Below are 54232 nucleotides of genomic sequence, written 5' to 3'. Positions count from 1 at the left end.
TCTGTGCCTGCTTTTTCCAGCCTTGGACCAAGGCCTGCTCCTGCCTGCCTCACTCCAGGTAACCTGGCTCTGGTTCCTGATTTCTGCCTCCAGTTCTCACCCTGGGCTCTGATTCCAGATGGCTGATTCATGCTCCAACCACTAGGCACGACTGCCTACGTCCCAGTCCTTGCAACCCCCCAACCCCCCTGGAATAAAAAAAAAAGATTGGATTAAAAATCATGAGATTTTAACAAAAAGTACGATTGTGGGTTGTTTTAATTTGCCCTCTAGTTTCTGAGCCTTTAGGGGGTGCTCCAGGTCATGTTTTCAAGCTTTGCTCTGCCGACACATGGCCTAAAATCTTTTGTATTAAATGAAGGCTGAGAGTCTCACCTAAGCCCCTGAACCCAGGAAATGGGGCTTTAAGCAAAACAGCACATATCATGGGGCTCAGGTACAAACGCGAGTTGGCAACGCTGGGTGATTCAGCTCTTTTAGTAGCCTTGCCGTTTCACGCTGCCTTCCTCCCCGAGCCCACACATGAATTACTGCAGGCCCCTGATATTTACAGCACTCTGCTCCCTCAAGTTCACCATGGAGAGGCGGCCACTGTTCCAGGATTAAGGGAACATCTCATTTTCCTTTACGAACTGAATTTTGTCCCCCAATCTAAAATTCACACCACCCTCAAAAAAAATGTAAAAGCAATATTGACCTCAAAATTTGTGTGTAAGGCCTATGGGCAGTTTTTTCTTTATACTACCTGTGACAAAAGAGAAGTTATGAGACATTAAAAATTATCAGTTTTCATTAGATCATCTACAAATGTTTTCTGCTATGTAGCATGAAACCGAAAGTATAAGAGATGAACATCATTTACGGGACTCCTCAAGCTGAGATCTGATGCTCAAGATCAGCACATTCTAATTTTAAAAGTGATTACCTTTTAAGTAATAACATGCAAATACTTATTCTGGCTTAAATTGGGGCATCAAATAACTGCTTGCAGACCCAGGCTTTCGTATTTAAAAACGTAAGTCTCTAGAGAGAGACGTCAGCATATAACCCAATCAACTTTGGAGAAATCTTCCACCAAAATGGAAGTTGATCGGAAAAGCTGCTTGGCAGTTGAAGCAGATGAGAACAAGAAGTGATCAGCCCAGATAGGTGGTGCCCTGAACCTTTTTGCCAGAACCTAGCTTGAGAACAGGGAGATGATGAGAATTCCGATTCCATGGGGTGGATTCAGCTGGTTGAGATATGAAGCACAGACCCAAATGCTGAACTTCACCATCAGGTTTTAAGTTATTAAATGCTAAAACAGGTTGGTACTTCGAGCTACCCTAAGGTCCTGGGAGTTCTGATCCTTGGGAAGTTCACAGGGATGCTGAGAGTTTTCCTGCCCTCTGGCTCAGCTACAGTGTGCTCTATTACACCTGCCAGCACCCCTCCTATGCACAGTAAGGCCTCGGGAGTGGCACACGTCTCCTGGGGACTGTCTAACACATGCCCGGAATGCTGAGGGAGGTGAGGACTCCCCAGTGACATTTCAGATGCACTTCTCCAGGCTCTTGCACCTCTGGCTGACAGACACACAGAGGGCATCAGGTTCTCTGTGCATGGAGCAGTACTTGGAACTTGGACAGTGGGAAGTCTTAGGGGCACCCCCAAACGCACAGGCAGATGTGCACATTCATAGATTTCAAGGCCAGAAGGGACCAGTTTGATCATATCGTCTGACCTCCTGTCTAGCACAGGTCAGAGACCTTCCCCCAAAGAATTCCTAGAATAGACCCTTTAGAAAATCAAAGAAGCACTTGGAGAGCCCTAGGCCTAACCTGGTGAGCCTTGTCTGGGACAAGCCTCCATCCATCACAGCATTTCTGGTTGGTAACCCACCTGTTACACTAGCGGCTGCATTTCCTGGCTTACCCATGTCATAATTTCAAAGTGATTTGTTCCCCTTTCATTGTCATTTAACCCAATGGGACCCAGGCTACGGCCACCTTTTGCCCCTCTGCCCCCACATCTATAGGTGCCAGTGCGTCTTTTGGGAAGCGTTGCCCTGAACCACTGCTTCTAGATGTCAGGAAAGGAGAGTGACACAGGAGACACCCTGAATCCTGACTACGCAGCAGAGCCAAGCTCAGAGCCCTAATGCTGCTAGGCAGTGAATGAGACACCCCTGGGAAAGTTTCCTATCTGTTCCTCCAGAGATGGCCCGCCCTGATTCGTTCACCGAATGGAGCAGGAGATACTCTGCAGTCAGGGGGTTCATGCCTTGGCCAAGCCAATCATCAGCTCATGATTGTGACACGTTCCTGGACAGGCTGGGCTTCCTCCCTCTCCTGGGCTCATCTCTAATTATTTTTTTTCCGGGGTGGAGGGAGGATCATATTTTTTAGCTGTTGTTTGTCTCAGCTGCATCCAAACCCGAAGGCTGAAGCCATCGAGAAAAAGCATTTGACGCTAGTGCTGGTGTCAGGAGCTGCTTTTGATTGACAAATGGGGGGTCCCCGTGGAGCTCATTAAACTTGACCTCAGCCCTCCCCCAGGAGGCCTCAACACAAGACTGATCAGCTTGAGTTTAGACCCCTGTTACTCTGCCATTAGAATACGCTGGCTCCTCTGCTGATGAGTTGACTGTGCCGGTGTTTTCTGCAGCATTAATTCCGTTTGGAGGCACAGATGCTTTTCCTGCTAATGACGAGCCGCGACGCAGGGTCAGCGGGAAGGTGGGTCAGTCGGCGCTGGAGGACCCCCCAGGCACCTGACAGCATGATTATTCATGAAGGCCTTCCTGCCTGCAGACACTTTCCTGCCTCCTCTCTGCTCCCATCCCCAGTTACAGTTGTTTCCTCTGGCTTGCTTGGGCAGTCCTGGAAGAAAAGGTCGCTGCCACAAAGTGAAACTTGTTTTCTTCAGAGCCTACAACTTGCCTGTGCTGCAGAGATAGATCAAACACTGAGCGGGCCCAACGCCTGATGTTGAGGCTGGCAGGAGAGGGAGTGATGGGGCACGAGCCGAGCCAAATGACAGGGGAAAGATCCGGGGACATGCCTAAAGATGGGGATGCACAAATGGGCTGGATAGAGGCTTTGGCCACAGAGAGAGGGGCCCTTCTCCCATTTCCAGAACGGAGAGCAGCCAGCTGAAGCACAGGCAGACAAGGCATGGGCAGGGACAGCCTGGGAGCCTCAAGTACAGCGCTCACAAATGCACACCCTCCTACACATGTGTGCACACCACACATACAAGTCAGTTGAGTTGGGAGGAGAGTTTGAGATACGGGGAGCAAGGGGGGACAGAAAGAATGTGGCAATTGGGCCGGGTTTCAGACAGGCCTTGGAAGCTCTGTGGGGAGTAATAAGCAGTATGTGGAGGGGGAGACCAAGGAAGAGGGAGCATTGCTCAACCTGCTTGTACTGAGACAGGCAGGTGAGAAAGGGACACAGCAAAGACATTGCTGGAATCAATCTGTTGCCTCCCAGTGCCTCTCTCTAGCATAATGGGCACTGGTCAGTTTTAGGTGTGCATTAGAAATTACCATATGTAAATGGTTCATTAGCACATGAATTGGGACAGGTGGCTTCATGGCCTTGCAGCCATGCGCATGCTGTGCCTACAGTCTTCGGAACCTCCTCTGCTATTGTAGATGCATTCCTGGGTGCCCCCAGATTCACTGCCAAAGCAGTGTCCACAAAACGTCTGGGGCTGAGAGCGTGGAAAGCCAATTCCCAAGCACAGCAGGGGTTGCTCCCCATCTATTCAGGTGAATAACAGCTAGATAAAGCCTTGTCTGTACTGGGATTGCTTGCACTGGGGTCACTGAACCAATGTCGGTGCAAATCCCTATCGAAGACGCGCTGTTGTAATAATGATATCAGGCTTTTAGCTGCAGATCGCAGATCACAGTACAGAGGAGCTCCGTATCATTATTGCCATTTTACAGATTAGGGAACTGAGGCACAGAGAGGAACTGTGACTAGCCCCTGGTGACCCAGCAGGTCAGATGATGCCTAAGTCCATATTTGGGGGGGCAGCTGAAGAAGAGAAATTGCTGCAATCTTCCAGACAGCACCAGAGACGCTGTCAGAGCCTCCTTCAAATGCAAGCAGCTACCGGATGGCACGGCTAAACCCACTCAGAGGAGGAAGATACAAGGGAGAGTAGGCAAGGAAATCCCCTTCCTCCACCCTTCGCCTGAAGCCCCTAGAAGGAAGGGCTCTGACTCAAGGAAGCCTCTCCCACTCATCCATCAGGGGAGACAGCTGCTAAGCAGGCCTTTATTCCATAAGCCTCAGGCCTAGCAGGCGTGGGAACAAAAGCTCTTGCACTCCCTCTACATGTCAAGTGGAAGAACTGAGGGAGTCTCCTACCTGCTGCCTACATGGCTCTCTGGCACCCCTTGTGGGCCAATGGGGAAAACAGGGGTCCCGGTGCCTTGCGGGCAGGCAGGATTTGCATATACCCCATCGGACTTGCATAATGTACCCCAAACTGCACAATCCAGACCCATCTCCTGGCCCAAGAGCTCAGGCTCTAGGCCTGCTGCTTCCCGCTTGTGCCCCAGCAGTAGGGGCTCTCCCAGCGTGCCATTCCCATCTTCCTATGAGAGGAGAGCTGCAAGTAAAAGTGGGATTTTCTGCCAGTCAGGGCTCTGGCAGTGAACCAGCCAGCTCCTCCACTGGCCCAGCAGCAGAGCTGGGAAAGCTAGCCGCGTGGAATGGAGGACACACACCAGCAGGTACAAACAAATGTACACTTCCACCTCCATAGCCTCCTAGGGACAGTTTCTGGCAGCTCCTGCAGGGACGGGCACCAGGGCTCCTTGCTTCCTTCCTTAATAATGTGTGAATAAACCCCACTCCACAGCAGCTGTCTCTGATTGTTCTGAAGCCACCACTGTCCCAGCGGGAGGAGGAGGCGCTGCATTGGGAACCTCAGTCCCATTTCCAAGCTTGTCAGCAGAAAGAACATGTCTTTTCATGCAGCCATCACGGCCAGCTTGTCTGGCAGGGATTATGGCCTGGAGACGTTCCCAAGCACCCCTGTCCTTTAGAGAACTTAGTGTTTCTTCTGGCCCCTCCTGCATGGAGAGGGGGCCAGTTAGCCTGCTCTGGCATGACTCCTCCCATCCCAGGAGCCCGTGAAGGGCTCTTTGCTGAGCAAGGAAGGGGTGGGCAGTGGACAGGCCAGGGAGGAGTGGGCAGTTTGGGGGAAGGTGCAGGATGATATTTCCAAAGACATCATCCCCTCCAAGGACCAAGGCATGGCATGGAGGCATAGGTCCTGGGCCTCCTAAGGCTTGAGTGGGATGCTTAGCTCACGACCCTATTCCCTAATGGAACGAGGTAGACCTTTGGAACACAAAACCAGAAACATGTACTATATCAATCGGCCAGCAGGCACCCATCCTTCCCCTTCAAAGCAATTGGTAAGTCAGGCACAAGGCAAGATTTAAAGGTATTCAACATATCACAGCCTCTGCAAGAGCAGGGGGAGGATTTGAACTCAGGACCTTCAGCATCCAGAGCAAGGGTGAAACCTCAGCACCAGAAAGTTGCTTCCTGGCTAGCCCTTCCCCTCTCCTGTGGAGGAGCTTGTGCATTTCTAGGCAAGCAGCATAAATTCCCATGTATAATTTCGCACAAGGGGCACGTGCCATCTCTAATACTCAAGCCAGATTCACTCACAGACACGGGTATTCAGAAAACAAACACCCGGTAAGAACAGGATCTGTGGGGGTCCAGCTTTCATGGCACCCACCATGAGCCCTTGAACAAGGTATGGAGCAACCCCACCTCCATCATTAGCATTTGAGCCTAAGCCTCCAGCATTCTAGCACAGCTTCTGCCGCTAAAGTAGCAAAGTTAGTTAGATCAGCTAGCAGCAGGAGAAAGCTTTACTCCTCCCGCAGTGGCTCTGCTCCCAGAGTTCTTGTGCTGTTCCAGGAGATGGGAGAGCTTTTGCTCATAGTGATGATCTCAAAAAGGGACGTGGGCCATTGGAGCCACATGCTGATCTGTGCAGGGAGGAGCCTGGCTCCAGCGCTCCCTTGCTATTACAACTCCTCTGGCAGGAGTAGTGGATTGCCAGTGCACAGTATGCTGCAGAGAGACGCTGGGACTAAGTGCATATACAGGCCTTGAATATTTGGGACGGGGGGGCTGATGTGATGCCCAAATCCAGCTATACTACCCAAGCCACAGATGAGAAACGGCAATTTTCAGCAGTTTATAACTTGGACAAATCTGAAGGGAGTTTCATAAGGCTAACAGATTGTACCTCCCTGGCCCCAGGGCCATCCCCACTGAAGGTCAAAGGCCTGCTGCCAACAACAGAGCTGTATAACCTTTTAATTTTTTTTTTTTAATTGCAATAATCTTGTATAACGAAAAGTATTAGGCAGCTTAAATATAGGGGCTGCTGCCAGCTCCTCTTGTGTCTGTGAAGCGACTCACACAGCACTGGCACTAAATAATAATAATTAATAGGCACTCACCGTGCCAGGCTTAATTAAGTTTCCCAATTCCTTATGAAACCCTGCATGGCATTATTGTGATACTGTTGCCACCTAGTGGCAATTCCGAACATTGCAACATTCAAATAATATTTAATACATAGCTATTATATTGTGCTTTGCATAAATAGATATCAAAACACTTTAGAAAGGTCAGTATCATTATCACCGTTTTACAGATGGGGAAACTGAGGCACTGGGGAGTGAAGTGCTGTGTTTAAGGTTACCCAGTAGCAGGGCCAGGAACAGTTCCCGAGTCCCAGGTCAGTGCTCTAACCACTAAGCAACACTGTGGTGGCAAAGGAATGATAAACAAATAATGCAAATACAAATATTATATTATATTATATTATTATTATTATTTGAACCTCATTGTTCTAGGTGGTTACAAACCCAGAACAAAGAGACAGTCCCCTGGGACTAATGTTTAGAGCCAACGTTTATGAAAAGTCCAAAGGGGTACAGTCAAAACATAATACATTGAATAGAGAGAAAGAAACAAGGCTGGGGGAAGGGAAATGGTTGGATATGAAAGCATCTTGATTTCCTGCCCGTACTATGCTTCCCGACTTCATCTCTACAGCTGACAGTTACATGCCCCTTGGACAGCAGCGGGTTAGGATATTAACACACAGAATCAGCTGTGAAACAAAGCGCGATATGAACAGGGTCACAAGGCCCAAACATTCAAAAACCATGAGTTAGGCCCCAAAACTCATGAGATTGACTTAAAAATAATATTCTGATTATTTGCTTTCTGGTTTTTGAACCTTCAGGTTCACATTTTCAAGCTTTTCTCTGCCACCACAGGGGATAGAAGCTTACTTGTTATGTAAATGAAGGCTGAGATTCTCATGTGATCACCTGACTCTAGGAGCTGGGGCTTTAAGAGAAACACAAGATATTTCAAGGTTCATGATAAAATCATGAGCTTGTGACACTGCAAGAAGCATTCACTAAGTAGGGGCTGGTCCATGGGGAAGTTATTCCAGAACAAAGTGGGGGTGTGAATTTAAAGTGTAAAGAGCTATACCAGAATAGCTTCTTGTTGGATGTTCATATTCCAGAATAAGAGGTTCACACAGGGAGGCACTGCAGACTAGCGTACTCCACAATAGCTATTGAGGTCAATTTCCCCAGGCAAACTTTCCCTAAATTGGGAATGCTGAACATCTGGGGCAGATTGGCCACTGGAGTCGGAGCATGATCTTTAATTGCATTGAGCTCATATTCTGGTGCAGTGGATGGAGGGAGGCAAAGGTACCTGAGGGGAGGAGACCATGAGGCAGGGGGTTGGAGCAAAACATGATCAGCTGAGGACAGAGATAGACCAGTCAAACTGTGGAAGATATTATTGGTGTTCATACTCCTGCAATTGCTCTGCAGCTTCAATTTTTGGTTGGCAACTTGGCTGGCTCCTCTGTGCTGGTTCTTTCCCAAAGGCCATATAGCTGGAGGTGGGAAGAAACGCTGCATGGGTCCTAGCGCTGCCAGAGGAGGGGTCTCCCCTGCACAGTTCTTCTGGGTAGGAGGGGTGGCCCTGCCTAGGCCCCATTTTACCCTCCCATGCAGTAGTACTTGCTTAAGCTGCTCTGACAGCTTCAGTTTCTGGCTGGCTCCTCCCTGCGGTTTATTTCTCCTAGCCCACATGGCTGGGGAGAGTGGAGGCACTGCAGGGCTCCCAGTGCCCCCAAGGAGAAGGTCAATGAGATTCCTAGGGTATGTCTACACCGAACACTACACCAGACTCTGAATCTGACTCAGGTTTGAGCCCAAGTCCCCCTTCTGTCCACACACAAATCAGTCTGACTCAGGTCAGCAAGAACTCAGGACCTGGGACCTAGGATGCTGCTAGGGGGTGGGTCAGAGCCTGAATCCTGCTATGACTTGGGTCCAAGCCCTGTCATTTTGCAGTGTGGATGCAGCTCAAGCTGCAGACTTGAGTCAGAAGGTCTGTGTAGTGCACTATAGTTGAGTTAACATGGCCGTGAGACCTGGGTCCAGCAATTGTAAGGTTTACAATGCAGTGTGGATGCTCAAGCATGAGCCAGCCCCAGTCAACAGTGACCCCACACCTTTTCCAAATACTGATTTCAGAACCCGATGCACAAAAGCCTAAATAACAAATGTGATTAAAACCAGACTTCCCAGCGGTTCTGATTTGGCCAGGACTTCCCCTTATATCCGTCCAGGACTGTCTCTTCCTGGGACAACACCCCGGTGCCCCTATGGGAGCACACAGGGATCTGAGAGGGCAGGTGGGGCAGTGTGCTGAGGTAGTAGGGGAGCTGGGGCTGACTGGTGGTAGCCAGGTGGGGAGGAGCCTGAAAGGAAGCTAACTGGGTGTCTGGTGGGTCAAAGAAGGCATTTGTTGGGAGGAGACGGATGCCAGGACTGCATCCCTTACCTGGAAAAGGTGTTGCTGCTGCTGCTGCTCCTCCCTGCCTGGGATTCAGAGAACCCTCCCCTGACTCTCCACCTCACCCTGGTGCGTGGGACTAGTAATTTTGCCAACTCCCTCAGTGTGGGGATACTGGCCCCCGAAGTAGGAGCTCTCCCAGCTGCCTGATAGCATGGAGCTTCCAGCTGCTCACCAACCCCAACATACTAATTCATCCCCCAGTACCCACAGCAATCATGACCATCTCTCAGCCTCACCTCAGTTAAGGTTGGGGGTGTGGTGTGGGTTTCTGGAAGATTGTTGTGGGTGTGTAGGGGGTGTCTGTGGGTATAGGAGTGAGGTGTCTGGGGACGGTGTTGGGGGTGTCTGTGGGGGGACAGGGGGATATTGAGGGGGTGTCTGGGGGTATAGGAATGAGGTGTCTGTTGACGATATAGGGGGTGTGGTGTAGGAGGTGTCTGTTGGGGGGCTGGGGGATGTTGGGGGGGTGTAGGAATGAGGTATCTGGGGATGGTGTTGGGGGGCTGTTGTAGGGGTGTCTGGGGGTATAGGAATGAGGTGTCTGTTGACGATATAGGGGGTGTGGTGTAGGAGGTGTCTGTTGGGGGGCTGGGGGATGTTGGGGGGGTGTAGGAATGAGGTATCTGGGGATGGTGTTGGGGGGCTGTTGTGGGGGTGTCTGTGGGGGGACAGAGGGATGTTTTGGGAGGGATGTAGGAATGAGGTATGTGGGGACGGATTAGGGGGTGTCTGGGGGGGTCTATGGGGCAGATGTGGCGGGGGGGTCTGTGGGGTGTGTGTCTGGGGGTGTCTGTGGGAGGGCTGTGCGGGGGATGTGACGGGGGTGTCTGTGGGGTGTGTGTGACGGGGGGTGTCTGTGGGGGAGGTGGTGTCTGGGGGTGTCTGTGACGGGGGTGTCACGGGGGGTGATGTCTGGGGGTGTCTGGTGGGGGGGTGATGGGGGCTGTGTGGTGGGGGGGTGTCTGTGGGGGGGATGTGACGGGGGTGTCTGTGGGGGGAGGGGGGTGTCTGTGGGTGTCTGTGACGTGGGTGTCTGTAGGGGATGTCATGGGGGGTGTCTGCGGGGTGATGTCTGGGGGTGTCTGGGGGGGATGTGGTGGTGGGGTGTGTGTGACGGGGGGTGTCTGAGGGGGGAGGGGGTGTGTGTGACGGGGGTGTCTGTAGAGGATGTCACTGGGTGTGTCTGGTGGGGGGGTGTCTGCGGGGTGATGTCTGGGGGTGTCTGGGGGGGATGTGGTGGTGGGGTGTGTGTGACGGGGGGTATTTGAGGGGGTAGGGGGTTGTCTGTGACGGGGGTGTCTGTAGAGGATGTCATGGGCGGTGTCTGCGGGGTGATGTCTGGGGGTGTCTGGGGGGGATGTGGTGGTGGGGTGTGTGTGCCGGGGGATGTCTGAGGGGGGAGGGGGTGTCTGTGACGGGGGTGTCTGTAGAGGATGTCACTGGGTGTGTCTGGTGGGTGTCTGATTGCTCGGGGGCGGCCCGCGGCTTTGCCCGCCCTCCCACGGCCCCTCCCCATCGCGGCGCGGCCGGGAGGAGCCGGAAGGCGGCGGGCGGAGGCGGCTCCATGGCGCTGAACCTGAGCAGGAACGGGCCGGCGCTGCAGGAGGCCTATGGCCGGGTGGTGGCCGAGAGGAGCCCGACCGACTGGTGAGGGGCCGGGGCCGAGTCCCCTCCCGCACGGCCTCCACCCTGGCCCCCTCCCCGGGGCCGGCCCCGCCCCCCATCCACCCCCACCCGGCCCCTCCTCCCGCCGGGCCCCCTTCCCGGGCTCCCCACTGCTGGGGACCGGCCCCGCCGGGTCCCCCTCCTGTCCTCCATCCATCCCCACTGCCGGGGACTGGCTCTGCCACCCATCCAGCCCGCCGACCCGGACTGGCTCTGTGCCGCCCCCTCCTGGGCTTCCCCTCCCCGGGACCGGCCCGGCCCTGCCCCCCGCCGAGCCCCCCACTCTCGGGGACTGGGCTCGCCCTCTTGTACCATCCCCCCACCCCAGGAGGACTGGCACCTCCCCAGGCACCCTCCCCCCAGCTCAGAATGGTTCACTTCCTCTTCACAGTAGGGCATGGGGGTGATGGAGATGCAGATGGGGGGTGGGCTTGCTGGGAGGGCATTAGCTGTGGGGCCTCAAGGCAGGGGAGGCACGTATGGGTCACATTAGCTTAGATGGCGCTGGGGTCATGCTGGTTGGGGTGGCATAGCGCTAGCTGTGGGTTAGTGGTTGGAGAAGGTTGTGTGTGTGCGCGAGGAAATGGGTTGGTGTAGGAGAGGAGTGGTGGGGAAGTGGATGGCTGTCAGGATGACACAAGAGGGGATGCGGTGGGGACTGTATGGTACCTGGGATACATATGAAGAAGGCAGGGAAACAGTCAGGATGGTGGTGAGGCGGGTGCTAGCATCCGCTCTGGGGAGATGGGAGAGGAGGTGCAGCAGAAGGCTGGGCTGGTGAGGAATAATGGTGCATTGGTTGCTAAAATGTCACCCTTACGCTTTATTTCAGGGCTTTGTTTACCTACGAAGGCAACAGTAATGATCTGCGAGTGGCTGGCACTGGAGGTGAGTGCATCTGGGAAAGGCCACCCCCTATGTGGGGCAGCCGTGCCCATTTGGGGTCAGGATGGGTCCTTGGTTGCTGAGTGTGTGCATAGGAGGTGGTATGGTTTAGCTTGACAGGGTTGTGATGTCTGTTCAGCTTTGTTACCCACTGCTGGCTGTTGGTGTCCAGTGTTTGTATGGAATAGCTCTGGAGGTGGAGATTCTACCTCCTCTTCCTCCCCAGTTGCTTAACAAAGGACTTTTCTTTCTGGGGCTGTGGTCTCTGCCCCTTGCTGCTTGCTCCGACTCACAGAAGACGTTGTGAAGAGTCCTGGATTAGACCCTGGGACACATTACTGTGGGACGTAAGGTAGAAATAGGGTGACCAGACAGCAAATGTGAAAAATTGGGACAGGGGATGGGGGGTAATAGGGGCCTATATAAGAAAAAGACCCAAAAATCGGGACTGTCCCTATAAAATCGGGACATCTGGTCACCCTAGGTAGAAATGCACCTTTAGCTTTTTTCAGTGACCCAGTAACAGTGCCTGGTGGTGATGCTTTTCCAATGAAGGGGTGCAGCATAAAAGCAGAAAGAGTGGCAGTTGGTAGGGGACTGTGATGTCACGTGTAACATGAAGGCAAGTTTCAATCACTCTCAAAACAGCCTTGGCTCATTTTCTTTTCCTTCCCCTTTTGTGTGGGTTTTTCTGTTTTTTTTTTTTTTTTTTAAGAAACTTGAAAAAATAATAATCCTGTACCTCTTTTTAACTCTTCACAGTTCAGTTCATTCCTGTTGCATTTTAACACAACTATGGTTAATGCAACAGAAAGGTAGCACAGCCACACACTCTGAAGTCAAGGTGACTTATGACAATAATTCTGACTTACTGTCCATATGGAGTATTTTCTGCTTCGGGTTTCCCCGTTACATGTAACACTTAATATCTTGCTGATTTCCACATGAAAACATACTAATTTACAGCTAAGGGTGCTAAACTGTAGGTCCCACCAACACACATCTTAAAAGCAAGGAAATAAGTATTTTTATCATTTCGTCTGTGTTCCATTCATCAGTTTCCTTTCACAGCCTCATATTTTCCTTTCACATCCCCCGTGTCGCCACACGCAGCAACTAACAGGCACCCTTGAATGCCAACCATGTTCGCTGGTTATACGTTTATGTGACTAACACAGGGTTGGTGTGACCTTGAGAAATTGTCTTGCACGTAGCTCTGTGTGTGGTTTTGAATTGGATGCAAAATGAAGGGCAGTGTTGCTCTGCAAATGGTAGCTGAAGGATGGTTTTTTGATCGTGTTCAGGAAACCCGTGAAGGGGTGATGTGTGGCTGTTTGTGATGGTTCCCGGTGTAGTATTTTTATGTAGAGTTGCCGAACTAAAATCTGCCTTGATGTAGTGTGTTTATGGTTAGCGTTAAGGCAATATGTGGCCGCTGAAGAGCGGAGGTATCAGGGCCATGATAGGTCGAAGAGAGGCATTTGAAGTTGAGAATGAGTGGAGCGTAGATAGTGTGTCGAATGATAGAGCTGTTTATTTTCCCTGCTTTTTAAAGTTCATGCAACTAGGAACCTTCACTCCAAATTAATAAGTATTTTTGTTTCAGGGATTGGACAGGTTTGTAATAAACATGTGTATCCTTGTGGGTAGTTATTCACATAGGTAACTAGCAACGTGGCCTCTGCTGATTGGGGCCTTGATATCGCCTATGCCCTCTGCAGAACTGCGCTCCTCGCCCGTGTTTTCTCACACGGGCACACCCCGTGCAGCCCTGCTCCCTCCCATGCCACCCTGCTTGTCTACCACAATCAAATTTGAAACATTGGCACATTAGATGGGTTCACGCCCCTGAGACCCTAGGAGACCTGTAGCAGTCCAGTCAAGCAAGCCGCCTCCAGTCTGCCAAACTAGGACTCCCCTCTGGAGAACAGCAGGTTTGTCTGGGGGAGAAACTGCTCAGCTGGTAACTCTGCAACTCTTCCTCTCCTTGTCCCTGCCCTGTCGGTGATAGCAATGGGGGCAGAAAGAGAGGGATACTTGTAGCTGGAGGTCCCCCGGTAGAGGAGCTAAGAGCTCTTCACTCAGCTTCTCCAACCCACAGCTGAGCTCCTGAGTGAGAGAAATCTGTCAGACTGGGAATGGAGGTTTAACTGCTAGGGAAGGGCATAGGTAAAGGAAGGCGCCAAGGAATTCGGCAGCGCGGCTGAGCTGCCAGACCCCACTTTTCCAAGCCTGATTTCCAGATGCCCTAATTTTAGGGGTCTCCCCATCCCATTAAATTGCCTTCCAGACAGAAGGATCATTATCTTCATTTCAGTGAGTGAAAATATTCGTAAGGCAAAGGACATAATGTTCTGTTTGGAATGGGGCTAAGGGAGTAGGGCCTCCTACGGAGAATCTGGAAGGTCACTTCTTAGCCCGGCTCTCCATCTGTGCTCTACAGCCCCACTGCCAGCCTTTGTGCTTGGCTCCCCTCATGTCTCTGTCCCAACCCTATAGCTGAATTTTGGGCCTAGGCTGCACCCACATCTTTACTGATTTAGTTAGGCTCACAGGGTGCTTTCTGTAGCTCCTTCTTACTAACAGGGCTAAGATATGGTGGGAGAGAAGGAAAGCTGAAATCCAGGACTCAAGATGGAGCTCTCCTACAGAGGCAGCTTGACCCCTGTTGCTTTGAAAATGGAAGTTGCTGACAAAGCTGAGTGGCTCTGTTGGCTTTCCTTGCCTGATGACATAAGGTGGTTACAACTCTTTACTTTTGATTTTAAAAGTTCAGCGGTGTTCTGGATCTGAGATGTTATCAGAGTGTGTGAAAAGTTTGGTGGTTGTGGGGACTAAGGTTGTCAAGAGGAAACCCCCCCAGAAGTGAGATTGTCAAGACAGCTGCAAAAGGGAGAGTTTCTAAACCTTTTTTCTGCAAAAGCTAGTGAGTATTTTTCTGAAAACATCACATGGAAAATTTATTTGTCATCTGAAATGACTGGGCTAAATTTGGAGACTGAGTAGAACTATTTAATTGTGGGGGAAATAGGGATTTTAGTCCTGCTTCAAGTGCAAATCTAAATGCAACCTTCATTCTGGAATTGCTACCAATGCCTGATGATTAATGCGCAACTCATACATTTTGTGGTGATTAAATGTGGTTGAGCCAACACTGCAGGAGAAACTTTGGATGGTGAAATTTTACTGACATGTGAGCACTTGATTACTACTCCAGTGTTAATGTTGTACTCATGGTAGTTTTTAGCATTTAATTATAGGTAGAGAGGTATCGTGGGTAATGTAGCACTTTCTATTCTAAATCCCTCTTGTTACACTCTCATCCCTTTCAACATCCAGGCTGAGATATTCAAGGCTTGGCCACTACCTGAGGGTGAATTTTCTTTTTCCTTTTAAAGTTTGAATATCAGCTGTTGGTGGGAGGGGGAATGCGCTTTCCCCATGATGTAACTTCTTGACAAGATTTTTTTTGAGGAGCCGTACACATGCAACAGCTAGGAGCGGGGAAACTGAAGTTGAAATTTGGCAGGGAAGGCCTTTGCGAGTCCTGTGAAAATGAGCTTTGAAAACCTTGTGCTGCACAAACTCAGTTGAATTTCGCCCACATTCCTGCTAAACTCATAAAATGGGAAGTTGAAGAAGACCAGCCTGACCCCACATGTGCAGCTAAGTCAGCCCTGCATGTGGTCCTTGTAAGGTGAACAGGGAACAAGGGACAGTTCCCATGCATAGGAGGGTGCCCTGCTTTGATGCAGCTTAGGAGCTTTGATGCTGAGGGGCTTCTTCCTGGTGGCCTCCGGTAAGCGTGTTGGGTGTTCTGTTGCAGTCTAAGCCAGTAGTTCGGATGCTCAAAATTCTCTTGAGGCTGGTGCCTGGATATTAAGGTGCCAGATATTAACTTGCACTGTTAATGAAGCAGGAAGGCTGCACGCAAGAGCCAGAAAAGGACAAAGTTAATGTTGCCCACGTAGTCTTAACTCCACCTCTTTGTGCATAAACTGCATTCTGACACTGTTCAGTTAGTCCAGACCATCTCTCAAATGATATCCCAGCATAGGCTCATCCCATCTTTTTCCTGCAACTGTGGGTCCATGTGTAACATCCATAGCACTGCTCTGTGTATGGCAGACTGCAGATATGGCTGTTTTTTATAGGAAAAGTACCTAGCAAACTCTTCTTACACAACAAAGTAACCACAGTAATGGTGAAAATCTGAAGGTGTCTAGAAACCACCTACGTTTGCAGCTAATTTAGCTACATAGTGGAGTGTCTCGTGTCCTGTTACACCTATAAATCACACTGCTGTGGGTACTGCTGGCTGACAAGAAACCGGTTGTGCTGACCAGACGCCTGTGCAGGGAGTTCGGGGGAAGCTGGCTTTCCTGTTTGTGTGTCTGCATGTTCTCTTATTTTGAGCTTGCTGCTAAAATGAAATGGGAGGAAGGAACACGCAGCTGGAGACTTTGTCAACCTGGTCTAGTTTCGGGTTAAACGGGAGCCCCTTCAATAAGCCACATCCAAAGAGGTGACCGGTGTTCGTTCCTGAGCCTCTGTTCCTGCCATGTTCGCTTATGCATATTACTTTAAGGAATCTTGATCCCATTGAAATCAATGATAACTCCCATTGACTTTAATGGGATCAGGATGTGCCCATTACTGTTTCAATACAACTTCATGTACAAACTTGTGTGTAGAGTTTAGAGCCATCTGCTACAGCTTTGAAAACAGTCACTGTATTGAAATATTTAATTACAATGAAGTGCCTTGGAATATATGTCCATTTATGGTAAGAGTGGTTTTCATTTGACATGTTTTTTATTTTAGACCCTGTAGGAATCTGGCCTCTTTCCAGGTGAAATGTGAAGGGATGTTTTTAAGGATGTCAGGGCTCTGAAGAGTCCTACTTCTTCCATATGATCCATAAAATTGCAAACCGTAGCAGAGCTGTGAGGATTTGTTGGTTTAGGTGGAGGCCTCTCACCAGGAGCTGAGTTTGTTCTGACTGCTTATGGCCAAGCAGTAGGAGACATCGCCCCATCGCACTAAGGGCTGAGTTTCAGGAGTGGGGACTGTACACATCCACAGATAGGACTCTCATTGGGGGCTGTGCTTGTTCTGTGTGTCCACGTGCACTGATGGAGGACTCACACCGGCCGGTGATCTGTTCTCTTCAAGAGACAGGAAGTCTTGCCATAGTGTCTAGTGGAGATTGGGGCATGAACAAGAGTGAGCTGGCTGAAGCTGGGCCTGGACAGGACTGAGGTGAAGATGGCGGGTTGTGGGAAGCAGCTGGAGGAGATGGTGGAAGTAATATCGGCCTCTTTGATTGGAGGAGTACTTCCGCCATTCATTAATGGTGTTTGCAGCTTAGGGGTGACTCTCGACCCCAAGTTGCTGTTTGATGATTTCAGCAGTAACCCAGTCAGCTTTTTACCATCTGTGTTTGGCTAGGAGGTTGGTCCTTTTCTTTCGGATGTTGTTCAGGCCCTTGTCATCTCGGTGAGACTATTGCCATGCACTCTACATGGGGCTACACCTTAGAGCCGTTTAGAAACCGAAGCTGGTGCAGAGTGTAGTGACTTGGTTATCGAGTGGGGCATTCTGCTGGGAACAAGTGACAGTAGTGCTGTAGGGTCAGCACTGGCTGCCCACTGGTCTTAGGGTGGAGTTCAAGATGTTGGTGATGACCGCTAAAGCCCTAAGTGGCCTGGAACTGGCCTCTCCCGGCCATACTGCCACAGCTGTGGTCAGCGGGGGTGCTCAAACTGGATCCCCCTCATTATAGAAGAGAGGGGTGGCTGGCAAGGCGTTCTCTGTGAGGGCTCCAGGACTCTGGAACTTGCTCTCCCACCTTGGTCTGAAAAAGCCCAACTCTGACTTTGCAAGAGACACCTGCTTGGCAAGGCTCTGGAGAAAAAGCTCAGGGTCTTCCTAGATGATGAAAGCTGGCTGCCCTCCTGAGTTCCTGTGGAACTGGTTTCAGCTTTGCTGAGGTTTAATTGTATTTGTTGCGTGGTTATGTTAGGGTGCCTGGGGCCTTGGATAGATGTCTTTAGTATTTTTTATAACATCATTATGACGTTAGGTAGGAATAAGCAACAGAAGCAGACAAACTCTCAGGTCCCGTTTTCATGGACACATCACTGTTAGGCTGCTGACAGTTCCGTTTTATTTTCTCAACAGTTTGTTTCTTAGTTGGATGTTTTTCTGAGGGACGCTCACAGTAATTTTTCCTCTTCTCAAGACTGAGATGGTTGGCTCAATCTCACTCTACTTATCTCTCTCCCTTTCTCCCTCTGTGGAAATAACTGTATAGATGGTGGCCTGGAGGAGCTGGTGGAGGAGCTCAACAGTGGTAAGGTGATGTACGCTTTCTGTCGGGTAAAGGATCCCAACTCTGGCCTTCCCAAGTACGTCATCATCAATTGGGTAAGTAGAGATGGACTGTTTCTGTTAGAATGTGGAGCCTTAGGTACATGTTTGATTCTCTCTCCAGGTGGGAAAGGATACACCCTTGAACCAGAGCTGCCAGCATCTAGAAAGCTAAGGTTGCGATTATGTCATGGAATCCGTGACTTCCATTGACCTCTGTGACATCTTCTGCCCTGGGGCTGGAGCTCCCAGCCAGCCCTCCTTCGTAGCCCCTACCCTGCTGGGGGGGGGGCCCTGCAGCTGCCCAGCTGCAGTGGGTGGCTGGTGAGACCCCACAGCAGCCCAGCCCTGCAGCGGTGGGGGACTCAGGAGCCCCAACAGCAGTGGGTGCTGAATCCACCTCCCCATTTTGTCACGGATATTTTTAGTAATAAGTCAGGGACAGGTCACGGGCTTCCGTGAATTTTTGTTTATTGCCCATGACCTGTCCCTGACTTATTACTAAAAATATCCATGACAAAAACTTTGCCTTATAGATAGCTAATGCTTGGAATGCCTTCGGGGCCAGAGTGAGACTCCCCGAAAAACACATGCAAATCTCTAGTGCACTGCAAAATGCTAAGAATTCAGATGAACAAAATGGGGAGATGTTCCTAGGCCTTCTGAAGTGCTCTGTTCTTGTTAAGAGGATAAGAACTGACATACTAGGTCAAACCAGTGGTCCTTCTACCCCGTTATCGTGTGGCCAGTACCAGAGCTTCAGGGGGAGTGTACAGAACAGGGCAGTTGTCATGATCCACCCATCTTCCCCTCCCCATTTCTGGTAGTCAGAGGTTTAGGGACATACAGAACATGGGATGCATCTCTGACCATTTTGGCTAATAGCCACTGATGGACCTGTCCTCCATGAACTTAGCCAGTTCTTTTTTGAACACAGTTATACTTTGGCCGTCATGGCACAGTTCCACAGGTTAATTGTATGTTGTGTGAAAACATATTTCCTCTTTATTATATTAAACCTGCTGCCTGCTAATTTCATGGTGTGATCTCTGGTTTTTGTTTTGTGGGAAAGGGTTAATCACTTCCCTATTCATTTCCCCCCCCCCCACACACACACACCATTCATGATTTTATAGAACTTCTATCATAGCTTCCCCCTTAATTATCTCTCTTTTAGCTAAACAGTCCTAATATTTTTAGTGTCTCCTCGTATGGAAGCCATTCCATACCCTCGATCATCTTTGTTGCCCTTCACTGAACCATGTCCATTTCAACTATATCTTTTTGAGATGGGCTGACCAGAACTGGACACAGTATTCAAGGTGTGGGCGCACCATGGATTAGTATGGTAGTTAAGCTAGCAGTAAATATTATTGGGTTATTTAGGTTAAGGTTATTAAAGCTGTAAATATCCTGAAAATAACCTCTCTAGAGCATTATAGCTAGAATAAAATGTTTGAAAGTGAGGAAAACTTGGAGTTGAGATTCCACAAACAGAGCATGCACAGCACTGTTCTTTATTCTGTATAGGTTGTTGTACTGTGCTCGTCACTGTAGTATCTGAGCGCCTTCCAGCAGTACAGTGGAAGCCATGTGACGACAGGTCTGTCGCGTGTTGTTTTTTCTCTCAACCCTCTCGCCAGGGGAGAAGCCTGTGCAGTGGAGTGTCTTGTTTTGGGAGGGTTTTAGGTTTTTTGAAATATACGTGTTGCTTCGTATTGATGTTAGAAGGCTGGTCAAAGAAAGTGCCTGCGCTTGGAGCAGAAGGTGGTGAGTTTTGTGATGGTCCTTAATGCACTGATCCATGTGTGTTACAGGTCCCCCTCTGGGCCTGATCCGGGGGAAGATGTGTGTCTGTTGCAGCCCCACCTTTGGCACCTTGGCTGTTCAGCTCAAGCTGTAGCAACTCCTGCTTTCAGCCGCTGAGGTTCTCAGTTCAATCCCTGGTGTGTCAGCTAAGATGGCAGCCAGGTTTACAGGCCTAGTGTCTGGGAATAGGATCCTGTTCTTGAGGAACCAGGCACTGGTAGCTCTAGAGAGGGTTAGCAGAGAGGGGGTCTGCCACTTGGATGCTTATTTTACATTCATCTCTTACATTCCTCTCCTTCACTTTAAGTAATGCTGCCAGAGCTTTGCTTTGGACGTGCAGCATCTCTTCCCCTCAATCTGGCCTCCACCTCACCCTAGCATGGGTGATAGCTGTGATGTCCTGTTTCAAGGAGCCATGTGATGGGGGGCTTGTCTCAGTTGAGTGCTACACAGTCCTTGAGATGAGGTTCTAGGTACTGATGGTTTCTCTTTGCAGACTGGCGAAGGCGTGAACGATGTGAGAAAGGGAGCTTGTGCCAACCATGTCAGCACCGTAGCAAACTTCTTAAAGGTACAGTCATGTTTTTATGATGATCTCCCTGGACCCTCCCTTTGCTGTTGTTTGGCCTCCCTATTATTCCAGATCTGCAGCCCTGGCTTTTTGTCCTTCCTGCTGGGAAAGGCCCAAGGGAGGTACAGCAAGTATTGCAGGGCTCTGGCCACTCCGTATTTACAGCCTGGGATCTTCCTGGGTGAGCATGGGCTTCTCCTGGAACAGAAACACAGCAGAAAGCCACAGCAGGGTGTGTGTTAAAATGCCGTTGGCACTCAGCTGAGTCCCCTTAACCACCTGTGAAGTGAACCTGTTGAGTATCCCGTGGGGGCTTGTTGCTGGTAGACACGTTCTTCTAAGTTTCTTTGAGAACCAATGTATTTTAGGGGGTTTCCCCGATGAAAAATAGTTTCTGATGGAAAAAGAGACCATACACGATGGGAGAGCTACAAACTCGCATTCTCTCTTACATTGTGAATATTTACCTGTTAGATTAACCGTTCCCCCTCATATCTGGCAGCCCTTTGAGCTGCAATTTGTGGGCAAATGGCTTCTTTAAACCCTGCTTTCAGGGCAGTAACGTGTCATGTCTCCTTCTGCCCTCTCTCTCTTTCAGTCCCTTGATCTTGGGGTTTGTCACGGACTCACAGATCGTGCCCACTCTTGGCTCCGTGCGGTCCGTGGGGGGTGCCCCTTTTAGTGAGACAGCCCTTCTCGGGGGTCCACTCTCTCCCGGGGTCAGGCCCCTCCACCTCCTGGATCCGCACCTCTCTGAGCCTTAGCACGTCTGTCTCTGCCGTGGGCCCCCTCAGGGAGTCCACTCGCTCTGGACCCCCGGGGCCTCCACCCCCGAAGGGGTTGATGCAACCCTGTTCTCTAGACCGGAGTGACTCTCAGCCAGCATAAAACAGGAGGGTTTATTGAGAGTTGAACACAGCACAGGAAACTCTCTGACCCTCAGGCCTGGCCTCCCTCAGCACAGCACATCCCAGTCTCCCTGCATCCAGGTGGGCTCTGCCTGCTTCCCCTCTCCAGCCCCGAGTCCCCCTGCTCCCAGCTGGGCATCTGAGATCACCGGCCCCAGGCCCCGCCTCTGTCCATTGTCTTCTCTCCAGGTAAACAGGGTCGTAAACCGGGGCCTCCTCTCCTGCTTCTGTCCTCTGGCTGGAACCGGCTGGTTAGGTCACTGGGTCCTCACTCTGCAGCCCATTGTCTTCCCACTGGCCAGAACCGGCTGCGTCTCCTCAGCTGGGCCTCTGGGTCACCAAGTCACTGGTCGCTGGGGTATCCATCCTCCCGGCCATCGGCTGGGTCCCCACGTCCTCTCTCCAGTGTGTGTGTGTGCAAAACACACTCCCTCTCCCCTCACCTCGTTAAACCAGTAACACCCAGGGAAACTGAGTCCCACCCCCTCTGCATGCAAACCATTGAAACTCCACAGAAAACAAGAAAAACCCCCACTTCATCACAGGGTTCCTTTATCCTTGCTGTTTTAGATTCAGTATTGAGTCCAGAAACTTGTGGCTCAGGTCTCTAAAGTGGAAAGTTCAGGACAGCCCAGCATCCTCGTCAGGAGCTGGAGGAGAATGGGTGACAGCAGCAGCCTGACTGTGCCACTTCACGCTCCATGAAGTGTGGGACCAGATCTTAATGGCTCCCTTTGCCTCTCCCTTCCTTCCCCTCTGCGGGGTTCGTACAAAAGGCAGCCAGAGGGATTGGAGGCCTCTGTTCCCATAGGAAGTGTCTGCCCCGCATGTGCAGTGGTGAAATCAGGCCAGTCTGCTCTCGGGTCACTCTGCGGCAGTGTGCGTCTTTCGGCAGAAGGATGTCGTCCTTTAGCCCTTGGAGTCAAGTTTCTCCTAACTGTGCTGCTCTTTTTCTCTGCCCAGGGCGCCCATGTGACGATAAATGCTCGGGCGGAGGAGGACGTCGAACCTGACTCAATCATGGAGAAAGTTGCCAAGGCTTCCGGTGCAAACTACAACTTCCATAAAGAAAGTAGCAGGTTCCAGGATTCAGGCCCTCAGACGCCAGTGGTGAGTTCCTGGGACCTTTCTAAGTAACCTTTGCACCCCTGGGCTGCAGGGACAGCAGGGATCTAGCTGCCAGTGTCTCAGCTGCGCGGCAAATAGGGCTGCTCAACTCTGATCCTGGTGTGACGGTGCCCTTGTCCTGGAGCTAGCCGTGGTATTCTTCATGGCCTCACCCTCTGTATCTCAGAACTTCTTTCTCTGGAGCTGATGGCTAGTGCCGGGGCGAAATGAGAGACCAGCCTCAGTGTATTCTCAAGTGTTGTCTTGTCTGTAGTGACTCCAAAGCAACAACACTGGAATTCCTAAAGCACCCCTCCCAAGACGTTAGAGTTCACGTGTGTTAGCTCACAAGAAGAGCAAATTCTTTTCAATTTCAAACATCGATTTTTGCGCTTTTATTTTTCAAACACTGCACAAGCATCAGCTCATCTCAACACTAGAAAAGAACCACACACGCAATACGTCAGGGTCAGGTTGCTGACTGTCTCAGCTTGGTCACTGAATGGTACTTTCTTGATCTTCTTAATCATCTGTGTCTTGGTGCTGTTTCATTGCTATTTGTGTCTGTCTTCCTTTCTCTTGTTATTGAAGATGGTTTGCTGATCCGGTGATGAGCTCTCAGCTCCTTAGCTTCTGCCACATGGCAAGGTGGGGCCGGGGACTTATTCTTCAAATATCTATATATTTACCACTGTCTTTTTCCTTTTGGGTAATTTCCCTCCCTCATCCTGCCAGTTTTGTCTGTCTCTAAAATGCAGCTCTCAGATTACAACTTCCTGTCTCTCTCTGGGCCAGACTTCAGGGTCTGGCTCATGCGGAGTCATAAACTGGCTTTCAACATTCCATTGGGCTTTCCCTTTCCAGGGTCCTCTCCAAGGTTGGGGAAATGTGGAGACCGCATGGCCGGTTGTACAGAAGCAGGCACTTAATGGTCCTGTTGAACAGTTTTGGGCGCACTATCCTGGGAGGGGAACCTGAAAGATGCTGGGCTGTATTGCCAGTCTGCTGCAATTTTCTGACAACTAGATTCTGATTATATACAGACTGCCTCAGCTGTGTGCGTCTCTTGTCCATCTCCAGGGTTCTGTCTACCAGAAGACAAACGCCATGTCTGAAATCAAGAGGGTCGGTAAAGATAACTTCTGGGCCAAAGCAGAGGTGAGTCCCCGAGCATTGGATTGGTGAGGGAGGCTTGATTTGGGTAAGGTGTTTGGATTTAACGTGAGCTTTTTTGTCACTAACTGCCTCTTCCTCCCCTTCCTAAAGCTGGGTTTTGCTGACTACTGGATAATGGATTCATGGCATGGGAAGGGTTTGTTCTGCTTTAGTGGGGGTGGCTGTTTCCACCTGCTGCTATAGAAGTGACTGGAAAAAGTATTGGGGACTGTCCTGACTCCCGCGTGTCCTGCCGGGTGTGTAAGTAGAACCCAAAATACAGGAGTGAGGGTGGAAGGAAATTGTGCTTCAGGTGAAAATTAACTGGAGACATGTCAGTTTTCATATTTAGGCAGCTCATCTCTGTGTCACTGTCCCTCAAGGTCTGTCTAGATTCTTATTTGGTCCTCATCTCATAACACCTGAGAGCTTCCAAAATAACAATAAGCTCTGTTCTTCTTTCCCAGCCTTTTGACTCATTAGCTTGGGGGGTGTGTGTGTGAGAGTGAGTGAGTGAGTGAAGAACTTACTGAGGGGAAGCCGAATCAAGGAAGGGCTCTGAATATACTGAGGTTTGTGGTCTCTTCTCTCTTGTAGCAGTGAGTTCCGTAGTCTGGTCTAGCTCCAGCGAGAGTCCTGCCCTCTCGAGGCTCCCACTGATGGTCGGCAGGTTCACGGATGAAGTGGGGTGTAGCTGTTGTGGGAGGCCATGGCTCTGGAGGGGAAGGTGTCTCTTGGGGAAATAGGTCGGATCCCAAGAGGGCTGTGACTACGGAACCAGTGCGCTGAGTGGAATGCTGCGGCGGGTTTGGTTAAGCAGTCAGGCTGTTGCAGTCCTTAACGGGTGTTTGACTCATCCCTGGATCTAAATCCCGAGCTGTGACAATGAAGCCTGCAGGTCCTGGATGTGAGCATTTCCGTGGCCAGGGCTGTGTCTGATGGGACAATCTCCTCGCCAGTCCCAGCAGGAAGTGGGCATATTTTGTCCCACTGCCTGTTGGGGCATGTGGTAGCACAGAGGAGTCTGAAAACCAAGCTAACAATCTGAGGGCAGGTGCCCTTGACAGTGGGCGATGTTACAAAGAAAGCAAGTTCTCCAAAGCCTCCCCGCTGCCCAGTCTGGCCTGGGCTCAGCTTGGCCAGCTGCTCTTTCGATTTTGACTAGGCACTGAGAGAGCAAGGCAATGGTGCTGCTCCATTTGACACGGAGGACATCTGGAGCGGGGGGTCGTACTTGTCCTGCTGGCACTCAGGCCTATGGTGTCTCAGCAGCCCGCCAGTGGCTTCCTGTAGGTGCGGGAGAGGACAGAGCCTTGTGGGGCTCCACTGATGAGGGTGTTGGAGGAAGGGTTCCCCATAAGGACCCTCTGGGTTCAGCCTGAGAGGAAGGACCAGAACCACTTCAGGTCATTTCTGTTCCCTCCTGCAGCCTCTTGGATATGTGACAGGCGCATTTGGTGGATGGATGCTATGAGATGCTGTGGAGAGGGGCAGCAGGATGTGAGGCTGGCTCTGGATAGGTTAGGCCATCTACCAGAGCAGCCAGTGCTGTCTCTGGGTCCCAGCCTAGAAGCATCCAGGGTACTGCCAAGTAGGGTGGTGTTGCAGGTCTCTTGTGCATTAGCTGCTCAGGGCAGGTTTAGAAACCAGGCTAGTTAAATCTGCCTGCATACAAAGTATAAACCAGCCATGAGCCTGCCTCGGAGCAGGAGGCTAAACACTGGGGACAAGTGATGGTTTCTTCAGTCCTGGCCAGACGGAGAAAGGATGGTCCAATGGGTAGGTAATCGCACTAGGTCTTGGAAGACCACGCTTCCATTCCCTGCTCTGCCACAGACTTCCTTTGAGTGTCCCAAGGGAAGTCACTTAGCTGCTCTGTGCCTCCTCTGTAGGATAGGGACCATAGCGCCCTGCCTTACCTCATGGGGGAGAGAGAGTGTGTGTGTGTGTGTGTGTGTGTGTGTGTGTGTGAAGTTAAATGTATTGGAGGTTATCAGGTGTGCAGATACTGTGGTGATGGTGGCCGGATAAGTACTTGAGTGATTTAGTTAACAGGGTTGATGAGGTTAAAGGTTAGCCTCGTGAAGGGAGGTGGTGACAATCTCTGTTAGGGGGTGACTGTGACATGGACACTCTTGCAAACCTCCCACCATTATTAACTTCACCCACGTTCAGTGCTGGGAGCTCCCTGGGTTGTCAGCACCTGCAGATACTGTTAACGCCACCTGCGTTAAGCTGCTCTGAACAATGCTAATGGTTCCTATGGGTGTTGACAACCCATCTGCCGCAGAGAGCTTCCGGTGATACCTGTAGTGGAGTTGAACCAGTGTTAGCAAAGGAAGGTTGGTTTGGGGGAATGTTCTCTAGTGTGGACACCCTGGAAGCAAGAGTCTGTTGCCCAATCCTTTTTAATAGTCAGTAGTACTTGTGTTGATGGCCAGTTGATCTGAAGGTAACCAGGTTCTTGTCCCAGAATCAGGCTATACAGAACTGAAATCAATGAGTTCAGTATCGCGTAGGGACCCTTAGGATATACGGCAGGGACACTCACACTGAGGGCAAAGGAAAGCCTTCACAATTTGTATTAAAATAAGGAATGAAGCCAGAAAAGCTCCAAGCCACAATAATAGATGGGAATAATCCAGTACTGGGGATATCTGTGGTATCATTCGTTGCATAAGCTCTTAGATTTACATATTGCACCCTTCCTTGAGGACCTGGTGGTAAGAGACAAAGAATCAGCCCTGTCTCTGGCATGTCAAATGAGTCCGATGGTCCAGGTTCCTCAATGCTCCAGACTGATGGTAGATAACAATAGAGCCGAAGAGGCAAATGGAAAGCTAACAATGGAAAAGCGCTCTCCCTACACGGTGGTTTGAGCCTGAGCACCAATCAGGAATATTCATGCTATTACTCAGCCTGCCATGCCCAAATCTCACCACCTCACCCTCATCATATTGGGGTGCACTTATCCTATAGGTAAGGCTACGTTTTAGTCACGGGTATTTTTAGTAAAAGTCATGGACAGGTCACAGGCAATAAACAAAAAGTCACAGCCCTGTGACCTGTCCATGACTTTTACTAAAAATACCTGTGACTAAATCTTACCTGCTGGGAGGGGGGCGCTCCTGAAGACTGCTGCTGGGAGGGGCAGCGCGGGGGCTCTGCTGCTGCTGGGGGGAGGGGGGAGGGACGGCCCAGGGCCATGCGGCTGCTGCCCCCGGACCGTTGCTCCAGGGCAGCACGAGGGACCAGCTGCCTGGGACTGCCAGAGCAGCGTCTGGTGCAGCTGGCTCTGGGGCTTCCCCAGCTGCTGGGGTGATCCTGGGGTCAGCCGCACCAGCGCTGCAAAATTCACGGAAAGTCATGGAAGCCGTGGTTTCCGTGACCTCCGTGAATGATTCGCGGCCTTCCCAGTAGGTTAACAAATTAATCCTCATTATCATACCCATCCCTTTGTTCTCAAGCAGTTTTGTGGTTCTCACTTCTGTGTTCCTGTGGTTACCGGTTACCGTTAGGTTCCAACTCCTGCTGTTCAGCTAGCTATTCCTAGTTCCCCAAAGCTAAGGGTAATTGTCAGGCCATTTATCTATGACAAGGGTAACAGGCCTACTTTATTTGACTATACTTATGCTAACTTGCTTACGCTAATGTCTTACAGGGCACAGGTCTGTAGATTCCTTGTGTTACAGCTGACTACAATAAAGGCTAAGCTAGCACTCTGGGCTACAGGTCCCAGTTTCTGTTCTCTGTTCCCATCAGGAAGGGGAGGGCTCGGTCTCAGGGCATGGCCCTGATCGCTGTCAGGGCTTCCGTGACTTGTGCTTACATGAGCAAGCAAAGTCTTTGAGGGAGGAGTCTGTGTTTCCGGGTCCGCCCTCCATGTGGAGTCGTTGGAGCCCTCCCAGGAGCGTGTGGGGTGATGTTAGAGCAACCAGGGCTGCACACGCTCCATCCAGCTGTAGTGGACAACACAGTAACCAGCTGTAAATCTCTCGTGATGGTTGGTGATTAAAGTATGAAGACATGGTGAGGAGAGAGCTGTGGGGATTTTTCTCCCATGCTGGCAGCTTTAACCAGACTTGGCACGCTCCTGTCCTTAGAAAGACGAGGAGAACCGCCGGCTGGAGGAGAAGAGGAGAATGGACGAGGAGCGGCAGCGACTGGACAAAGAGCACCAGGAGCGGGAGCTGCAGGAAGCAGCCGGGCGTGAGCAAAGGTTTAAAGAGAGATCCAGTGAGATTGATGCTCAGAAGTGAGTCTCTTCTTTGCACTGAGAAGCTCTAACAGCTTCCTTGCCTTATTCCAGGGATCTGTCTGGTCTCCTTCCCTCGGAACCAGGGGCTGCTTTATTCTCCCCCTCCCCCTACCACCACATGCCATCAGGTTAGCAATCCCACGCTGCAGAGCGTAGGACCCAGGAGCGAGGACCTATGTAGGGAATGCTCCACCCTCACCTCAGAAGACAGTCCCAGTGCCCTTCCAGCCAGATCTCTGGTGTCTCTCCTAAATGTCCCCTTCACTGCGCCAGTCTCCCCATTCCTGTCAGTGGAGAGGGGAAGTGTGTGGCCCAGTGGGTTTCAGGGAGTGGCAGACTCGCTTTATCTGTCCGCGCACAACAACATGAACTCTCAGTTAAAGTTCCTCCAGTGCATTTCCTGTCCATGCAATCGCTGAAAATCCAGGAAGTCACCATTCAGGCAACAGCCACTTCCAGAAACACCCTGGCTGCTCGCCTCCACAACACCCTTGCCTCCTATACAAACAGTCAGCCACCCACAGTACACACCTCTGACCCTCCCAGTTGTGCTGACACACACACAACTCCAGCCTCTGACTGGCTTGCCTGCTGCTAGGCAGTATGACAGCGAGTCACTCGCTAATGTGTCATAGTCTTTATGAGGTCAGAGTTAAGGCTATGCCCTGGAGTCCCGGTCCGATGGGCCTTGTAAATTCTGTTGGATGGGGCTCCTGTCTGGTAAATCATCCAGGTGGAGAAGGTGCCTTCTCCACAGCCAAGCTACAAGCTCTACTTGTTGAGCAACTTCAGCTGAAGTCGTCCTGCCCCATCCCTCTATGTCCTGTCCCCAGTAGGGCATGGAGGCTGGTCTGATGGGCAAGACTTTGCCTCCCCCACCCTGGAACTGCCTCCTCCCTCAAACAGCTCTCTCAGACTCAAGAGGGGAGCCCCAGCGAACAGACCTTGCTCGGTCCATCGGACCAGGGCTCCGATTGGCGCAACCATAAGCCCAGTCTTAGACGTGACTCTCTCTCATCTTTATACCTACCCCTGCAGCCATCCATGGTATTGTGCAGCACAACCACAGTGGTGTCCGTGCCCAGGCTGTTTCTGTGTTGGTCGCTGGCAATACGTCTGCTGCCCCAGCACTCGTGCAGATCTCAATTCTGTAGCTGCTGCCTGAAAACAAATGCTAGGTGTTGAAACCATGGCTGAAAACACAACTCACCCATTCACAGACGGTTTCCAGAATGCTACAGTAGCACCTCTTGCATCCACCATTTGCAGTCTGACACGGTCCCATGTTTAGGGACATTCCCCTCCCCCCCAAATACACACACCTACAGCTCTAGGACATTGCAGTTTCTCAAGGCCACACCCTATAAGCAGCAAATGTGGCCGGAGCCTGTTGGTTGCAGTGCAGGGCAGACAAGGTAGCTGAGGGTTGAGATGGGGCTTGGGGCTGTGGAGCAATGTAACTTCTTATTTCCACGCTCTTTGGGGTCTGTGTTGGTGGATCCTGCAGTCTGGCAACCTTGACTCTGTTAACACTTTTGGTGTGAGGCTGTAGTATGTTTGAGGGTGTTTTGTAGCTCCTCCTAATGAGAGCGAGCCTTGCCCCCTGCTTGGCGTCTGACCGGGAGTCTCGTTGGTCCTGTGCCCCCAGTGGCGGTATGAGTAGCCACACCAGAGGCACCCCAGAGTCAGCAAGGAGCATGATAGACTGGCAGGGAGCAAACCCCTCCCCAAAGCCATGCACTGATAGGCGCAGGGGGTAAGGTGGGTACCAGCACCTCCCCCTGCCGGGAGAACAGACAGCAATGCCCACCCTTTGCCCTCCTGAGCGGAGGCTGGCAATAGCGACCCCTTTCCTCCCCCCCAAAAACATCTCTGCCGCTAAGGACACTGGGCGGGGAGAGCAGTGGCTGATTTTCCTGCCACTAGACACTGTCCACATGGGCTCTGACCTCCCTTCGTCCTTCCAGTGGGGGCAGTGATATCCTGGCTCCAGAATTCCTTTCACAGAGCCTGGGGTTGTGGGGGAGGAACAGCCCCCCAGTCTGTGTTTGCCCAGTCCCCCGGGCAGGGAGTTCTTTCCCCCACTCCTGAAGGGTGTGTTGGGGGGAAAGGGGTCCCATGGTGATGCGTGAAAAGTGATCAGAGAAGCTGGAGTGGCCACATCTCCTTGCTACTGCCCCACAGTTCCCATCTACATGACTCCAATAGTGGGGTGGGGGGTGGGCTCATCTCGGGGTTGGGGCTGACACACCTATCCTGTTCTCTTTTCCCCCCCCTCTCCCCCCCATATTAAGCCAGAACCTTGGGGAAATGCTTCACTCTCCCTCCCGCTCCTGGAGCTGGCCGTAGGGGTCCCCACAGGCTCGGCTGCCAAGTGCTTGCTGCTGCTATGAGGAAGTCCTGGAATGGGTGGGTGGGGGTCCTTCCTTGTGAACGCTGTGGCAAGGATGGGGATTGTTCATATGACAGAGCGGAGCCCCTAAAGTGCCAATTTTAGGGGAAGCGGTGAGGGCAGCACCCCGCTGTAAGGTTGCCTGTGCCAGGGCCCTAGTGCAGTATGCAGCAGCAGAGAGCCGGGGAGCTCCGCCCAGCTGGGCTGCTTGGCACCAGGGGCAGAGCGAGCAACTCGGCCTGGTTATTATTTAACTCCAGTTTGTTATTTACAATGGCAGGAAATTCCAGCAGCAGCAGGATACCCAGAGCAGGGACAAGGAGAAGCAGCAATGGGTGAGTTTTGACAATCGCCGTCCCTTCGACCTCTTATTCGTGACTCTTGCAGAAATCTGGGGAGGGGGCAGGGTCTCCCAGAATAGCGCAGCGTGGACTGCATCTGGGGGAGCTCCAGACAGACAGATGCCCGTGAGCAACGTTATACCTAGACAGGCTGAAGCAGTGTCAGGACTTCCCTTGTGGAATGTGTGTAGGGATCAGGAATGACTTGTCCAACACCTGCAGAACTGTCCCGTCCGGCCAGGTGCATTGGACAGAGAACGGCTTTGTCAGAGCATCAGCTGTCAGTCACTCTCATAGGCAGGTTCCAAAGCCTGGCAAACTGGGTGTGTCCAGAATTTGGCTGTCTGGCTCTGTAATGACCATCCTTCCGATGCTGCTCCTCGTTCCCGTCCCCCGGCGCCAGGGGAAGCCATGTTTCGGGGCGGGGTTTGGCCTGGGGGCTGGGTGAGAGATCCTTGTCTCTGTGGCTGCAAGAGCAAAGGGTTGTCTTGTGCTGCAGAAGGAGCAGGAAGCGGAGCACCAGGCCACCCAGCGGAGGGGCCTCCGGAGGAGCGAGTCTGTGGAGAAAGCTCAGGTACGTGCGAGGAGGAGCTCCCATGGTCTGCTGCCAGCACCGACAGCCACGGCTGCGCCAGCCAGGCCTACGGGCAATCCATGGCTGAGCAGTGCGCTCCTTTTCCTGCCGCTTCGAAGTGCACATGGAATGAATTGACCCTCGCAGTAACCCTTCCTTTGTTCCCTTCCCCTCAGAGGTGCTGGGGACACGGCACGGACTATTCAGACACAGCAGTCGCATGTATTGCCTCGCCTGCCTGGTCCTTCAGCTGGGTGCTTGTCTCCTGGGGGCTTTGAGTTACTCTCTAAGGCCCGCACAGCTGGCTGTGGGTCTCCTGAGAGCTTGTTCCCCAACTTGTTGTGGGCTGTGGGTCTTCTGAGGGGCGTGGACTCCTATCTGCCTCCACACGCCTCATGGCCATGCGTCTCTTGGTGTCACAGGTGCTTGTCCCTGACGCTCCTGGGGGCTGGGGAGCTTTCGCTGCCCTCCCCCAGCCTAGTCTGTGGGTGCAGGGGCTTGCTCCAGGCCTCCACTGATGGCTGCTGGTCTCCTGGGGACTGTGGTTGTTTGTCCTAGTGGCTGGATCTTGTTCGTCCCACAACTTTCCTGTATTTCTGTGAAGGGAGGGAAAAAGAGGGTGAAATTTAGGCTTCCCAGTTTAGTTCCCAGTCATAAGTGAGGCCTGTCTGCTGCTCCTGTGGAGCTCCCCAATAGAGGACTTCAACAGAACAAGTGAGAGGCTCCATGTGCCATACTGGTGGTACCTTGTTCTCCAGCTGCCTGTTTCATGCAGGCAGAGGGCCAGTGCTGAGAAGGAATCGCAGGGCAAGGTGGTAACGTAGGCCTTGGTGCCATCAGAGGGTTGTGACTAGTCCCATGATACCACCGTATCCATTCTACCAGAGGCCTCGTCAAGTCCAAGGCCAGAAAAGGACCATTGTGATCCTCTAGTCAGATCTGTGTCTCACAGGCCAGAGAAGGTCCCACAATAATTCCCAGAGCTGATCTGTTAGGAAAAACATCCAGTCTTGATTTAATACCGCGCAGTGATGGAGACTCCACCACGACCCTGTGTAAATTGTTCCAGTGGTTAATTACTCTGTTGAAAACGTACACAGCACAGTAACAGCGATGAAACCACAACCCCTCTAGGACTTGGAGTTGATGAGTACAAGTGACCTCTCAGCACTGACTTGTAGGTACATCCTGAAGGGAATGAGCAGAACTGTTCTAAAGCTGTTCCAGGCAGGTGGGTGAGCAATACCCAGGGATTTAGGAAATGAGATGGGTTCTTACCTTGAAAACCAAACCATCTGCCAGCATTGTGTATTGCAGAGCCAGGTGACAGAATCGATTATCCAACCGTGGGAATAATGGCTTGTGTCTTACGTGGATGCGTGTGTGTGCTCTTTTTTCCTCACAGGAAGCGGCATCGCTGATAGCGCAAAGATCAGTGAACCCACGGGACATCTTCAAACAGAAGGAGAGGTCTATGCCCTCAGAAACAGCCGCCTTCGGTTCCCAACCAGGTATAAAGCAAGAGTGGAACATCAGCAGAGAGAACAGTGCTGGCTGATAGCCTGCTCAGGGGTTATAAAGCTCCTCAGGAAAGACACAGTCAATGCCATGTTAACATACGGCTTACAGGTAAATACATAGGGAACATGTGATACGAAGGTGTTATCAGCATGTGTTTGGGATAGGCATGCTACTCCCGAGTGCCAGAGGCAGAAGTGAGTTACAGTGGTCATTCCAGTTCTGATAAAACTCCTATCACACAACCATGTGATCTGCATTATAGGTGGAGCAATGCCTAGAGATAAGTTTGTCAAACACTTCCCATTATAAGCCTCTCCTTTTCAGCAGCTAATAACTTCACCCAGCCGGTGAGGTTGAGATTTTCCATGCTTGTCCCTGCTGTCTCCTGGATTTTTTTAATGATTCAGCAAAAATAGGTTTGTGAATGTTAAGTCTAGAACAGGGGTCAGCAACCTTTCAGAATTGGTGTGCCGAGTCTTCATTTATTCACTCTAATTTAAGGTTTCGCGTGCCAGTAATACAGTTTAACGTTTTTAGAAGGTCTCTTTCAATAAGTCTATAATATATAACTAAACTATTGTTTTATGTAAAGTAAATAAGGTTTTAAAAATGTTTAAGAAGCTTCATTTAAAATTAAATTAAAATGCAGAATCCCCTGGACCGCTGGCCAGGACCCAGGCAGCATGAGTGCCACTGAAAATCAACTCGCGTGCCACAGGTTGTCTACCCCTGGTCTAGAAGGTACCCTTGAGATCAGCTAGTCTGACTTCCAGGATTTTCACCAGCTTCACCACCCCAATTTGAACCAGGGACCTTCAGCGCAACATGTGAAGACCACTTAAAAGGAGGGATGGTGGTGTAGATAGGGTACTAGGATGGAAGAACTGGGTTCAATCCCTACTTTGCCACAGACTCCGTCTATGGCCGTGGGTAAGTAAGCAAGCAGTAGCTTAGAGGAGCAGTGGAAAATGTCTTGCTTCCACTTCCAGTTCCAAGGGGCTGAACGTTCAGAAATATCGCTGCTGTTTTTGAGCACAAGAGGCAGGAAAAACAGATGCTTCTGCCGATGGTTAGACATTTTCTATCTGATTCTTTGAACAACTCTGGCATCTCCAGGGTTTGCAGTAGGTACTTGAAATTTGACAGCAGATAGTCCTGATGTAAAAGAGGTGCCTTTGCTGTCCGAAAAATCAAGTTGGCCAAACCTGGTGATTAGTCCCAGGAAATTGTCATTTCATATGCATGGTAGTATTGGCTCAAGACTTAATTCACTGAACATTCTGTCTGCACCGGGCATGCTCCAAAGCCTCGCTCAGTTAAATAGTGACCCGCTTGCACCCTCCCAGCAAAACACCCTTTAGCCTGACAGCACGCTGTGTTGGAAGCCAGGCGAGTGGTAATTCAAATCTCACCTCTCCCGCTGACTGCTTTTAATGTTGCTTTGTGCTTCGCAACCCTTATTGTGGCTCACATGGTCATATCTGGCAGAGAAGGGAACAGAACCGAGGTCTCTTAACATGAGACCCGAGTCTTATTCACTTAGCCACACTGCCTCCCTCAAATAACACAGCTATATACTTGGCTAGGTTGTAACCTCCACCACTGCTGTAACATTCCCTTCCCAGAGCCAGGATTAGAACCTAAGACCCTTGATACTCCACGCTCCACTGCTGTCTAGCAGAATTGTGCACTGTGCCGGGTAGGCAGAGTCTTATTGGGAAAGTGTGCGTAACATCCCCCTCTAGTGGTGGACACAGAAGATAACTGCTGCCTCTGGCTAGCTTCTATTCTTTTAACTCGGGGGGTAGAGGACTTTCCTACAGAACTGAGGGTCAAAGCCTGCTGATGACCTATGGCTGGAGTCTTTGTGGTTCCACACGAGGGCACTTTTGTTTTTGCAGTTTTCTCTTAAAACCTAGGAAACGTAATATGGAAAAGTAAACTAAAAGAACGTTATTACCTTTGCAAAGTCAAGCACTCAGAAGTTAAGCAGTGCCAGAATGGCGGTTGCCCGTGCATCCTTAACTTGTCCTCCTTGTGCATATGCATTATGGTAGTCATTAATTACATGAACACATGCGATTTCTTCCAAAAGGACTCCTGCCTTGTTTAGTGCACAGGATGAACAGCAACTGAAGCAGGTTTGGGTAGTGAATGAGGCTGTTGTCCATAGGATCCCCCTGCCTCGCATTCTGCTTTTTGCTGTAACAGTGTAGCAGGGGATATAGAAAGTGATAGGATACTCTTGTGGCAGTCCCTGGACTGGAACTCAGGAATACTAGGCAATAAGACTGTGTCTCGGACAGTAAATCCCACAGATCTCGGGGGCAGATCAGCTGAGCGAGAAGATGCTGTTTCTCCCGAGTCACTTTTCAGAGCAGTGCCACACCGGAACAGTTGGTTCCAACTGCTATAGCTGCTTCGAAAGGAGTAAGCGCAGAGATGGTGGAGCGAAGAGTAGGTACTTCCCATTTGTACTCTTCTCTGAACAGCTCGCTTGCTTGCTTGATGTGCCTAGTGTGTTTCTCGCTTCCGTCCTTCCCAGGCAAGCTACGGAGCCCCTTCCTGCAGAAGGAGAGCAGCCCTGTCCACGCTCCGGCCTCCCCAGTCCACTCAGCTGCCCAGGCCTTTCATCCACCTTCCCTTGTCCATCCCTCTGCTCGGGAGACGCCTCCAGCCTCTCCGGTTCCTGGCTCAGGTGTGTTGCTTTACCTTCCCCACCAGGTCACTAGGCAGGGGTGCTGGAAGAAATGTGTATAGTGGGGGTGCTGAGAGCCATTGAACCCAACTGTGAACCCTGTATATGATGGAAACCACTTCAAGCCAGGGGGTGCGTCAGCCCTCCTAGTTCCACCAGGGGAGAGCTTTCACTTTGGCTCTCGGAGCAGGTCTGCCAGCTATTGTGGCTTCTGCCGTAGTACAAGATATTTTCAAGGTTGTCATGGCTTAGTTTCATTCTGTCTCCACATGCCCATAACTTTCTGAAAAATTCTCCTTTGGGCCAGAAACTTTGCCTGCTGTATCTCAGACCAGGAATGACTTTTGCTTGCTAAGTCTGAAGACGGTCCTTTCAGCTGTTAGTGTTATGGAGAGTGGGGAATAATCCAGCTTCTCAGCATTATGTCTTTTTTGCTCACCAATAACTCCAATGGCTGGACTCCAAACAGTGCATGTGAATGGCCTTTATGAGCCAGCAGGCTTTCGTTGTGGGGAAGAGCTGCCTAAAAATTTAAAAGCAGGCGAACTTGAGAGCGCTTGTCTGAACCTGCTCAATTAGCAGGGCCCGGTTTATGTATTTAAGTGTGTTCGGTGCTTTTCAAATGAGCTAGATGGGTCTCTGCACTGGAGAACTTGCAATGGAAGGATCTAGTCCTGCAGATGCCACTAGACATCCACCAGCAGTCCCATAGGTCTTAGCAGCGAAGGTTAAAACAAGGAATTAAGTAAAAACATGCAGGTGGCTCCTTTTCTCTCCTTTTCCTTTATTTTCTTTTAAAAAGAAAACAAGGATACAATATGTTTTAAATCAGCAGTAACACAACGTTTACGTTGCATGTTCAGATACAAAATCCAGAGAGTGCAAAAGGGAAGGATCTCTCACAGTAACGCAAACTCCCCTGCATTGCAGATATGTAAGATTATTATTTTTATTTCTAGTTAGGCTATTTAATATGACCTAAATGTTACAGTACATACAACATGGATGAGTTCTGTGTTTGTAGAGCACCTTGCACACCAGGGGCATGGGCTATGATTTTGCTTTGCTCAATCTACTTGGGTTGTAGAGGTGCTGGTTGCAACTCCATAATTAAAGTGACACCCAGGCTTGTTATGACACCCTCTTTCCTCCCCAAATTATTTTTACTGTGAAGTACAACGTTCCTTTTATTTCCTTTGTGTACTGTTACAAGGTTATGCTTCCTGGAGGACAGAGTGCTTAAAGGTTGAAGTGCTGAAATTCACCCATTTTTAATTTACTCGTGGGGAACGTCTTCTATTTTTTTAAAGCTGAAAAAGGACACTTCTGGGTTTTCTTTCAAATTGTCCCCAAAATGCAGTCTCTGGGACCCAGCATAGAAAGGTTCCATCCCAAGAGATTCAAGGGGGCCTGGGGAACTTGGTACATCAGTATAAACACCTTGCAAAATTCATAAGAACATATTGGAAACAGAAAAGGTTCAGAAAAGGGCAACAAAAATGATTAGGGGTATGGAACAGCTTCCATATGAGGAGAGATTAAAAAGACTAGGACTTTTCAGCTTGAAAAAGAGACGACTAAGGGGGGATATGACAGAGGTCTATAAAATCATGCCTGGTGTGGAGAAAGTAAATAAGGACGTGTGATTTATTCCTTCTCATAACACACAAACTAGGGGTCACCAAATGAAATTAATAGGCAGCCGGTTTAAAACAAACAAACAAAAGGAAGTATTTTTTCACACAATGCACAGTCAACTCCCTGCCAGAGGATGCTGTGAAGGCCAAAACTATAACAGGATTCAAAAAAGAACTAGATAAATTCATGGAGGATAGGTCCAACAATGGCTATTAGCCAGGATGGGCAGGGATGGTGTCCCTAGCCTCTGTTTGCCAGAAGCTGGGAATGGGCAACAGGGGATGGATCACTTGATGATTCCCTGTTCTGTTCATTCCCTCTGGGGCACCTGCCATCGGCCACTGTCGGAAGACAGGACGCTGGGTTAGATGGACCTTTGGTCTGACCCAGTATGGCTGTTCTTATGTCCACTACTCCAAATGCTGTAATAAAATACAAGTCTCAGTATGCTTGGCCCATGTGGCCTGTTGAATAGTGCACTGGGCTGGGATTTGAGAGACCTGGGTTCTATTCCCATCTCTACTCCTTGTCTACTGTGTGAACGTGGGTATGTCACTGCCCTGTTCTGTGCCTCAGTTTCCCCATCTGTAGAATGGGGTTGATGATACTGACCCCCATAAGCTTTGCGGTTTAGTGCTGGAAGAGTTCAGGATTACTGTTATTCTGCACCAGGGCTTTGGTGATAAGGAAGCTGACACTGGGCCTGATCCCTGGGTTACAGCAAAGCTACCAGAGGCTTAATTTCCTGAGACAACACATCCCCTTTATAACAGTGTCCTCAGGAACCAAGTGTTTGGAATGTTCAGAGTGGGAGGGAAGCCTGACAGTGTCCTTGCTGCAGAGAGCTTCCTACCAGGGGCAGCACGGACATATAGAGCAAACTTATTCATGGATCCAGCCTTCTCTGACCAGTCCTGCTTTGTTTCTGGTTTCCGTGCACGCCTCTTTGAGTTGCAAGTGGCCTTTCCTCCAGCTAGCCGACGCTCTGCAGCAGTGACGCAGCCCCTTCCCGGGGTGAGGTTCCATCTCCAGCGTGCTGCCCTGTAGCTGCTTGGCTCTGCTAAATATTCAGCAGCCACATTGCGGTGAAGTTCTCTTTGCTGCGTCTCTTCCTCTTCCAGTACCTGGTCCCGGCATCTGCTACCTTCACCCTGTTTTCTCCCTTAGTGCTGAGAGGGTTGGTGCCTTTTGGATGGTGCCAGTAGCCTAGGATTAGGGCTGGTGACCGACTCTCCTCTCCGCCAGCTTCTTTCCTTCAGAAATAAAAGTAAACGCACCCAGACACAAACCACCAGAGCCCCTGCAGGCGGGGCAGGCGCTGCACAAAGCAGGTCTAACTTGGGTGGTTGGGTTTAGTGTGTGGGTGTGGGGTGGTGCTGGCGGCATGTGCTAGACAGGATGTCAGACTACATGATCTGCTGGTCTCTTCTGGGCTTAAACTCTATGACTCTAAAGCGACCAGCTTCTGTATTTCAAGGAACATGAGACCATAGCAGGTTCCGTACTACATTTCAGCTTTCTCCCTGCTAGAGGTGAAACCGGGTTGCAACTGGTATGTATTCATGCATTCCCCACTAGGGGTCGCTGTTGTGCTGAGGAGAGATTTAGACCTAACCCTAAACTTGGTCCTGCTCAGAGCTAACCTGCAAGCAGCGACATCCCACTAGCAATCCGTCTCCTGGATTGTGGTGTTCCCATCGCTGTATGGGATTCTAAGGGGAGGCAGGCAGTGGCTGACATTCAGTGATCTGAAATGGCTTGTTTGCGCATTGCCTAGCAGCTCTCAGGAGCCCCGTTGTCCTGGGCTCTGCATAGGAAAGGATAGTCCCTGACAAGCAGAGGGCGTGGGAAGAAGATGGACAAGGGGAATGGTGATGAGCACATGTGGATACCTAGACTGGTTGTGTGCACAATCTGCAGGGTCGAGTGTGGGGGCTGGGTTGGTAATAAGATGTCTGGCCATTGTGCATTGGTGATGTCCCATAGTCCCCAGGGGAGAAGTGCATATTGGGAGGGTTTTGAAGGCGGACACAGCCTTAGTTTGGGGACGGAAGCCCAGTTAATGTCTCTGTGACCGCATCCTGTCCTTCTGCCAGAGCAGCTGTAACATCCGTCCTGTCTTATATTGCCTGCATAGTTTCCCTCTTGCTGCTGACCCCTCTAGCAGGTGTCTCTTCCTATCTGAGTGCTCCCCAGCCTGTCAGCTCCCAATCAGCCTCTAGTTTAAATAAACCTTCCCTCTTCCAGCTCCTGATTTGGCTAAGATGGAGCGTGTCCCCCCTGAATATGCTCCCCTCCTCCCCGCAAGTTCTGCATCTAATAAACTCCTAATAACCTCTCCTCTCAACATCGTCTTCCACTCCTTGAGATTCTGGAGCCCTGCGTATGGAACCAGAAGCATTTTGAGAATGTCACAGCAGAGCACTTGAACTTCAAGCTGCCTCTGTAATTATCTAAACTTCACTTCCAGGAGTTTTCTTATCATTTCTTACATTGACACAGCCAGACACAGGCTTCTCCCTAGCACCCTCTAGAGCCTGGAAATGTCCCCCTAATAACCCTATCTGCATGCAGTTTGGCTGTAGGGGCAGACAAGAGCAAACCATGTTCAGCAAACGGGATTGCTGACAACCCCGGTACACCACACCTGCATTTCATCAGGTAGACTGGGCCTAAAGGTTTAGATGTCTCACGAGACCCACCACCCTTGTTCCTGGTGAGGAAGTCCCACAGTGGCTCTGACCGTTTCCACTCTCCCAGCTGTCTAGGCACACTGGATACAATGGATCATATGAACTGGAACCATAAACTCCCTGAACATTAAATCTCACCAAATGAGGGTCAATCCATCCTCATCGTCATATCCACTCATTATTATCCACACCTGAACATAGCCACTTTATGAACTTCATACCCTCATATCTCAATGTCTGTACTTTGACAAATCAATCTTTTACCCCCAATCGGGGATATTGCAGATTATGTATTCCTCATACCACCTTATCTTAAACCAAACTTTGCACCCTCGATAATCTGTATGCTATTCCCTGATAACCAGAAACTTCTATGCTCAAACTCTGTTCACTATTTTTTTTTTTTTAACATCATCTTAATAAAATTTTTAAATGCGTAAGGGCCCAAGCTTGCATGGCGCCGGGAGAGCGTCTGGAGGATCTGATAAAGCTTGTCCATTCTCCATCGTCTCCAATCTACAAAAAAAGCATTGCTAAAATCATTACTCTCCTGCTGCTCCAGCTCCATCGCCCCTCTCCTCTAACTCCTCCTGGGCTCTAACGCAAGCTCCTTGTGTTCATCTCTGTGGCCCAATGTGATCTTACCCACCTGTTCTCAGGTCTCCTCTCTTCCTTCTTGCTCCTTGTCTTCCTATTACTGGAGCTGGTTAGGAAGTGATTTCCCCCGCTCCCCCCCCCTTCCAGCCCCTTACAATTTTGTGGGGGATGAAAACTGAAAAAATTTGACAAATGGATTTTTTGGCAACATTTTCCATTGAGGGGGGAGCTATTTTCTGTAGGAAATAAGTGTTCGCCAGCTCAACCTCTCTCTTCGATACTCAGAGGGATGGAAGGAGCTGTAGGCTGTCAACCCTGATGCACTGATCATTTCCTCCAGGTCCCCCCTTCTGCATCCCACTTCTGATCATGATCTGGTACCTCCTTAGCCTCTGTCTACGGGTCAGAGCTTGGTTCAGAAAGCTGTCCAGCACGTGGCTCTGACGGGAGGGAGGGAGGGACCAGTGTGTGAGGGGATTGACACCGCAAGGTATTCTGGGTTTCTTTCTAGGTGACGCTGCTGTGCAGGACACCAGGTACAGTCCAGTCCCCCCGGTGTCCCAGCCGCAAGTGGAAGAGGACGCTCTGTACGAGGAACCCCCTGCTGAGTCGGCTGTCTACGAAGAGCCCCCCACTCAGGTGGGTTTCGTTACGGAAACAGGGCTGTTTGGCTCAATCTGTTTAACACCAAGAAGATTGAGATGACTAGATTACGGCCTAGAAGTACCTATAGGCAGCTAAGTTCCCTCTAAGGTGTGTGCCTGCGCGGCCGTGCGGGAGACCACCAAGGGCCACACACCTAACTCCCCCAGCCCCGGGGCTGCGGCACAGCAAGGAGAGATGCCTCTCCTGCCCCCCCAGCAGCAGGGAGGGGCCCCTCTCTCCTAGCCCCAGAGCTGCTGCGGCGGGGAGAGAGAGCTGGAGGGAGTCCTTTCTGCCTGTTGCCGCTCTGGGGCAGCTTGCAGCCCAGACTCCTCATCCCCACCCCCACCCCAGAGCCCACATCTCCAGCTGGAGCCCTCACTACCCCGCACCCCACCTCTCCCCCAGCCCTGAGCCCTCTCCCATACCCTGAACCCCTCATCCCTGGCCCCACCTCAGAGCCTGCACCTCCAGCCAGAGCCCTCACCTCCTGCACCGCAGCCCTGAGTCCCCTCCCACAGTCCGAACCCCTTGGCCCCACCCCCACCACACATCACCTCCATATTGGTGCACATAGCAAAATGCATTCCGCACATGGATGGGAAAAATTGGAGGGCACGTTGACAGGGGGAAGAGATCTGTCAGTAGAGAACTCTATAACCTAGCAGACAAAGGTAAAGTCTAGCAAGATCCCAGGGATGGGAGTTAAAACTTCAGACAAATAACTGGAAATATGGCAGAAATGTAATAGTGGGAGTAACAACCCACCTAGGAATGTGGTGGATTCTCCATCACTTCTGATCGTTCAATCAAGAATAAATCCCTTTTTCTTAACACTCTTAAAGCTCAGCCAGGAATCTCTCGGTGACATTCTCTGGTCTGTGATTTGCAAATCAGGTACCTTCTGGCCTGTAGAGATACAAAGTCACTTCTTAAAGGTTTTGTTATTTGTTTCTAAGCTTTTCTGGGTGGAATCATTTATAAAGATTTGTTTTCTGTTGATTGGGGTTAAATTCTTTCCAGGCTTGGGTTTAGCAGCAGATGATTCCTAATTTGTGGTATCTTTTCCACCCACATAGTGTGAATGTTTCAGTTTAAAGCATCAACCTGTAGTTGCATACGGTAGGTTGGTAAACGTTGCATAGAATAGTTGCACAAGCTTAGTGTGTGAAGCTGGAGTGCTCTCCTCCCTTGGGCAGTATCAGCCCAGATCAAACTTCCTTTTTCTTGTGTTGTAATCCCTCTTTGCACAGTTCAAATGTCCATGCTTCTGATACTGCCCTTTAAACTACAAGTGTCATCTCCTTTGCCGTTTGGCACTAGTGCTCATTTAGAAACATCAAGTGGATTTTTCCATAGCTGGCATTTTTATGATTTCTGCATTATTTTTGGCATCTGGTCCATATTTTGTTGAGGTTTTTACAGATTTTGTAGTTCAGTGTAACCTAGTTTGATCTATCCAGGGTACTTCTATACCCTCCCATGGGGTAGTATCTCAGCACCTCACAATCGCTACTGGATTTATCTATCCTGACAACACCCCGTGAGGTAGGGCAGTGCTATGATCCGCGTTGTCCAGGCCCAGGGAGAGACTCAGGGTCCCTTCCAGCCCTGCATTTCTATAATTCTGTGACAAGTGACTTGTCCAGGGTCAGGCTGGGAGTCTGTTGGAGCCAGGTCTCTGACATCGCAGGCTAGTGCCCTAACCCCTGGGTCATGCTGCTTCTCTGATTTGTGTCAGGATGAGATAAAGCGGCTGTGGTCCAACAAGCATAGCCATCAGTGCCTTTCTGTTGTTGTCAGGTTGGTCATTGGGCAGTCAGTTCCAATGCTGCCCTTTGGGGAGGTGAAAGAAAATCTGCCCGCGGAGAACCCTCTTTTTCTTCTGTTGGGGATAGAGACCAATATTTGAATGTTTGTATGTGTTCTGTTCACGCTGTTACAGGGGTGTGTGTTCGCATGGGGGTGATCTGGTCTGTGTCCCCGTAACACCGTCATTATAACAGGACTGCAGTTCGCAAACAGACTGCTACCAACATTCCTCTCATGGATGAGAGAGGCTCGTGGAAAGTGCCGAGTAAAGGATCTATGCGTGGCACTGGGTTGTTTGCTTTGTTTGGAGTGGTGGGAAAGAGCTAGATTGCTCCACATTGACGCAGGTCTTGACAGCTGGGCTTCCCATGGCACTCCAACAGCAAATGCAAACTCGTTCACATTTAACACTGTCTATTTCCGTTTGCCTTCAAAGGAACAGCTTGAAGATGCCAAATATGAGTGTGCTGTTGAGTACCAGCAAAGGCCGGACTTGGAGGGGAAAGGGTTATGTGCCCGAGCGCTGTACGACTATCAGGCTGGTACGTGGCTCCTTTATTTCTCTGTAATCTTGGGAATTGACAGCCCTGTGGTTTCAGTGTCACACACGTTCCCACCCCAGTGCCTCTAAGTGTGCACGCACTCCCCTGCATTTAGGGGTAGCCCGGGAAAGTCCCCCCCGGCTCCTGGGCAGTGATGCAGATCCAGACGGGTGATGGTGCCCGGCATACGTCAAAGAACAGCAGTGCAGCGAAGTAACTTCCTTTGGCGATCAGTCGCCGTACACAGCTGTGAGTGCAATGCAGCTTTGCTGTGCAACAGCGTCTTTCATGCAGCCTGGATCCAAAAACGATGCAGTATTTGATGCCATCCCTTCCACTTCCTGGACTCCCTACCCCTCTGACCTTCCCGGGCTCTCTCCTCTGGCTCCTTTCCCTCTGCCTCCAAGCACGCCGGGTCAGATTCTCACCTTGTGTAAACCCTAATAGCTTAGGAGAATTCAATGAACTTACGACATTTTGATGATCTAACCCGTCATTTTCTGCTACCCTTAAGATATGGTTCTGCTCTGAAAAGCGACTGTCAGGGTGGCACCATAACAAAGAGGAAAGCACCTAAAGGCTCCTAAGTGAGTCAGGTGCTTTTGAAAATTTTACCCCTAATCCCTAATACAGATCACCATGCAATCATGGCAGCTCCACAGATATGGAGCCTCTAGATTCATTGACCACGGAAAGCAATCCTAGATAACGTAGCAAGAGCAGGGAAAACGAGTCCACAGTGAGTCTGCGTTTTGATAGCGGATTCCAAACAAAACCTCTGACGCGTTTCGTAAAACTTTCAAGGCCCCTCACGACCTATCCACACCTGACCTAGCGTCTCTTATTCAGTATTGAAAGATTGGCTCCCACCTCCGATCGGCCCGTGATCCCAGCCTCCATCGCCCACTGGTTACATTTTCAAACAAGCCCTGTTTGTGCCTTCTTCTACGCTGCCCCTCAGGTTGGGAGAAGCTCCCCATAAACACAAGCAAAACTCCCTCATCCACCTTTAAATCCCTCCTTAAAATTCTGCTTTGCTGTTATGCCTGCAGAATACTTGACAATGGTTAAAGCTGCTAGTCTGCTAAGACCTCTGTTGGCCACATTGTCTCATTGTTTCCTTGTGCTCCCCATCAGTCGCCATCTGTTTCTTGTCTTATCGTTCGATTGTCAGCTCTTTGGGGCAGGGACTGTGTTATTGTTGTCTGTACAGCGCCTAGCACGTTGGGGTCCTGCTCCAGGACTAGGGCTCCTAGGAGCTACAATAATATGAATAACAGTGTTTCCCGCAGACGGATTTTGTGCAGGGCACCAAAAATGTCGTTAAAGGGAAAGAGCAACCTTAGGCAGCGAAGGGGTTTAGGGATGGAGAGCTTTCAGTTGTGACCATATGTCCCTGTCTTTTCCTCAATAGCTTGTGTGACATCAGCTAGCTTCTGACCTTCCCCTGCTCTGTCTCATTCCAGCCGATGACACTGAGATCTCCTTTGATCCTGAGAACATCATCACCAACATCGAGATGATCGATGAGGGCTGGTGGCGTGGCTACGGCCCAGACGGCCACTTCGGCATGTTCCCTGCCAACTACGTGGAATTGATAGAATAAGCAGCCTCCGGGGGAAGGGGAGCAGTTACCCCTAAAAGTGGCTTGATGAAATCTGATTCTTCAACGTTTAAATTGTGTGGCTTTTAAGGCGTGACGTGCCATCGCCTTGCTCCCCTGGTCCCAGGGCAGAACCCAACGGTGCTCTGTTGCCCTCTTCCCCTCCAGCTTAGCTGACACTTCTTGGTGAAGGTCTGAAATGAGCCGTGGCCATTTGCATAACTTACCTACATGTTTCACTCGACAGCTGAAACCTTTTAAGGGGGAGGGACGGATGACTGCTCCCTACCAGGCATTCAGGAAACAAGCCCCCCACTTCAGAACAGGTGTCTCTCATGGAGGAAAAGAGACCCTCAGCCGGATCCGTGAGGGAATGGTAATCAGACGGGCTCCGATTTAGCATTCCGTATGGCTCAGTAACCAATCTGGATCTGTCACTGCAGGGTTAATGCTGCAAAGACCGACACCAAGCAGTCGGGCAATGCCCAAGTCAGCCTTCTATTAGCAACACCGTCTCCCTGCGCATGTGCTATTAAATTATACGTCCTACAGTCTAGCCAGTGCAGCTGCACAGGTGTCCTGAGGTCAAGTTACCGTTGCTCATAGAATCCTGATTTTTGCATTTCCTGCTGTCTCTGGGGCTTCAGCTCGCAAGCTGCCCATTGTACTGCAGTGAGGTTTGCATTTCGCTTCCTCTACGGTCGAGGTGGGAATGAAAAGGATGAATCCCTGTGGCAACTGAACGCTAAGGAGCTGTGCAGCTGCATGTCATGCTGTTGCAGCATCTTGCACAATTCCTTTAGAGCAGTGGTCAGTTATAGAACTCGGGTAAGGATATTTATCATGCATGCATTGGACCAATATTTCATTTACCAATAAGTCCTCTCAGCCTCTCCCAGAGGGTTTTCCTCACCGGGGACTAGCAATGGGTGCACAGTAACACTTTCTGTTAGCCATGGGGACCCGGGGGTGGCGTAGATTTCTTAAAGTACGCAAAGTTGTCTTTTCCCCAAAGGAGACTCTTCTGGGAAATTGAGCAAGGCAAACCTAGGGATTTGTAATGAACCCCACCTCCTTAATCACGGTGTTCCCTGCCTTATATATAATCCAGTAACGATCACTGTGCCCTGAAACAATGGGGATCCTAACTCAGCTATTCCTACCCTCCCTCTTTCCTACTACAAGTTTTCCTCCCTTATGTTGCTTTAACAAACAAACATGGTTCGAAAGATGCTGGAGCCCTTATTCCCCAGCCCTGACTTGCCCCCTTGCCAGCTGCTCCCTCTCCCTGCAGCTGCAGAGAGAATGTCCTGGCTGCTCCAGCCCCGACGCCTCCCACCCCAGGACTCTCCAGCTGCAGTGAGAACTACTCCAAGCTGTTTCTGTGCCGTGTGGGTGCCGAAAGCCGTGTGTTGCATTCCTTCCCGTCTGCTCATCCTGCCTCACCAGCCTCGTGGGCTTGTGTCTGTGTGGACTCTCTCTCTCTCTCTCTCTCTCTCTCTCATCTTTTCCCTTTGGAGTGCTGATGGAAACAATAAAGGGCTTTTCTGTGGTGATGGCTGCAGCTGGTCACTGGGGGTGTCACTGACCTTTAGAGTTGGTGGTTACGGGGCTCATCAGTTTTTGGGGCTTCGATTGCACCCTTCCTTCTGTTCTGGTCAAAACTTCCGGCTGGACAGTGGAGGCTTTGCATTTGGATATGGGCTTGGGGCAGGCAGAGCCTGTGGTGTTTAATCAACAGTTTTAATCTTAAACAAGAGCTTGTGGCCATATGAAATGCCTTACTCTTGTCACATAGCCTCCTGGGCTTGGCCCATCCTTGGAAACGTTTGCGCTGTCTGCCTCAGCCCCTGCTGTTTAGGCTGGACTCCATAGAGCATCTCCAGCAGTGGGTTCATGCATTTGTGCCCGCTTAGATTGCCAGCTGCTTGATTCTCAGGCTCTCCGAGATCCCTGACAAAAACTATAATGGTGTGACCACCTGGGCCTATTGTAGCACCTTGCTCTTGTCCAGTATGTCTCTTACCTGCATAGAATAGCTCTGGGGAAAGGTGTCTCCCCTATCATCCTCTGCGGGGAAGACTGATGGAAATAAATCATTCAGCAGCAGTGTGGCCTAGGGGGATAGAGCACTGCACTGCACTGGGACTCAGCAGACCTGTGTCCTATACCTGGCTCTGCAGTTAGCCTGCTGGGTGAACTCGGGCAAGTCACTCCTCTGCTCTGTGCCTCAGTTTCCCCATGAACAAGACATCAAGATTGGCATCTTTGCTCCAGTGGTTGGGGGAATGAGATGAGACAAAAGCTGCTAGGGTGGAGATGGATGGTGCTTCAATGGAACAGGTGGTGCAATGGGAGAAATGGCAAAGGAAGCAAAGTGGAGGCGATTGTGGGATGGAGGGAGTTAATCTGAGGAAGGGCAGGGGAAAGGCTGCTGTGGATGGAGGTCATGAAAAGCTGGGGACAGGGTTAGCAGTGTAAAAGGGAACGAAATGGCTACCAAAAGGGAGGTCAGAGGTTTCAGAGAGGTCTGTTGGCTTAACTTTTCATTTCTGTGGTTATGTGGCTTCAAGTCAGGGTTGGTACATACATAATATGCCAAGTTGCTTCACAATGCATGGTGTGTGGGTGTGGGTGTGTGTTTGTATGCATACAGCCCCCCCACACACACACACACACGCTGGGTGCTTTAAAACGGCCAATTTCCCAAAGCCGAAAACAACTTTTGAGCAAAATCAATTGAGAGGAAAATGTTTGAACAACAAAGTTGAACAAGAATTGGGAATTAAAAAAAATACTTGGCTAGTTGCTCAGAAGACCACAATTGCGTAATCCTGCAAGAAGGTTTGTTTTGTTAAAAAATCATCCTGGGAAAGCACCAATAATAAACTACATCTAACTAAACAAATGGAAAAAAGGGGAAATGGATTGCAATGAACATAAATGAGCAGTTATTAAATGCATAACCCAAGTCATATGAGAAGCTGAAGCCACCTGTGAACAAGCTGTGGCTGGCAGGGGTAGCACAAGAACATGGGACAGTCAATTAAACTGAAAGGTGGGAAATTCAAAACTAGTAAGAGGAAATACATTTTCAAGCTGCATGATTAGGCTGTGGAACTCACTGCCACAGGATGTTATTGAGGTCAAGAATTTAGCTGGTAAGAGACTGGACATTTATATGGCTAATGAGAACAGGTAGAATTAATGCTAACTCAAGAAGTTCTTTGAGTAGTGTTCCTGTGGGTGCACCAGGGGCATATGGGCCTCAAGTCCTCGATTGGAGACTTTCTGTTAGCAGTGTCCATGGGGCCTGCGCATGCGCTCTGTACAGCCTCATGCGATGCACTGAAGGCAAAGGACTGCGGGTTCATGTTAGTTGTTTTTACTATAGAATTAGATACTCGTGAGAGGATGATGGAGAATTCCCTTGCACCTGCTTTGGAATTGTGTCAAGAGATCCCCTCGTACCTCTGTCTCTGGACAGATCCAGCACCCCTTCGACTTTGGCTCAGGTCTCCCGTAAGAAGGGAAAGGCTGCGGAGAAAAGGAGTTTGGTCTCCCACTACCAGGAGCTGGCTTTCAAAAGGCCCCAATCTCCTGCTACGGGGTTGAGCTCTTGGGTCGGGACCTCTTGTGGTGGCACAAGACACTTCTTCCTCCGGTACCAGCAGAGCTGGGAGATCCTGGAGCGCTCTGGGGAAGCATGGCTCCAGCAGGCCCAGCACATACACTCGTCTAGAACGGCGTTGTCTACGTCAGACTTGCCATTGGTGCCTTTTCGCTCGGCAGCTTTGGGACCAGGCAAATCGAAGCACCACACACCTTTGGCCTCAGCACTGCCGCACTCCAGATCAACAGTACCGCCCCCCTGAGCTGCTGTATGGGTACTGCAGGAATTCCCCTGCTCCAGGGGCTTGTCAGTCTTAGAAGAGCCAGACTCCTCACTGCTTATGGATACTGAACGAGTCTGAGCGCCGAGACCCCAGCTTCCAAATTACCAGTGCTTCCTGGTGCCGTAGGATTCTCTGCCTTTTTCTCCTGGGAACCCCCTATTTGTCAGACCTCTGGCCCCATTGCAGAGAGGCTATAGGGTTGTGCAGTCCCCTCTACCACTCCCCCCCTCCCCCCAGCACGAGGAGCCTTTTGAAAAACAGCAGACGAGGGCGGCTAAAGAGGCCACCCCTCAAACCCCTCTCGAAGAGGAGGTTTCTCATGCTGGGCAGTCACTTCAAGATGTGTCCCGCTCTGGGTGCTCCGCTCCCCACCCTGCTTCCCCCCTGCTTTGGATTGTTCTTCACGGGACATCCGCCTGCAGAAGGACCTGAGCGGGTGGCCTGCGCAGCCCTGTCTTCCCTGAATGGACACTGCTAATGGAAGATCTCCCAGCCAGGGCTCGAGAGGCGCATGGGCCCTGAAATGGAGCACCCCCAGGGAGACCCATCTCAGAGAGTTACAGTTACTGCCCGAGGTGAGGAACCTTGTCATGGGGGCTGGGGGGGATTCCATTTTCATACTTCAGTGCTTCAACTAATTTCTAGCAGGGATCAGGATGAGACTGACGTGGGGGACAGATTATCCCCCATCTGCTATTCTGGCGTTTCTTGCACTTTCCTCTGAGGCATCCAATGAGCTGTGGTCAGGACACGGGCTGGGTGGTCCCTGGGCCACTCATGGCTGGTAACTCCCAGGGGGGAAGGCAATGCAAATAATGTTTTTAAAACTATATTGGGAGCAAAATAAGTGCTGGCGGTAGGCTAGGTCCATGGCCACAGGGAGAGAATAGAAATGCCAGTGAGTCCATGACAGAAGGCATCGGCCTGGCCTTTACACCGGGCGTTGGCTGTGTCTTTCGAAGAGCTCTGCTCTGGCGCCACCGGGCGTTATGGGTTCAGTGGGGATCACTGGGTGGGGTTCTGTGGCTGGTGGGATGCAGGAGGACCGGGTGGAGGTCCAGGATACCCCCTTCTGGCCCTTATACTATCTAGGTGGATGGATCTGTGTTCCTATCTGGGATCAACAGTGATCGAGACAGCCCTCACCGTCTCTCCATCAGCATCTCCACTACGGCACCTGCTACATGGCTGCGGCATCGCGATGTGGCTACTGCACCTACTCCCAGGGCCGCTGAGCAGGCAGCCCAGGCTGGATCCCTCACCGTAGGGCAGGTGCCGCTGTGGCTTCCTGCCCCTGGCAGCAACACCTGTCAGCCGGGGCAGTGGGGCCCTTGTGAACTGCCAGGAGAGACGGGGCAGAGGGACAAAGAGAAAACTCTGAAGCCAACAAGCAGGGAGAGAAAATGTTGCCTGGACACATTGCCAAGAGCAGCCTCTGACCTATACCCAGCTCTGGACTCTGCCCAGCTTCCACTCCCAGCTCTGCCCCGGCTCACCCCCTGACCCGGCGAGTCACAACCCCACCTAGTGCCTCAGTTTCCCTCACTGGGGATAACACTGGGTGGGCTCCTGTGTGGGTGAGAGCAGGGTCAAGGGATGTGGTAGCAGGAAGTGGGCTGAATGGGGCAGAGATGCTGGCTTGACATCTGTGCCACAGACCCCAGTGGGGCTCATGCTCTTCATCACCCCTCCCAGTCCCTTCCCCAGGGATGCACCAAGAAATGCCATTATCCTGGCATGACAGGACCCCCTGCCCTCAACCCAGAGCCTCGTTATGGCCCCAGATTGCCAGAGGGTTGGGGGATTTCAGATCCACCACCCGGGGAGGAGGGGAAATGGGGCTGGGCAATTGCTCATGTATTCATTTCTCTTCCCCCCCCCCCACACCCCATTGCAGTCACTCTGCTGCCCCTTGCCCTGTGCTAGGCCCCAGCATGGCCTTGCTCCCCCCATGCTCCCGCCTGTGGGTCCGTAGGCAGGATTGGAAGCCGTTGGCCCCCCGTGCCTTTCAGCTAGACTCAGCCAAGGATGCCCAGGCGGGAGTGGGTCAGTCCCTGCGAGCTGGTATGTGGGGGTGGCAGCAGCTGGCGTGGGATCGAGTTAACGGGGTCAGGCAGACGCTGCAGGGAGAGCGAGCGAGAGAGCAAGATGGATAATCGGATTGCGGCCTGGCCCTCCATTTCATTTCCTCCACCCCAGCCTGGGAAGCCCTTCCCCGGGGACCCCCAGCCAGCCGCAGAGAGGCCATTAGGTGAATAGCAGTGCCGGGGCTAGGCTCAGCTGGCTCTGCCCAGCCCCTCCTCCCCCTTTCATTTCATTACAGGGAGTGCAGTGCTGCTATAAGTGTCCAGGCCTTAGCCCCGGAGGCCAACGCCCCCCCATTTATCCCCAGGGGCACGTGGCAAGGCAGGGGCCCTGCTCCCAGCTGCCCTGAGAACAGGGCAATCAGTGCACTGGAGTTACGCAGCTCCCCAAGACCCCACACAGCCCAAGGGGGAGGGGGGGTCTCAGGAACTCGGGTAGGATCTGTGCTAAGACAAAGGGGTGGCAGTGTGCCCCCCTCCTAGGCCGGGCTTGCGGGGCCCACTACTGACTCCAGTGCTGGGTAGGATGGTCCGGCTCCGCCTCAACAGGCTCTGTGGGGCTTTGCAGGGGCATAGAGTCTGCCCTGGCTGTGCCCCCTCCCGGCCCTTCCTCCTGTCCCCCTCTGCTCCACCCCCTGTGCCCAGGGCTGCTGGAGCAGCAGTGTGGAGCTGGTGGGCTGGGCTCTGCCTGCCCAGGGGAGGCTGTTTGCGCCTCCTGCTGTCTCCTGGCACAAAGGGGCTGCAGGGCAGCTGCGATGGCTCAGGCTCTCGACTTGCAGAGGCCTCTGCACCTGCACCCCCCCTTAGTGTTTCTCAGGCTGCTGGTGACCCTGCAGCCTGCACCCCGTGGCCCTGACACGGGACCGCCCCCCATGCCTTCAGGGTGCGTGTGGGGGCGCCTGGGCTGCCTGGCTTGGCCTCCCCCACAGGGAGGGGCCCCCCTCAACCAGGCGGTCCCTTCCAGCCAATGCAGCTGGCAGTTCGTGCTGCTGCAGGGCTGGCCGGTGCCCGCATGGCCCCAATCCTCTTAAAGGGATGATATGGCATAATCCGGCGGGGGCAGGGCATCCCCCTCCCCCCCTGCAGGGGTTCAAACATCTGGAAAGCCTGGGGGGATTCTCCCGAGCGGGGAGGGAGCTGGCAGCCTGGCTCCACCTGCCTCTGTCTCTCTGCTTCCCCTCCCGGCGAGCCACACCGGGCAGGAGCTGAGGCCAGACACAGCTTGTTGCAGCCGTGGCCACTGTTATCATTGCAGGCAGAACCTGCCCAGCCAGGCAACCCCCAGCCCAGTGTCTTTCTGACCAATGGCTAATAGCTCTGCTGCTGGAGACTGCAGCCTCCCCTGGGCCCCCCCACATCCCTCCGCAGCATCCCCAAACCACCCACCAGAGATTTCTGGCCCCAAATCTCCTGCCCTGGGATGAACTTGGGGCTTGGAGCAGCTTTATCCAGCAGCATTATTATTGAGTGTTCTCCGCCCCCACGGTAACCCTAGCCGGGATTTTCAATCTGGCTTTCCTCGTCCCAAACTGTCATAACCTTGCCTAATCTCTGTTACTGTTCAGCTCCCTGTCTGCCCACGCTGCCACCCAGCCTGGCCCCGGCCCTGTCGCTCCTCACATACGTCCAGTGCCCCCTCCTCTTCCTGCCGCCCCTCACATATCCCTGCCACCCCTGCTCTCCCTGCTGCCCCATCCTCTCCCTGCCACCCCCCATGTATCCCCACCGCCCCTCCTCTCCCTGCCGCCCCTCTCGCATTCCTGCCACCCCCTCCACTTCCTGCCACCCCCTCACATAGCTCCAGTGCCCCCTGCTCTTCCTGCTGCCATGTCACGTATCCCTGCAGCCCCCTCCTCTCCCTGCCGACCCTCACATGTCCCTGCTGCCCCCGTACATCTCTCTCCTTGACACCCCTCTGCCTTCCCCTCCCTTGTCTCTCTGCCAGACCTGCTGCCTTTGCTCTACCTCCCCTCCACCCCCTGCCCTCACACCTGCACCCCGACCCCTTTCTCTCACTTCTCCCAGGAGGCAATGGGGCCTGCTCCATCCCTTAGGTGCCACCTGAAACCACGGTAGCTAAATCACTCGCTACTGCATCTGTGGACGGTTTGAAGCTGGCTCGGCTCTGGCCGGCTCACGTTGGTAACCTCCGGCAGGAGCAAAGCTCTGCAAGCAGGGTAAACTGAGAGCGGTGTGACTATGCTATGATATGCATTGCTCTAGCACCTGTGGGGTGGGGGTATCATAACAGGAGGGGGTGTATAGTAACTCGGGGGGGGGGAATTGTACCAAGAGGCAGTGGGACCCTGGAGGGATGCACCCCAGAGAAGGGGAAGAGGCGGAGAATGAGAAGCATAGAGCAGGGAAAGAAAAAGAAAGCAAGGGAAAGAAATGCCTGCTGGGAGATACAACCCAGCAGCTGTTCTGTCCCAGGTCCAGGCTGCCGCCCCCGCAAGCTCCCCCCAGCCCGTCCCCTTCTTTGTTCCTGGCGGCCTGGACGTTTCGGATCAGTGCCGGTGCCAGGAGCAGCCTCGGAGCCAGATCGCTGACCTGCTTTCGAATGGGTCACGTGTAGGGATCTTCCATTGGGCCTCCATTAGCTCCCCCCCATGCCTCCTGCCCTGGGGAAAACCCCCCACTGCTCTCCCCTGTGCCCCCTGCCCCAGGGAAAAAACCCCCACTGCTCCCCCTGTGCCCCCTGCCCAGGGGAAAACCCCTCACTGCTCCCCCATGAGCCCCCTGCTGTGGAGGGACCCCCCATTGCTCCCTGGTGTTGGCCTCCTCCCCAGAGGAACCCCCTATCCTGGATGGGGCACGGAAGAGCCTTTCCCGGTTTCCATGACACTCAGTTGAGGTTGATTTTTTGTTGGGTTGTTTTTTATGGAAATCCCCAGCGAGACACAAGGCCCCCATAGTCCACGTAACCAGGGGAACGACCTCCAGCCCAGCCGGGCAGAAGGCGCCCGGGAGCAGATTAATGGCTGCATTGTTGGCTCCCTTTGTTCCTGCGTGGAAACTGGTGGGACTCCGCTCGACCCCCAGGCCCAATATAGCAGCCCTGAAGCCTGGGCTTCCTGAGTCATAGGACCCCCGTGCAGCCTCTCGCAGGGTCCCCAAATGTTACAATCGGTGGGGTCCACTCAACAGGGCCAGGAGAGGCACGCCCCTGACGTGTGGGAGAAGCTATAGGGACTGTCCTCATTTCATCTGGGAGCTGGCTAGGGAAGGGGAGGAGGAGGGCAGGGGACCAGGCAGTCTAGCAGTGCCAAGAGCAGAGACAAGATATCGATCAGTCCTCTCCCAAGGGGGAATCCGTTCCCATTAGTGCAAGTAGCTGGGGGCTAGGGAGTTGCCATCACTCACAGCAGGAATGTGCCCCCGATCGCAGAGCAGGGCAGAATCATCCCCATCTCCCCCTCAGATCAGGATCTCCCAGCTAGGATGGGTTCACACTTGGCTCTGATCGACACCGGAACTGCTCTCTGTCCTGGCCAGCCCCAAATCATGAGTCGGGCAGCAAAACAATCCCGGGATTGGCTCAA

General features: G+C 51.6%; 1 protein-coding gene across 4 annotated transcripts; it reads left to right on the top strand.

Annotated features, from left to right (window-relative positions):
- Window positions 1-10416: 10416 nt before the first annotated feature.
- DBNL (drebrin like) lies at window positions 10417-46262 on the top strand. Of its 4 annotated transcripts, none has more exons than XM_005313090.4 (14): window positions 10417-10574; window positions 11425-11480; window positions 17794-17906; window positions 20155-20229; window positions 22101-22247; window positions 23325-23402; window positions 27503-27654; window positions 30330-30384; window positions 30890-30964; window positions 32370-32475; window positions 35031-35183; window positions 40623-40750; window positions 43002-43107; window positions 44574-46262. In XM_005313090.4, exons 1-14 carry the CDS (start codon window positions 10492-10494, stop codon window positions 44711-44713), a joined length of 1467 nt encoding a protein of 488 aa, XP_005313147.1. In that variant the 5' UTR covers window positions 10417-10491; the 3' UTR covers window positions 44714-46262. The 4 variants fall into 4 exon arrangements, with proteins under 4 accessions (XP_005313147.1, XP_065440446.1, XP_005313149.1 ...); XM_065584374.1 differs by having other exon boundaries at window positions 44522-46262; XM_005313092.4 differs by lacking the exon at window positions 35031-35183.
- The last annotated feature ends 7970 nt before the right edge of the window (window positions 46263-54232 follow it).

This window comes from Chrysemys picta, chromosome 2 (assembly GCF_011386835.1).
Source record: "Chrysemys picta bellii isolate R12L10 chromosome 2, ASM1138683v2, whole genome shotgun sequence".
NCBI classification, from domain to species: domain Eukaryota; kingdom Metazoa; phylum Chordata; order Testudines; family Emydidae; genus Chrysemys; species Chrysemys picta.
The sequence above is the reverse complement of the archived record's forward strand: the minus strand, read 5'-3'. Positions and strand labels throughout refer to the sequence as shown.

Coding starts and splice junctions, on each gene's coding strand:
- DBNL (XM_005313090.4), top strand. CDS start 10,492: ATGGCGCTGAACCTGAGCAGGAACGGGCCGGCGCTGCAGGAGGCCTAT. Junction 30,385..30,889: donor ACAAGGAGAAGCAGCAATGG/GTGAGTTTTGAC, acceptor CTTGTGCTGCAG/AAGGAGCAGGAAGCGGAGCA. Junction 35,184..40,622: donor CTCTCCGGTTCCTGGCTCAG/GTGTGTTGCTTT, acceptor GTTTCTTTCTAG/GTGACGCTGCTGTGCAGGAC.